The following is a 71702-nucleotide window of genomic DNA, read 5'->3' on the forward strand; positions in this document are numbered from 1 at the left end:
ATTCATCTATGTGCTACTCTAGTGATGTTATTAAAGTACTCTATTCCTCCTCCATGATGTAATGGTGACAGTGTGTGCATCATGTAGTACTTGGCATAGTTTATGATTGTGATCTCTTGTAGATTATGAAGTTAACTATTACTATGATAGTATTGATGTGATCTATTCCCCCTTTCATAGCTGATGTTGACAGTGTGCATGCTATGTTAGTACTCGGTATAATTGCGTTGGTCTATCATGCACTCTAAGGTTATTTAAATATGAATATCGAATGTTGTGGAGCTTGTTAACTCCGGCATTGAGGTGCTCTTGTAGCCCTACACAATTAGTGGTGTTCATCATCCAACAAGAGAGTGTAGAGTGGTTTTATTTTGTGATCAATGTTGAGAGTGTCCACTAGTGAAAGTAGGATCCCTAGGCCTTGTTTCCAAACATCGAATCTCCGTTTGTTTACTGTTCCATTGCATGTTTACTCGCTGCCATATTTTATTCAGATTGCTATTGTCACTCATATACATTCATACCACTTGCATCTCACTATCTCTTCGCCGAACTAGTGCACCTATACATCTGACAAGTGTATTGGGTGTGTTGGGGACACAAGAGACTTCTTGCATTGTGATCGCAGGGTTGCTTGAGAGGGATATCTTTGACCTCTTCCTCCTTGAGTTCGATAAACCTTGGGTGATTCACTTAAGGGAAAACTTGCCGCTGTTCCACAAACCTCTGCTCTTGGAGGCCCAACATTGTCTACAGGAAAAGAAGCGTGAGTAGACATCAAGCTATTTTCTGGTGCCGTTGCCGGGGAACGAAAAGCTACACAACTGAGATTTCCTACCTCGTCAACCACGCGCCGGTCCTGGACAGCAAGCTATTTTCTGGCGCCGTTGCCGGGGAGGAAAGGTAAAAGGTACTCACACTCTGGATCTCGGCTACTAAGCTATTTTCCGGCGCCGTTGTAAGTGCTCGAAGCTATTTCCTTTAGATCCTGCAATTGCATCTTTTTGTTTCTTGTTTTACACTAGTAAGGCATAATGGAAAACAACTGTGAGCTTTTTAATTTATTTCCTAAGTTAAGACATGAATTGTGTGATGCGAAAATTAAAAAACCTATGGAACCTTATTTGCATGCTAGTAGCAATATTATTAGTATGAACGCAATCACTGCTAATGCTATGGAGAAGTCTAAGCTTGGGGAAGCTAGTTTTTATGATCTTTTTAGCTTCCCACCTTTAGGGGAGAAAATTTGCTCTGATAATACTTTATCTCCCATATGCGATAACTCTAATGATGCTTGTGATATTTTAAATCCACCTACTGCAAGTACTGCTTTCGAGATACCCATGAAAATTATTGAACGTGTTATGGATAACCGCTATGAAGGGGATGGAACTGTCCATCCTGGAGATCATTTACTGTTTTTGCATGAATTATGTGGGTTATTCAAGTGTGCAGGTATCTCTATGGATGAAGTGAGGAAGAAACTATTCTCTATTTCGCTGTCTGGTAAAGCGGCGCATTGGTATAAATTGTTGAAGAATAGTCATTCTCTTGGTTGGGAGGAAATTGTATCTCTCTTTTATTCTAAATTTTATCCTCCTCATGAAGTGCATATTGATAGAAATTACATTTATAACTTTTATCCTCGTGATGAAGAGAGTATTTCTCGAGCATGGGGGAGATTGAAGTCACTAATGCTCAAATGCCCCATTCATGAGCTCCCCCGTAATGGTATTATTAATGATTTTTATGCAAGGCTTTCAGGACATCACAAGGACTATCTAGATGCCTGTTTGGAGGGATCTTTCACAAGCAAGGAGGTTGAAGCTAGATGGGACCTTCTTGATCGGATTCAGGAGAACACTGAAGGATGGGAGAACAACAAAGGTAAAGAGTCAGGTATAAATTATGATTATGAATGCATTGAAACTTTTATGGATACTGGTAAATTTCGAAATATGAGTGCTACCTATGGTCTTGACTCTCAAGTTGCTGCAAATCTTTATAAAGTTTTTGCCTCTCATTTTGAATTGCCTAAGAAGAATTTTGATAAGTATCATGAACCTTTTAAAGAGGCTTGCATGAAGGATGAAATTGTTGTTAATGATTGCAATAAACATGCTCAAAATCCTAAGAATGCTATTTCTTATAAGCATGTTAATTTTTGCGGAATGCATAGACCTTGTGGAATTAATCAAATCGAAGATGAATATTGTATCCATCATATTAATGAAAAAACTAGAAAGTGGTCTAGGGCTCTAGATGATCTTGGTAAAAAAGTTTGTGCCCTCTATCCTTTTATTTGTGAACTTTGCCATAGAGTGGGTCATTTTAATTTTCAATGCTCCTCTAATGATAATTTGAACCCCATAAGTGCCGCAAATTTGTATTGTGATGATGAAATTACTCCTAATCAGCATGATGAACTTACTTTATTTTTTTGGTGTGAAGAGTTATCAAGAAAAATCTCTTTGTTACATATGAGTGATCTTGATATTGATGATGTCCTGCATGGGTGTTTTTCTTATTGCATTGATAATTGCCATACAAATACTTACATACAAAATATTTTAGAAGATGACACCTTGCCAAAATATGATAGGACCGCTGTGTGTTTTGAACTTATTAATGAAAAGGAGGAATCCTCCCAAGTTTCTTCTATTGTTTCTAGAAATAAATCAGGTTATGTGGAGAAGCCTCCCTTCAAGCCTCTTCCTCCTAAAGAAGGGAACGAGGAGAAGGAAGAGAAGAATAAAAAGAAGAAGGGAACGAAGAAGAAGGGAACGAAGAAGAAGAAGAAGAAGAAGAAGAAGGGGGATAAAGAGAAAGAGGTAACGGCATATCCCCGTGTGAATGAGATAACGATAGGTAACCGTAAGTATGTTGCTCCTAATGATTATTATGATAATGAATCTGAATACAATGATCTTCCTATGCCCTTTACATACATTAGTGATCATGATTTGAAAGAGCACACTACTTTTGATATTGCAAATCTCTGGGAAACTAATTCTGAAAATGATGATGTTAATAATTGCCATAGTATCAGTACTATCCATGCTTCCTCCCATAATGCTATAGAAAGCTCTAAGCTTGGGGATGAGGTGTTTGAAAATCCTTTTGCTACTGATCATTATATGTTTGATACATCTCCTTCTAGTAACAACGATGGTAAGGTTGCAGATGAACATGCTGTGAAGGATAACTATTCTATTTCTTATGATGACACTATGCCTCCAATTTTTGATAATTATTATAAAGAATGCTATGATATAGGTTATAACTATCCTTATGAAACTTGTCATAGTTATGATTGGATTGCCAAAAACAATTCCCTTAATATGCAACTTGTTTACCATGTTCAAATTCTTGATAATAATCTTGCTCCAATTACTATTAATGAGAAGAACTCTTCTTATGCCAAAATTAATGATACTTCTATGCATATGAACCATGATAAGAATGTTTTAAGTGATGGGTATATTGTGGATTTCATCAATGATGCTACTGAAAGTTATTATGAGAGAGGGAAACATGGTTATATGCATCTTAATAATATTAAGTTTCCCCTCTTTATGTTGAGAATTTTGAAGTTACTCATGTTTTATCTTCCTATGCTTGTCACTTTGTTCTTCATGAATTCATTTGTGTACAATATTCATTTTCATAGGAAGTGGGTTAGACTTAAATGTGTTTTGAATTTGCTTCTTGATGCTCTCTTTTGCTTCAACTCTTATTTCTTGGGAGTGCATCATTAAAATTACTGAGCCCATCTTAATGGCTATAAAGAAAGCACTTCTTGGGAGATAACCCATGTTTTTGTTTTACTACAGTAACTTTGTTTTATATTTGAGTCTTGGAAGTTGATACTACTGTAGCAACCTCTCCTTATCTTTATTTTATTGCATTGTTGTGCCAAGTGAAGTCTTTGATAGAAAGGTTGATACTAGATTTGGATTACTGCACAGAAACAGATTTCTGTCTGTCACAAATTTGGGCAGGGTTCTCTGTTGTTAACTCAGAAAAATCCGCCAATTTACGTGCGTGATTCTCAGATATGTACGCAACTTTCATTCAATTTGAGCATTTTCATCTGAGCAAGTCTGGTGCCTCTAAAAAATTTGTCTTTACGGACTGTTCTGTTTTGACAGATTCTGCCTTTTATTTCACATTGCTTCTTTTGCTATGTTGGATGGATATCTTTGTTCCATTGACTTTTAGTAGCTTTGAGCAATGTCCAGAAGTGTTAAGAATGAGTGTGTCACCTCTGAACATGTGAATTTTTGATTATGCACTAACCCTCTAATGAGTTTGTTTTGGGTTTGGTGTGGAGGAAGTTTTCAAGGGTCAATAGAAGAGGATGATACAATATGATCAAGAAGAGTGAAAGCTCTAAGCTTGGGGATGTCCCGGTGGTTCATCCCTGCATATTTCAAGAAGACTCAAGCATCTAAGCTTGGGGATGCCCAAGGCATCCCCTTCTTCATCGACAACTTATCAGGTCACCTCTAGTGAAACTATATTTTTATTCCATCACATTTTATGTACTTTACTTGGAGCGTCTGTTTGTTTTTATTTTTGTTTTGTTTGAATAAGTTCATCCTTGTGTGGGAGAGAGACACGCTCCGCTGGTTCATATAAACACATGTGTTCTTAGCTTTAATGTTCATGGCGAAGGTTGAAACTGCTTCGTTAATTGTTATATGGTTGGAAACAGAAAATGCTACATGTGGTAATTGGTATGATGTCTTGAATAATTTGATACTTGGCAATTGTTGTGCTCATATAGATCATGATTAAGCTCTTGCATCATATATTTTGCACCTATTAGTGAAGAAATACATAGAGCTTGCTAAAATTTGGTTTGCATGATTGGTCTCTCTAAGGTCTAGATATTTTCTAGTAAGGGTCGAACAACAAGGAAGACGGTGTAGAGTCTTATAATGCTTGCAATATGTCTTTTATGTGAGTTTTGCTGTACCGGTTCATACTTGTGTTTGTTTCAAATAGCCTTGCTAGCCTAAGCCTTGTATTGAGAGGGAATACTTCTCGTGCATCCAAATCCTTGAGCCAAACACTATGCCATTTGTGTCCACCATACCTACCTACTACATGGTATTTCTCCGCCATTCCAAAGTAAATTGCTTTAGTGCTACCTTTAAAACTTCCATTCTTTGTCTTTGCAATATATAGCTCATGGGAAAAATAGCCTAAAAACTATTGTGGTATTGAATATGTACTTATGTATCTTATCTCTTATAAGTTGCTTGTTGAGCGATAACCATGTTCCTGGGGACGCCATCAACACTTTGTTGAATATCATGTGAGTTTCTATGCATGTTCGTCTTGTCTGAAGTAAGGGCGATCTACCATGAGTTGAATGGTTTGAGTATGCATATTGTTAGAGAAGAACATTGGGCCGCTAACTAAAGCCATGATCCATGGTGGAAGTTTCAGTTTTGGACAACTATCCTCAATCTCTTATGAGAATATTATTCGTTGTTGAATGCTTATGCATTAAAGAGAAGTCCATTATCTGTTGTCTATGTTGTCCCGGTATGGATGTCTAAGTTGAGAATAATCAAAAGCGAGAAATCCAATGCGAGCTTTCTCCTTAGACCTTTGTACAGGCGGCATAGAGGTACCCCTTTGTGATACTTGGTTAAAACATATGTATTGCGATGATAATCCAGGTAATCCGAGCTAATTAGGACAAGGTGCGGGCACTATTGGTAATCTATGCATGAGGCTTGCAACTTGTAGGATATAATTTACATAATACATATGCTTTATTACTACCGTTGACAAAATTGTTTCTTGTTTTCAAAACAAAAGCTCTAGCACAAATATAGCAATCAATGCTTCCCTCTGCGAAGGGCCTTTCTTCTACTTTTATGTTGAGTCAGTTTACCCATTTCTCTCTATCTTAGAAGCAAACACTTGTGTTAACTATGCATTGATTCTTACATGCTTGCTTATTGCACTTGTTATATTACTTTATGTTGACAATATCCATGAGATATACATGTTACAAGTTGAAAGCAACCGCTGAAACTTAATCTTCCTTTGTGTTGCTTCAATGCCTTTACTATGAATCTATTGCTTCATAAGTTAACTCTTATGCAAGACTTATTGATGCTTGTCTTGAAAGTACTATTCATGAAAAGTCTTTGCTATATGATTCAGTTGTTTAATCATTGTCTTTATCATTGCTTTGAATCACTTCATTCATCTCATATGCTTTACAATAGTATGATCAAGATTATGTTGGTAGCATGTCACTTCAGAAATTATCTTTTATCGTTTACCTACTCGAGGACGAGTAGGAACTAAGCTTGGGGATGCTGATACGTCTCCAACGTATCTATAATTTCTGATATTCCATGCTTGTTTTATGACAATACCTACATGTTTTGTTCACACTTTATGATGATTTTATGCGTTTTCCGGAACTAACCTATTGACGAGATGCCGAAGTGCCAGTTGATGTTTTCTGCTGTTTTTGGTTTCAGAAATCCTACAAAGGAAATATTCTCGGAATCGGACGAAATCAATGCCCAACATCTTATTTTTCCCGGAACCTTCCAGAAAGTCAAAGGGGGACCAGAGGGGAGCCCTGGGGGCCCCACACATGTGGGCGGTGCGGCCCAGGGGGGCGCCCCCCTAGTGTGAGGAGGCTCTGTGGCCCCTCCGACTCCGCCTCTTCGCCTATAAGAAACGTCCTGACCTAAAACATCGACACCGATTGACGAAACCAGAGAAAACCTTCCAGAGCCGCCGCCATCGCGAAACTTCAATTCGGGGGACAGAAGTCTCTGTTCCGGCACCCTGCCGGGACGGGGAATTGCCCCCGGAAGCCATCTCCACCGCCATCTCCACCGCCATCTTCACCGCCATCGCTGTCTCCATGATGAGGAGGGAGTAGTTCACCCCCGGGGCTAAGGGCTGTACCGGTAGCTATGTGGTTAATCTCTCTCTCCATGTACTTCAATACAATGATCTCATGAGCTGCCTTACATGATTGAGATCCATATGATGAGCTTTGTAATCTAGATGTCGTTATGCTATTCAAGTGGATTTTACTTATGTGATCTCCGGAGACTCCTTGTCCCACGTGTGTAAAGGTGACAGTGTGTGCACCGTGTGGGTCTCTTAGGCTATATTTCACAGAATACTTATTCACTGAGTTATGATTTGAGTTAGATGTTATCTTGCCAGAGAGTAATTCAGAATAGCATAGTGAAGTGCTTATTTATATTCCTTTATGATTGCAATGAGCTTTGTATCACTATTCATTTATGTGCTACTCTAGTGATGTTATTAAAGTACTCTATTCCTCCTCCATGATGTAATGGTGACAGTGTGTGCATCATGTAGTACTTGGCATAGTTTATGATTGTGATCTCTTGTAGATTATGAAGTTAACTATTACTATGATAGTATTGATGTGATCTATTCCCCCTTTCATAGCTGATGTTGACAGTGTGCATGCTATGTTAGTACTCGGTATAATTGCGTTGGTCTATCATGCACTCTAAGGTTATTTAAATATGAATATCGAATGTTGTGGAGCTTGTTAACTCCGGCATTGAGGTGCTCTTGTAGCCCTACACAATTAGTGGTGTTCATCATCCAACAAGAGAGTGTAGAGTGGTTTTATTATGTGATCAATGTTGAGAGTGTCCACTAGTGAAAGTAGGATCCCTAGGCCTTGTTTCCAAACATCGAATCTTCGTTTGTTTACTGTTCCATTGCATGTTTACTCGCTGCCATATTTTATTCAGATTGCTATTGTCACTCATATACATTCATACCACTTGCATCTCACTATCTCTTCGCCGAACTAGTGCACCTATACATCTGACAAGTGTATTGGGTGTGTTGGGGACACAAGAGACTTCTTGCATTGTGATCGCAGGGTTGCTTGAGAGGGATATCTTTGACCTCTTCCTCCCTGAGTTTGATAAACCTTGGGTGATTCACTTAAGGGAAAACTTGCTGCTGTTCTACAAACCTCGGCTCTTGGAGGCCCAACACTGTCTACAGGAAAAGATGCGTGAGTAGACATCAAGCTATTTTCTGGCGCCGTTGCCGGGGAACGAAAAGCTACACAACAGATATTTCCTCCCTCGTCAACCACGCGCCAGTCCTGGACAGCAGCCAGCATGGGGGGCGCGCCGCCCTGTGGTGCGGGCCCCACCTAGCCCCCCACTCACTCATCCACCTACCAGTCCACTCCCTTCCACGGGAAAACACACCACCATTGTTCAAACCCGAGTTTCTTGCTGTTCTTGCTCGAGATTTTCGATCTCCTTGCTCAGCCCATCTTTGCTGCTGAGATTTGGGGCATTTGTTCTACGGTATGTGACTCCTCCGATTATCCAAATAGAATTTTGTTTAGTTGAGTATATCTTGAGTATTTTTCTACTGTAGGTGACTTGTTAAGTGAGTTTGCATGCTTGTTCTAAGTTGTAAAAATTAGTTTTGATGCATGTTTAGTTTGTTGGTATCTTTTTCATGATCTACAAAACTATTAGATGACTTTATTTTCATTTATCTTATTATGAATTTCCTAAGTACTCGTCCATATAATGAGAATATTTACATCATATGAGCAAATGTGTTCGTGAAAGTTCTTTTATCGCACTCAGTTGTTAACTGAATTGCTTGAGGACAAGCAATAAGCTAAGCTTGGGGGAGTTGATACGTCCAAAACGTATCTACTTTCCCGAACACTTTTGCTATTGTTTTGCCTCTAATTTGTGTATTTTGGATACAACTAACACGGACTAACGTTGTTTTCAGCAGAATTGCCCTGGTGTCTTATTTTTGTGCAGAAAATCAACTTTCAGGAAAATCCCCGGAAATAATTGCAATGGGCCTATTTTTACAGAAGACCCACGGAGCCAGAAGACGAGACGGAGGGGGGCCACGAGGCGCGCATACCACGTGGCGGCGCGGTGGACCCATGGCCGCGCCACCACATGGGGACGCCGCCTCGGCCAGCCCCCGGCGCTCCCCTATGGACTACTTAAAGCCCTTGACCTAAAAACGAACGGGGGTTCGACCAATTTTCCAGAAAACATCCAGAACTCCGCCGCCATCGAAAACCTAATTTCGGGATCAGAAACTCCATTCCGGCACCCTACCGGGACGGGGAATTGGAGGAGATCATCGCCATCATCGCCACCGACGCCTCTTCATCGACCATCCATGTTTCCCCCATCCATGTGTGAGTAAATCCCCTCTGTAGGCTGAAGGGGATGGTAGGGATTGGATGAGATTGTTCATGTAATAGCCATAAGATTGTTAGGGCATGGTGCCTAGTATCCGTTGTTGGTACTTTTATGATATTGTTGCAACTTGTTATGCTTAATGCTTGTCACTTAGGGCCCGAGTGCCATGATTTCAGATCTGAACATGTTATTGATCCATGATGATATTCATTGTTTTATGATCTTACCTGCAAGTTGTATACACATATTGTTGTCTGAAACCCGAGACCCCAAAGTGACAGAAATTGGGACAACCGGAGGGGAAGGCTGTGATATGAGGATCACATGTGTTCACGGAGTGTTAATGCTTTGCTCCGGTACTCTATTAAAAGGAGTACCTTAATTACCAGTAGTTTCCCTAGAGGCCCGGCTACCACCGGCTGGTAGGACAAAAGATGTTGTGCAAGTTTCTCATTGCGAGCACGTACGACTATATACGGAACACATGCCTATGGTTATTTAGTATTTGGATACTGTTTTATTATTATCTGCAAATGCCTTGTCTTGATTATTACATGAGTTATCTTATCCATGCAGCATCCATCCCTATGCCTATAGTATTTTAATCCTGCTGTTTACTATAATCACTACTGCTGTCTTTATTAGACTGCTGCTTATATTTCACTACCGCTACTGCTATAAAACTGTTGCTACTGATAAACTATTGCGAGCAAGTCTGTTTCCAGGTGCAGCTGAATTGACAACTCCGCTGTTAAGGCTTACAAATATTCTTTGGCTCCCCTTGTGTCGAATCAATAAATTGGGTTTTACTTCCCTCGAAGACTGTTGCGATCCCCTATACTTGTGGGTCATCACTCACCCCATCAGACCTAGCTCTGTCCGCCCCCCTCTCTCCTCCACAGTGTTGTACCGGCTTGGTGAAGCCCTGCAACTTTTCTCCTCCACCACCACCACCACGCCGTCGTGCTGCTGGGATTCCGAGGGGATCTACCACACCTCCGCTGCCCGCTGGAACGGGGAGAGGACGGGCTTCATCGACACCGTACGCACGACCGAGTACAGAAGTGCTGCCGGATTGCAGCACTGGACGATCGACTACATCAACAACGAGGTCTAATCTCATAGGCCGGCTTTGGAATCTTCGAGGGTTATTCTCACATACATCTCGTTGCTTCGATCTTGGTAGATTAGATCTTGCTTCTTCCTAGATTGGATCTTGGTTTTTGTTCATGTTCACGGTAGAAATTTTTTGTTTTCCATGCAACGAACCCATCAGTGTTGTCAGGTCGGCGGACCCTATGCACCTTGCCTTGACGGTCTCCTGGTGGTGTGCCCGTCGGCGCTTCGTGGTGTGGGTGTTCTTGCCTACTGCATCAACGATCTTGGGCATGGTGAACCCCGCACGAAATAACTGCATCGATCTCGGTCATTGCTGGCGATGTCGACGTCCTCATACTTCCCTTCCCTCGTTGGAGGCACCGTCGAGGAGTTCCTTCAGCTACCTCGTCGCTTCGAGTCTCAGATTCTCTCGCTCAAAACCTAAAATTTGGCTTTTGTTGGAGAGGGCATCGGTGTCGGCATCATCACTTCCCCCTTGGGGGTGTTGTCTTGGCAGCTTCATCGTCGGTCAGGCGTGTGCATGGTCTCGGGATCGGCTTGTACACCAGAGCGGCGGCTCTAGATTTCGGAGATGTATTTCTTGTGTGGCCTTCGTTGTTGAGTTGTTAGGCGTTGGTTTTGGTCGCTTAGGCGTCAGAAGTGTCGGCCTCGCGGGGGCTCGATCTTGGGATAGGTGGGGGTGAGCTCTAGAGGTTCGGATGTTGGAGCATCGACTTATGGAAGTGGTTGTTGAGTTGTAGGGTGTTGCTTTTTGCCGCTAGGGCGGAAGGGTTGTCGGCTCGTGTGGTGCACGATCTTAAGACCGGTGTGTTCTTTCCATTTTGGACCAGTTTTTTTTTGTTTGAAGGGACCCGTTTCTCTCATTAATTGGCCAATTTCCCTTCTGTTGATAAAAAGGTAGAGCCATGCAGAAGCCGTCTCAAGGAACCCGCAGGACTGTGAAGAAGCTATAGCTCGGCCCAGTAAGGGCATCTCCAACCGCGCGACCCAAACCGCGCCCGCGCGTCCGTTTGGGTCGAGCCGGACAAAAACGTGGCCCAGCGCGGGGACGCACCGCAAAAGCGGACGGCCGCGGCGTCCGGAACGACGCAAACCCGGCCCAAATCTGGGCTAGGTTTGCGTGGCCGCGGATGGCACGCGCCGTCCGCTCGCGTCCGCGCGCTGGTCGCCTCGTCTCCCTTGGGCCCACCTGTCGGTGACCAGGGAGACTATTAAATGGGGACTGGAGGATCTCGGCCCTCCACTCCGGTCCCCACTCCACTCCCCGAGCAAAACCGCCGCCATGGCCCCGAAGCGACGGTTCGCTCCCGGAGCGAACGACGACGAGGCGAGCAGCAGCCGCCGTCGTCCGCCGGCGTTGCGACCGTCGGGAGGAAACCAACGTGGCCTCCACATCGGAGAGGCCGCCCGCGGCGGTGCGGCATTGCCGCAACCGCCGCCTCTCCTCATCGAGCCGAAGCCGGAGTCCTCGGAGGAGGACCTGGACCTCCGCGCCACCCAGATCATCTCGGCGGCGGAGGAGGAGGCGAAATGGCCGCACCTCCATGCGGCCATTCGCACCTCCGAAATGGAGGAGGCGGCGCGGCGGGAGGTGGAGGAGGTGGAGGAGGCGGAGGGCTGGGAGCTCTACGCCCAGGCCCTCCAGGCGCGACGGGAGGAGGAGGAGGAGGCGGCGCGGCGGGAGGAGGCCAGGCGCCGCGCCGACGAGCAGCGCCGCCAGGAGGACAGGCGCCGCGCCGACCAGCGGCGGCGCCAGAGGCCGTGCGCCGCGCTCGGGCAGAGAGGAGCGCCGCCTCGTGGGAGGCGCCGCTCCGTGCGCCGCCGCAGCCCGCGGTGGCTCCGACCCCCACTCGCCGTGGGAGGAGGCCCCGTGGTCTCCGTGGCCGGAGTCCCCGGCGCGGTCGAGCCACAACAGCGCCTCGCCGCCCGGGGACGTCGACGACGCCGCCGACGACGCCCACAGGCTAGGCGGCGCACCGCGGCCGCCGCCGACCAAACCCTAATAGAGGGTTTTTTTATTTTAGTTTAAATTTAAAAGCCCATATAGGGGCTTCTTGTGTTAGTTTTATTTGCCCAAAATAGGGCTATGTACAAATTTGCCCAAAATAGGGCATATGTTCAATGAAATTTCGTTTAAATTCGCATTTTTTTGCTTTTTTTCGTGTTTCTACGGTTATGCGATGCGTCCGCGCGTTGGGCGCAGCGCGCGACCCAAACGGACACGCGGACGCGGGCCGCTGTCCGCCTGTCCGCTCGGCCACGCAAACGGTCCAAACCGGACGACCCAGCGCGTCCGTTTGGGTCGGCCGGTTGGAGATGCCCTAACTTCTTTAGGCTGTTGTAACCGTTGCATAAAGATTCCCAGCTCCCATGGCCCTCGTTCTCTACAGGTTCCAAACTCGTGGGCTCGCATTCACCTCTCGTCCCGACCCGAAATCAAATCCTGCCCAGAGCCCGTGGAGCTGCCATGGCGTCACCAAACGGGGGCAGCCGCGCCTCCGAAATCCCGGAGTTGCTGGCCAGTTCGGACGGCCGGCCGTTGCAGGCGGTGGGGGTCGGCACGTCGTCGTTCCCCTTCGTGGCGGAGGACGTCAGGGACGCCGTGCTCGCCGCGCTGGAGCTCGGCTACCGCCACCTCGACACCGCGTCTCTCTACGGCTCCGAGCAGCTCGTCGGTGAGGCCGTGGCCGAGGCGGCGCTGCGCGGGGTCATAGCGTCCCGCGCGGACGTGTTCGTGACGACCAAGGTGTGGTGCACGCAGTGCCACCCGGATCTCGTGCTCCCCTCCCTTAAGGAAAGCTTGCAGTTAAGATGTTTGTGCTCATTCCTTCAGCTTTCCCTTTTCAGCTTAATTTGCTAGTAGTAATTCTTTCCTTCCTGAATTGTTTCTCAATCGAGGAACACATAGCATAAACTTGCAGTACTGACAATGCGCTGTTTTAATAAAACATAACCACATTTGGCAATTGTTGCAAGGTTCTAACAATGTTACGGTTCTGGAAAAAGAAACTTGTTTGCCTTATTACTGAATTCTGTCACTTTTGTTATAAGCAAGACTCTTTCTTCTCATGTCTAGGAAACTTCAAATGGAATACGTCGATCTGTACCTGGTCCACTGGCCGATGAGCGTAAAGCCCAGCAAACCTCACGTCTCAATGAAAAGAGAAGACATTGTCCCAATGGACATGAGAGGCGTATGGGAGGCAATGGAGGAATGCCATCGCCTTGGTCTTGCTAAAATGATTGGTGTTAGCAATTTCACAACAAAGAAATTGATGGAGCTACTTGCACTTGCAAAAATCCCCCCAGCAGTGAATCAGGTTTGCGTTGATCAATCGTACAAGCTATGGCGATAGCAACATTTTTTCTATTCTACGGTTTCATGAAGAATTAAACTAGAAGCTAATTTTGTGGAAAATACTTTTGTAAGAAATTGCTCATAGACTACCCTGAATTGTTCTATATCATCATAGATGTTGTATCATTCTTGTTTGATGCCTGAGAAAACCTTTCAGGTTGAGTTGAATCCGGTTTGGCAGCAGAAAAAACTGATTGAATTCTGCAAAGAGAAAGGAATACACGTGACTGCTTATTCTCCCCTAGGAGGCCAAAGTAGGATATCTAAAATCAATGCAGTCCTACAGTCTGAAGTTCTGAAGGAGATTGCCGAGGCTAGAGGAAAATCAGTAGCTCAGGTATTCAGTGTACTTTCTCAATTCATTTTTGGAACTGTTTGGTTTGTACTCAAATCTACCTCACCATTTGATAAAAGGTCCATGCGATTTGGTAAGAAAATTGAGCAAGTACAGATTGTGAACAAATTTTGTGAACAATTTAATAGCATGCAATATCTTGTCCATTACACCTCGATGTTAGCAGCGCAGTTGACTATCCGTTTTCCTCAGATCTCATTAAGATGGATCTACGAGCAAGGAGCGAGCATGGTGGCCAAGAGTATGAAAAAGGAGAGGCTTAAGGAGAACATCGAAATCTTTGACTGGGAACTGACTGACGAAGACCGATTCAAGATTGCTCAGATACCTCAGCACAAGAAGGTCACAGTGCTGGGGATCCTCTCACCTGAAGGCGTCCCAGGCGTAGATCTTTCAGAGGTTGATGTTGTTGAGGTATAGGTGTCAGTTCCATGGTTTCATCAATTCATTTTTTTTCGATAAAGGGAATATATTAATATCAAGAAGATACCAATTACACCCAGCCTGCAACAACGCACCACCCTAATGGCACTACGGATGCACACAGCCAAAAAAAGGAAAAGAAAACTAAGAAACAAAAGTCCCGCTACAGTATCTCGGGCCTAACAACAGCAATACATCCACCGCCATGACAACACCTGAATTACAGACTCTCAAAAAATGACGCCTCCAAGAAGGGAACAGTGCTCAAACACCGTCGTCGCCCGATCAAAGATCTTAGGTTTTCACCCTGAAGATAGTCCCCGCTCTCGAAACAATGCCTCCACCAAGGTCACTGCCAGGCACAACCAGTTAAGGCCAGACCTTGGGTTTTCACCCTGAAAGGTAGGACTCTGCGCTTCACCTGTGTTGTCGCCCCCACTTTCATACCGCTGCTGTGAAGCCGGGACACCAAGCAAGCCCCTCAACAGCGCGGAGACTTGAACCTCCCTTAGCTAGTCCTCCCCTCCGGCCTTCATGAAATTCTCTTCTTCCGACTTTCATCATGGATCCATAGTCACTTGATGTCAACACAGAAAAAGAGCTTCGCGCCGCTCCCTCCAGAACCAAACGGTCGGAATAAACGCATGGGTGCGCACGACCGAATACCTCCGATCCAAAGAAACTCCAGGCAAAGCACTGTTACATTCGCCGGCGGAGCCTTCCGGAACTCAACCCTCCGGCCAGATCACGAGTCCAGGCCTCCGGTAGGTCCTCCTCTTCACGCAAGAGAGGCCCTAGGACCGCCGCCTTTATTCAGGTCGGACCCCCACGTCGACGACCATCCCGGGCTGGCCAACCCAACCCTCCACCGGCGACACCATCGCCGGCCTCCAAGCTCCTCCATCGCACCGTCGGATGGCGGTGATAGATCAAAGATCCACCACCCCCAACCACAGGCCGACCCTCTCCGGCGAAGAAGAGGCCACCTCCTCCGTCGAACCCAAGACTGCTGCCCCGGGCGCCCTCGTGTCGCGGAAGAAGCCCGAGATCGCCTCCACGCACCGACGAGAGGCGGGGGTGGATGGCATGGCGCAGACCGAGGGCCTGGCCACCGCCCACCACCCGCCCCTGCCAGAGTGCTGCAGGAAGCCGACGGGAGGAGGGAGACCGCAGCGCCGCCCATCCCAACTGCGCCGGCCGGTCCGCCAGGGGACAGCCGACGGGAGGAGGGCCGCCGCCGTCGTCGCCCATCCCACGCGCGCCTGCTCCGCCATGCCTCGAGGAGGTGGGATCCGGCCGCCGTTCTCCATGCAGCGACGAGGAAGGGCCCCCGCCGCCGCCACGCCCCGAGGGACTTTGCCCCGGCGGCGCTGCCGGCGGCGGCGGCGGCGGCGGAGGGTGGGTGCGGGAGGGTTAGGTTAGGGGTGCGGGAGGTTTCATCAATTCATGTCGGGTTCTATATTTGCTTTCGTTGTATAGCATGTTTGACATGATCCGAAAGAAGCTACGTAGTAGGTGAGAACTCTCGCTAGTGTAGGGGGGTCATATACTGCTACTTGTGCTCTAGAAAAGTATGTGTATTAAGGAGGATAGGACTATTTGTATCATGCAAATCGGTTTAGTTGATGCTCTTGCATGATTCTTTCCAAATGCAATGTCATAATTATGTAGATGTGCATGCCGATTCTCCCAGTTAATCCTGTGATTTCTTGTTTACAAAGATTTGGTCAGATGCCTCGAGTGTTACATGGATAATTGGTGATTCCGTCGAGTTCCTTACATTGCTGGCAGCTATGGTGAGTAGTCACTCGTCAGTCGTCACTCACACAAGGACCTGTCCAGCCACTTCGGTTGTCTGATCCTTGTGGCGCATCTAGTCGACGAAAGTTTGTCAAGGCCGTGACGCGTGACGAACGCTCGGATGGATACTAGAAGGCTCTTGTTGTTGGGTAGGCAACAACTTCTGCGGATCGTGGCTAGGAAGTGAGTATACGACGTATGACAAACATTTGGGCCTCAGAGTTGTTAAAAAAGTATGGCCGCGAAGAGAACGTCTCGTAGGCGAACTTGTCTAGTACTTTATTTTTCGAGGGAGCGTATGTCTCAACAAAACGTGCATGTCATGGGTGACGCCATAGGCCTACAGTCTTCTAAAACATATGTCATGAGTGACCTTCGCAGGACTCTGGCGATACAAGGAGTCCATCCCAAGAAAACAAAAGCTATCTCTTTGAATAAGAGGCGATGAGGACGAATTGCTACTCCACTTGGCCAGTATAAAGCCGGCCGTCCGTCGCACGCACCTCCTGGTGTGCGACCACAAGACAATACCGCGTGGACAGGTATTCTGGAGAGCGACGACACATGTCTTCGACAATGGTGCGGGTGCCGGAGGTGGCGCTGAGGCATGGCAGCGGGAGGCCCATGCCGGCGATCGGCATGGGGACGGCCAATTTCCCGGTCGTGCCGGAGACTATCCGAGACGCGGTGCTCGCGGCCGTGGAGCTCGGCTACCGCCACTTCGACACGGCCTCCATGTACGGGACGGAGCCACCGCTAGGCGACGCTGTGGCGGAGGCTCTGCGGCTTGGGCTGGTGGCATCCCGGGAGGAGGTGTTCGTCACCACCAAGCTGTGGTGCACGCAGTGCCAACCGGACCTGGTGCTCCCGTCCCTCCGGCAAAGCCTAGAGTAAGAAAGATCGAGAAAAACAGACGTAGGAGTAGATCATGTTAGAGTAGCCAACGACTACACTAGATCCTATACAGGTAGATGCTATTGCTGATGGGTACACTGCTAGATCTGAGAGTGAGAGAGATGAGTACCTTCTCCCTTCGAGGAGGAGCTCTCGGGTGCCGACATGGTGGCGGCGGCGGAGAGGGTGAGCGTGCGGTGGCGACGGTGGTGGTGCTTCCCGTGAGCACTGCGCTAGCCCTAGATCGGTAGGGGAATATCGGTGGGGTGACTGGCGGCGCGGTGAACCTCGTACCGTGTGCCCCGGCCCCCACCTCTTTATATAGCGCAGGTCACAGGGGCCCACCAACCATATGAGGGTTGGACGCCCCCGATCAGGGCGCGAACGAGGTCAAGGACTTGTTACCGATCCGTTGGAATCGGTGACGTGGAGATCATCCTAACATTCTCCCCCTTGATCTCAACTTTTCTTTTAACTTTATACTTTCACTTTATTCGTTTCATATTGGATTAGTTCATAGGGCATGTTTCATCGTCACAGCTCTATTGCCGATAGAATCAGACAGCCACAATGCACTTCTCTGTTTTGAAACAAATTCTTTTACTTTTGGGCCTCTTATGATCCAGGATAGGTAAGACTTTCCCTTAAACCCATGCCGGCTACGTGCTCCTTGAACACGCTGGGTGGTAAGCCTTTCGTTAGCGGATCCGCAAGCATATCTTTTGTCCTTATATGCTCGAGACTTATTGTTTGATCCTGGACCTTGTGTTTCACAACATAATACTTAACCTCAATCGGTTTCGTAGCATTACTCGACTTGTTGTTGTGAGCATAAAATACTGCAGGCTCATTGTCGCAGTACATCTTTAGTGGTTTGTCAATACAATCTACCACTTTCAAGTCGGGTATGAATTTCTTTAACCATAATGCCTGCCCCGTGGCTTCATAACATGCTATAAATTCTGCATACATCGTGGATGATGCAACTATGGTCTGTTTGGAGCTTCTCCACGAAATAGCTCCCCCTGCGAGGGTGAATACATATCCAGATGTGGATTTTCTATCATCTTTATCCCCCGCAAAATCTGCATCTGAATACCCTCTTATTTCTAGGGAATCAGATATTCTGTATGTTAGCATGTAACTCTTTGTGCCTTTCACATAACGCAATGCCTTCTTTACCATTTTCCAGTGTTCGAAACCTGGATTTTCTTGATATCTACCGAGTACTCCGGTGATAAATGCTAAGTCAGGGCGAGTGCACACTTGTGCATACTGTAGGCTTCCAATAGCCGAAGCATATGGAACCGCTTTTATTTGATCGAGCTCGTATTGATTTTGGGAACTTTGATGGTTCCCAAAACTGTCGCCCTTGACTATAGGGGCAGGTGTGGCACTGCACTTGTGCATATTATACTTACTTAGAATCTTTTCTAAATAAGCCTTTTGCGATAGTCCTAATACTCCATTGTTTCTATCTCGGTGAATTTCTATGCCCAAAACATATGACGCTTCACCAAGATCTTTCATATCAAAATTTGAGGACAAGAACTTCTTTGTCTCTTGCAGTAGACTAACATCACTGCTGGCAAGCAGAATATCATCCACATACAAGATTAGGAAAATATATTTCCCACTTTTAAACTTTGCATAAACGCAATTGTCCTCAATATTTTCTTTAAATCCAAATCTCTTAATTGTTTCATTAAATTTTAGATACCACTGTCTGGAGGCTTGCTTTAATCCATAAATGGATTTATTTAGGCGGCATCCCATTTCTTCCTTGCCTTCCATGATAAAACCCTTGGGTTGTTTCATGTAGACATTTTCTTCTAAATCCCCGTTTAGAAATGCCGTCTTTACATCCATTTGATGCAACTCTAAATCAAAATGTGCAACTAGTGCCATGATGATCCTGAAGGAATCCTTACATGAGACCGGAGAAAATGTCTCATTGTAATCTATCCCTTCTCTTTGTGTAAATCCTTTTGCCACAAGTCGTGCTTTGTACTTTTCGACATTCCCATTGGAGTCATATTTTATTTTGTAGACCCATTTGCAGCCCACTGTTTTGGCTCCTTTAGGAATATTCTCTAAGTCCCAAACATTGTTGGTACTCATCGATCTCATTTCGTCTTCCATGGCCTCCACCCACTTTGATGAATCTGGGCTTCTCATGGCTTCTTCATATGAAGTGGGATCACCTTCCATATGAACTCTTTCTGTGTTGTAAACTTTGTAATCAGTCGAAATGGCTGATTTTCTAGCTCTTGTAGACCTTCTAGGGGCCACATTCTCTTGAGCATTCTGTTCCTCAACTTGTGGCTCAGCTTCTGGAGGTGGCTGTTGTTGCTCCCTTTCATGCTCAACAAATGGTTCATTCGTCTCCTGACGGACAGGTTCCGAATTTTCACTCATCGTTGTCATGGGTGGAGTCACAACAGGCGCTTGCACCACAATCGCAGGGATCGTCGGTACAGTGCACATGGTAGCGCAAAAATGGCTCCCGAGTCATCGGATTGGGTGCATGCACCCTCTTCTCCTCAAGATCAATTTTCCGAGCTACCATGCTCCCCTCATCATTTCGTCCTCTAAGAAGACAAAGCATGTCTCGTTTCCACAAACTTTGTATATTTGTCTGGACGGTAGAAACGATAACCTTTTGACTTTTCAGATAGCAAATAAAATGGCAAATCGACTGTTTTGGTATCTAACTTTGCGATATTTGGATTGAATACTTTGGCCTCAAGCAGGCTCACCCCACACTTTCAGGTGGTTTAGAGAAGGCACTCTCCCTGTCCATAGCTCATACGGCGTTTTGGGCACCGATTTGCTTGGTACTCTGTTTAGAATGTGAATAGCGGTTTTTAACGCCTCAATCCACAATCCCAATGGTAGGGTGGAATAGCTCATCATACTGCGCACCATATCCATAAGGGTACGGTTGCGCCTTTCAGCTACTCCATTCTGCTGAGGTTCGCCCGGCATCGAGTACTGGGCGACTATTCCAGTCTCCTGTAGGAACCTTGCAAAAGGTCCAGGGACTTGGCCATATGGAGTATGTCGACCGTAGTACTCCCTCCACGATCGCACTCGACTATCTTTATTCTTTTATCATGCTGATTTTCAACTTCAGCTTTGAATATTTTGAATTTATCCAACGCTTCTGTTCTTTCTTTTATTGGATAAATATAGCCATATCGGGAGTAATCATCCGTGAATGTTATGAACGAATCATAGCCATCCACACTTTTCACCGGAAATGGTCCACATATATCGGTGTGAATTATTTCTAGTGTTGCTGTGCTTCGATTTGCACCCTTTTTAATTTGCTTTACAAATTTTCCTTTAATGCAATCGATGCACTGTTCTATGTCTGAGAATTCTAATGGAGGAAGAATATCATTTTTAACGAGTCTTTCTATTCTCCCCCTCGAAATATGGCCTAGGCGACAGTGCCATAATTTCGATGATTCATCAGTTCTTTTTCTTTTCTTTCCTTCTGTTTCCGACGAGGATATTTGTTCATTCACTTTACACACAGACATTACTTTTTCACGCAAGGACAATAAATAAAGCTCATTATGGAGTATAGCAACCCCAACATAAGAATTATTACACCATATGGCACATTTGCCATGTCCAAAATAACATTGATAACTGTCTTTATCTAAGCGCGATACACTTATTAAATTTCTATGTATGGAAGGAACAAATAAGACATCTCTAAGCAGAATAGTCAAGCCATCAGCTAGCTCCAAGAGGACGTCGCCAACAGCTTCAACTTCTGCTTGAATTCCATTCGCGACTTCAACGCATCCTTCGCCTCTTTTCGTAGTCCTCGTCGAATGGAATCCCTGTAAAGAATTTGCAACATGAACAGTTGCACCTGAATCAATCCACCAAGTAGATTTCAAAACTGTGTATACAGTGGATTCATTTACAAAGGAAACTAAATTGTTACCTTTCTTTGCCATTAATTCTTTCGGAAAAGCAGTGGCAGTCTTTCTTGTAGTGCCCAGTCTTCGACGGTGAAGACACCGATCTTTGTTCACCGGCAATGGCCTGGTGGAACTTCGCCGATGTCGCATTGGGGCTTTACCATATTGCTTTGAAGGAGAACCATTGTTGCTTGGTGTGAAGGGCCTTTTCTTGTTGTCCTTCACATAATTGATGGTACCTCCATTCTGTGCCTTGAGTCTATCCTCCTCTTGCACACACATGGCAATGGTCTTTTCAATGTCCCATTTCTCAGGACTCATGTTGTAATTGATGACAAAATTTTCAAACTGTTGTGGCAATGAAGCCATCACCAAGTGAACCAGAAGTGCAGGCTTCAGCTCCAGGTCAAGCATCCATGGGCTTCACTTTGCAGCCATGTTGCTCATCCCGAGGATGTGCTCCCGATGCCATGTGCACCTCCAAAGATACTTTTTCATTACCACCGCTTCAACAGCTGGGTTGCATATGTCTTTGAAGAACCAGTGAACTGGCTCTTTATCTTTTCTAGGTACTCCCCAGCGGAAGTACACTCTGTAATTGAGCCCACTATAGCGTTCTCAATTGTATTCTTTATGAAAGCCATGCACTTTTTGTTGGCAGTCTGCCACTTTCTGTTCTCTAGGGTGTAGGACATCTCCACAGGAGCATGGTCCCTTTTCTTTTTAGCCCATGCATCATCAGTATCCCCGTCAGCTCTGACGGGGTCAGCAGGCTTGATGGGCTGCGGTGTGTCAACCACCCAGTCCACCTCAGCACAGACGAAGGCGAAATCCACCTTCTTCCTCCATTCTGTGTAGTTATCCCCTCTAAGGGTGGGAACATCCTTGATGCAGCTCATCAAGTAGAACCCTCCTGAAAACCACAAAGAAGTGAGAACAGTACAATTGCAAATTATAATCCAACGTTGGTCCGAATTAAAACATGCAACTGTTAATGCAAATAAAACTATATCACCGTTGGGCAGAAATAGAGATAAATGCACATATCATTGCTATTTGCAGCGGAAACTGTGAACTTTAAACTTTAAACTTTGAACTTTTCAGAGGCATTTCCTTTACTTTTTAATTTCTGAACAAATATTTCGTTGGTCCTATTTATTCAAAAAAAAAACTAGACAATATTTTGGCAAAAAATGACCCAAAACTGCCTAAAAACGCCTCTGTAATTAATAAAACTGTAAAAAACTGTAATTACTGACTGTTCTGTCGCGGCCCAAGCGGCCCGCACGCGGCGAGCGACGCGCAGCAACGCGCCGCCCACGCGGCTGGCAGACGCGGCGCCCACGCGGCCAGCAAACGCGCCCGCTCGCGGTGTGGCTGCGCCGCGGCCTTCCTCGGCCCGCCCGCGGCCTGGCCAGGGCAGCCCACGCGGCCCGCACGCGGCGCCGACGCGGCCCGCACGCTGTGCCCACGCGGCGTCCACTCCTGGCCGTCGGATTCGATCCGACGGCTGCCCTTTACTTTCGCTCGGTATAAAAACAGCCAAACGGCCGAAAAACCCTAACCCTAAAACACTTCTCCCCGAGCCTGTCTCTCTGTTGGGTCCGGCGGCGTCGGCGGCGGAGAGCCGTTGGCTCGCCCCGCTCGCCGCTCGCCCCGCCCGGCGCTCACTGCCGGCGACGGCAGCACGCAGCAGCGCCCCGCAGCAGCCCCTGCCCGGCCAGCCGCGCGGCCTCTTTGCCCTTTTCTGTACCTGCATCTCCCACCACCCACTAGACCCGATGGCCAGCGGCGGAGAAGAGCATGCGGCGGCGCCCCCCCTGTACCTCTTGGCGGCGGCGCGTGCACCCGAGGGTGGGCGCGTCACCGTCAAGCGGCGCAGAGACGGTGCCCTTTTCCTCTGCCGGCGACCGAGCCGCAGCACGGTAAGCCGGTGAGGTCGACTTTCTTTTCTTTGCCCCCGGCCTGCAGAGCAAGTGGGAGTAGCCCTTCTTCCCGATGCCTCGGCTTGCCGATGCGCATCGGGATCGAGAGGGGCGGCGCGGCCTTGCGGCGGCGCAAACTTTGCCGGCGAGCCCGAGGGCCTCGGCCGGTGAACTTTTCTTTTCTTTTGCATCAGGGAGGATTTAGGGTTTCTGTTCTTACTTCTCTACCTGAACAAAAAGGATCTATACATTCTAACAGTTGCTCTGATACCAATGTTAGAGTAGCCAACGACTACACTAGATCCTATACAGGTAGATGCTATTGCTGATGGGTACACTGCTAGATCTGAGAGTGAGAGAGATGAGTACCTTCTCCCTTCGAGGAGGAGCTCTCGGGTGCCGACATGGTGGCGGCGGCGGAGAGGGTGAGCGTGCGGTGGCGACGGTGGTGGTGCTTCCCGTGAGCACTGCGCTAGCCCTAGATCGGTAGGGGAATATCGGTGGGGTGACTGGCGGCGCGGTGAACCTCGTACCGTGTGCCCCGGCCCCCACCTCTTTATATAGCGCAGGTCACAGGGGCCCACCAACCATATGAGGGTTGGACGCCCCCGATCAGGGCGCGAACGAGGTCAAGGACTTGTTACCGATCCGTTGGAATCGGTGACGTGGAGATCATCCTAACAGATCAGTCTATTTATAACTACTTGGCCCGGCCGGTAATTTGATCTTGATCGTCTCAGGAACCTGCACTTGGAGTACGTGGACCTGTACCTGATCCACTGGCCGGTGAGCCTAAAGCCCGGGCCAGCGGTGTTCCCGGCGAAGCGGGAGGACGCCGTGCCGTTCGACTTCGAGGGCGTGTGGCGGGAGATGGAGGAGTGCCACCGGCTGGGGATCGCCAAGGCCATCGGCGTCAGCAACTTTACCACCGGCCACCTCGAGAAGATCCTGGCGACCGCCACTGTTCCACCTGCAGTCAACCAGGTTGCTGAAATAGTTAGCAGCTCTTGCGATATCACTGAATATTGTAACAAGTCGATTGGATCATCACTGAAACCGTACGTGCGATGTGCAGGTGGAGATGAACCCGGTGTGGCAGCAGAGGAAGCTGAGGGAGTACTGTGCAGAGAAGGGCATCCACGTCACAGCCTACTCGCCCTTGGGCGGGCAGAACTGGTCTGGGGAAGGCAACGCCGTGCTGGATTCCGAGGTGCTCGCGGAGATCGCCAAGGCTAGAGGGAAGAGCTTAGCACAGGTACGCCACCATTACACAACTCAAAACCTGAATTATAGGTTCTGCACACCAAGTTAACCTGTATGACACTAACGGGTTCGCTTTTTCTTCATCTTCTTCAGGTAGCGTTGAGGTGGATTTACGAGCAAGGAGTGACCCCAATCGTCAAGAGCTTCAACAAGGACAGGCTCAAACAAAACCTTGAGATATTCGACTGGGAGCTGACCGACGACGACCTGCTCAAGATCAGCCAAATTCCACAGAAGATGGTCACAGCCGCTGGATTGTTCTCGTGTGAAGGCGAGTTTACGTCGGCTGACCTTGCTGACATGGAAATTGTCGAGGAATAGGCATTATATGTAAGAACGCATGCGTTACAGTAAACTTGTATACAGTAGCTTATAACATAAAATGGAAATAAACAAAACCGTCCAGTCCAGTGTTATGCTGCGGCCAGACACTTTTTAATCATCTCTGGGCACTATTTTGATTCAGGTTACCAATGAAACTCTAATGATCATGGTTGCCAGTATTAAAAAATATACTCCAACAACGGTGCACGGTTTTTCTTCAGATGGTCAGCACGTCAGTTTTTGTTGTTTCACGTATCGTTCAGGTGTATCTTTAGGGACCATCCCAGGTAAAGATTTGACAAGTATGCCTATTCCCCATTCCGACCACAAGCATGGCTCTGAATCGCGTCTAAGCACCAGATCATTAGACACCGAAGTGAGCCATGGCTTGTTTGCAGACTGTCCACATGGAACCAACCTTCTGGCCCAAGAGCATTCCATAGATGGCACAACACGAAGGAGTCCCCGAACAATCAACCTGACGGATGACGTTTGAGGAACGCGACTGAAGGTACTCTTAACGAGTATTTGTACCATGCAAATTGGTTGACATAATGCCCTTGTATGATAATGATATACTTGTTGTATCAAGCTATGAAGATGCACGAACCGCCCTCATTTGTTTTTGAAATAAAGATGTTTTATGTTTTTTTAGATAAAAGGCATTGCATGCCTAGCTTTAAATTAATAAAGCCAAACCATAAGTCAAGTTCTTACAGCCAAACACATCCAAACACAATATTACAACCAAGCCAACCACTAACAACGAGCAAGTCCAATGCCAACTAGAACATAACAGCACAACATAACACCAGGAACATCAGCTACTAGGTGGCTGTGGCGCAGGGGTGTAGACATTCTTGAAGAGTAGCTTCATCATTGAGATCACCTCGTCCATCAGATGCAGGTGCTTACTTCTTGTGAGAGGCCCACTGCTGAAGAAGAATAGCAGTTTTAAATACACAGTCGGCGGGCTGATTAGGAAAGACGCCTTCGATTGAGAACTTGTTGGGGATTTTCCAAAGAGTCCAGCTCTGGGCAGCAAAAATAACCCAAATAAATTTTCTGGCTTTTCCCGAAAAGGAGTTTAAAAGCTCAAAAAACAGGAAAAAGGATGTTGGATTCCACTGAACCGCAAGCATCGGGCGCACACCACTCCAGAGAAACTTAGCAAGATGTAAGGAGAAAAATAGATGGTCAGCATATTCAGCGATTCCACACAACACACATAGGCCATTGAAGGAGCCATGTCTTTTAGCGAGTTGTTTATTTGTTGGGAGTCTATTTCTAGCTAGCTGCCATGTGAAAATCTTGACCTTGCGGGGAATCGCTGTAGTCCAAATGTCCTTGGCAAATCAGCATGTGTCATCTTGACACAACTTCCGATACAACGAGGTAGTCGAGAAAGCCCCGAAGGCTCCACGCCCAGGGTACTCTGTCCATCTCCTTACCAGGAACCGAAACCAGCAGCTCAGCGATAAGCAAACTCCATTGTTCGGTCTCAGCCGGGCCGAAGGTACAGCGGAACGGAATACACAATCTTCCGTCTCTAAACGCCAGGGCCACCGACATGGAAAGATTAGAGCAGATCTGAAATAATCTTGGAAAGCGTTCACTCCAGGGGGAATTACAAGACCACCAGTCAGTCCAAAGGAGGATCTTAGCACCATTACCAAGCAAGTATTTAGCCCCCGGCTTGAAGAAGTTTTTAATCTTCTAGATCTGGTGCCAGAGAGGTGAGCCTCCGGCCGGAGAAGAGCTGAAAATTTGAAAAGCCTCCAAATTCACTTAGTAATCAGAGCAATGTTGAGGAATCTAGTGTTAGTCACGCCGAGGCCACCCTGGTCTTTCGGCCTACACACCTCAGGCCAGTTGAGGAATCTATGTAGTTTGTGCAACGTTTCCTGATTTTCTGTTTGTTTGGCTGAATTTTCCATCTTTCATGCATCCGTGGAAGTCCTAAATATTTCTCCTCAAAGCTCATAGGTTGGATATCAAAATCTCTGCAACTTCCTATCCTTCTTCCTTTGTGAATTTATTTCCCAGTGGAAGCGAACATTTTCCTGTAGCCTTTTCATATTTATTCAGAACCACTTTAACTTTATTTGCTTGACCCACATTTGCTTCAAAGAAAAGGAGACCGTCATCCGCGAAAAGCAAATGTGAGATACCTGGACCGTGTTTACAAACATTTAATTCTCTTGTTTTTTCCTCATCAATTTCTTTATGTAGAAGCTTTGAAAACCCACCAGCGACAAAAATAAAAAATAGGGGGATAGAGGACCCCCCGCCTAAGTCGTCTTGATGGAATAAACTTATCTAGAAATCCTCCATTAAGGCGGACAACATATGCCACAGTTTTAACAAATGTCGTGATAAACATCGAAACCTAGTTTTTCTAGAATACCTTCATGATAATTCCAATCTATCCTGCCATAAGCTTTCACAAGATCCAATTTATGAGGCACAAACTTTATTTTCTTGTGCGTCTTGGCTTTTTTTATCAGGGAGTGCATGAACTCAAAGGCAATCGCTGCATTATCCATAATTCTTGCAGTGAAGGTCTTAATCTATTTACCAAACACTTGGAAACCACATGTAAATAACATTACAGAGACTTGACGGTCTAAAGTCTCTTAAGAAAATAGGACTTTTCTATTTTGGTATTAGAATAATCATTGTGTCATTTATACCATCAGGCATCCTCCCACTCCTAAAATATTCTTCGATGGCTACAAGCATATCCTCTTTAAAAATACCCCCAATGATGTTGATAAAACCTCGATGGAAAACCGTCTTTCCCTGGAGCTTAAAGCGATTTGGAATTAAGAATTGCCGATATCTTCATGTGAGAATTATGTGCATAATAAATCGCCTGCCTTTATTATGCATTTATTTTGTTGTACACGAATATTTGGCAACATGATTCGATTGGTAGTTACTGATATAGAATACTGCTTAGAATCGTCGGTTGTTGATGATTCTGAAGAGTTCCTTGAAAAGTTGGTGGTGTTGTTGTAGTCATCACAAGGGATGGCAAATATTATGGTATGGTACATGTAGATCAATGCCATACCCATGCCTTTATAGATCCTGGGTGCAAAATCTATCCATATCTTTACCATGGAAATAAAACATTACCCGCACCGGTACCCACAGGTACTTAAAGATCAAGAAAGGCTAGGAATTCATCACCTTGAGGTTAAGAATAGAGCTCTTATACGTAAATGGATTTTCAAGCTATTGACCGAAGACGGAGCGTGACAGAAATTCCCCATAAAGAAATATATCAGATCTCGTGCATTGTCTCAACTTTATAGGTAATTTGGCGACTCATACTTCTGGGCTGGCTTTATCACGATGAAGAAATACTTCTTCCCATACAGTTCCTTCAAAATTAAAGATGACTCGAAAAATAGATTTCTTCCCATACAGTTCCTTCAAAAGTAAAGATGACTCGAAAAATAGATTCTATGAGTAGGTAATGCCACACTCTAAGAATAATATCTAGCTCTGTACACCATTTTTTTTCACAAGGGCGATACAATCTTAGAATCTTTCACACCAAATGTGACATTCACAAGAGAACTTATTGATCCCCCACTTGCAACATGGACTTGCTGCAGCATTGGCTTTAATACATTTGATGCATGGAACAGACGAATTTAGATGGAAGCTACATGAGAGCGATAAATTCTTTATGGACACTATGTATAGAACATTAATACAAACAAAAGTACCAAATGATAATAACAAAAATGTAGAAAATGAAGATTTCGTTAGAGGCTAAGGTTTTTGCAAGGTATCTTCGCAAGGGACAAGTAATACTCACCAAAGACAATCTTGTAAAACGCAATTCGCATGGAAGTAAAGTGTATATTCTGTTATCGTGACGAAACAATTAAACACTTATTCTTTCGTTGCAAATTTGCTAGATCTATATGATGAGTCATCCAAGAAGGTTCTACCTTATACCTGCTATGTAGCGTTGCAAATATTTTCGGAAAATGGCTAAATGGTGTGGACCATAGATTTAAAATACTAATTAGAGTGGAGGCGCTTGCCATTATTTGGTAGATTTGGCTATGTAAAGGCGAAAAGGTTTTTAATGATAAAAATTCTTACTCGTGGTGCAGGTTAATTATGGACCGGTGCACAACTTTGTTTTGTTCATAGTCATCTCTATAGCATGTTGAGCACCGCAACCTGTTTACGGAGGTGCCTACATAGTTGGAGGACACAACACACACGATATTTTTATCAACATTGATGACAACATAATCTACGGACTAGACCTCCATCACCATTGGCTCTTATGGTGTTCCCTTGTGGATTACTTGTACTGTAACATTTTTAATATATTTTTCTCTTTTAGACGTGTGGATCGAGCATTTATGTACATCCTAGTTATGCAGATACCGGATATAATGCTTAAACATTGTAATTAATAAGGCGTCCTTTATTTAATAAATATACCTACGAGGTACCCATCAGGTAGTCATTTACACACCACTTCACAATTTCGCATGCACCGATATTACGTTCGAGAAAAATAATTATCTCAACTCACTAAAAGTAGGTCATGAGTACATGACAATTACTATCATTTGGAAAACACATTCTGCTAAAAAATCAATTGTCTCAAACTTAACAAAAGAGGTACACAAATAGTACGCGTTTAATCAAAACGGCTAGGGTTTGGACATATCCGTGGGTGTAGGGCTACATGGTCTACTCTACTCCCTCCTTCATAAAATATATACATATAGGTTTGTGGTTAGAATCAAACATTTTAAAGTTTGATCAATTATATAGAAACTGATGTCAATATTTAGAATCAAAACAATATTGTTAGAACGATCGTGAAATATACTCTCATATTACGTGCATTTGATATTGTTTATATTTTTCAATATATAATTAGTCAAATTTTAAATAATTTCTTTGACCAAAACGATATGACGATTGACGAGGTAGTATCCACAACTTGACGAGTAGGTATAGACACAGTCCATGTTTCAGAAATATTACCAAGCCCTAGCCGTTATAAATAGTGTACCCTTGGGTATCCGTACAAAAAATTGTTTAAAAAGCCCCCTGTAACGTGCCCAATTAATTACAAACTGAAATGAATCTATTCTTCATTTATAAAAGGATGATAAAAGTTTATTTAATTATGGGATGTATTATGGCAGAGGTAGTACTTTTGAGTTGGAAGCGGATGTTCAGACAAGCGAACGAACAACAAAGTGTATGACTGACGTGTGGGTCCCGGAATTGGCGGAGAACCAAAGGTATAGTCCAAGAAATTGTATAGCTTGAGTTTGTAGGCTTGTGAAAACGAATCATCCATGCTATGGGTGGTGATTCGCACACGACTGTGCACACAAGGATCCCATTCCAGAAGCCGGCCACCTCTTTGGAATTGGATCGAAGGAAAAAAGGCAATATAAAGCTGGTCAGTTCGTCCTGAAATCCTGAACTGCAACCGCAAGACAATCTCAATCACCCACCACGCCCTGTTAGTACGGCGCTGGTGGTCCGCAGAGACGACACATGGCATTGACAACGGCGGTGCCGGAGGTGGTGCTCAGGTCCGGAAACGCCAGACCTATGCCGGCAATCGGCATGGGCACGGCCAAGTTCCCGGTCGTGCATGAGACCACCAGGGACGCCGTGCTTGCGGCCGTGGAGGTCGGCTTCCGCCATTTCGACACTGCTTCCCTGTACGGAACGGAGCTGCCGCTAGGCGATGCTATCGCGGAGGCTGTGCGCCGCGGCCTTGTGGCATCCCGGGAAGAGGTGTTCATCACGTCCAAGCTCTGGTGCACGCAGTGCCACCCGCACCTTGTGCTCTCGTCGTTCAGGGAAAGCCTCCGGTAAGCCTCGTGGATCCGGCCAATTTTGACCTACCCTTCTCGTCGATTTACTTGATCTCGATCATGTCGATAATTCAGGAACTTACAAATGGAGTACGTGGACCTGTACCTGATCCACTGGCCGGTGAGCCTGAAACCTGGGCCAGTGGTGTTCCCCCTGAAGCGGGAGGACGCCGTGCCTTTCGACTTCGAGGGCGTGTGGCGGGAGATGGAGGAGTGCCACCGCCTGGGGCTCGCTAAGGCCATCGGAGTCAGCAACTTCACCACCTGGCACCTCGACAAGATCATGGCGGCCGCCACCGTCCCGCCTGCCGTCAACCAGGTTAGTTAATGTGTGACCATATTATCGAATATACTGAGCTGAACATCACAGCCAGTCGGTCGTCGCTGCGACTTTTCCGATCATCTCAGGTGGAACTGAACCCGGTCTGGCAGCAGAGGAAGCTGAGGGCGTACTGCGCAGAGAAGGGCATCCACGTCACGGCCTACTCGCCATTGGGTGGGCAGAATTGGACCGGAGAGGGCAACGCCGTGCTGGAATCACAAGTGCTGGCCGAGATCGCCAAGGCTAGAAGAAAGAGCATCGCACAGGTACAACGTTAGATAGTAGGATATGGTTTTTCTTTTCTTTTTCGAGAACCTCAATAAGATCGTGCACGCCGAGGATGCCTCCTTTCTCCCCACAACACGCATCCAAGAGCACGGTATCCATATGACACTAATGGATCCCTCCTCTCTCGTTCAGGTAGCATTGAGGTGGATTTATGAGCAGGGACTGACCCCAATCGTCAAGAGCTTCAGCAAGGAGAGGCTCATGCAAAACCTCGAGATCTTCGACTGGGATCTCACTGAAGACGACCTGATCAAGATCGGACAGATTTCACAGAAGAAGATTGCCACGGCTACGAGCATTCTTTTCTCGCCAGAGGGGGACTTCACGTCAGTGAATCTTTCAGACATTGACATTGTCGAGGAATAGTGTTAGGCGCTGCGAGTGCCTGCTTTCTGCTTGCTATAATGTAAACTAGCAATGATTGGCGTGGTGGCACGCGGCGCCATATCGTGGCTAAATGATGAAAATGTTTAGCACTTGTAAATGTTTGTGGGTTTTGTTGTGTATTGTACTTATCTTTGGCCATACAAAGTTGTGTGTGCTTCACATTTTTTTTCAAAACTCAGCTGCTGTGTCGTTATGTTTTTATATGATAAATGGATATTATTATTGGATATATCATTCGGCTAGTAGCTTTACTTCTTTCCATGTGAATCTCTATAGATTGTCATTGGGTCGTGGCTGATCATCTAAAAACGAAGGTATGATCGGACCTTATAGATTTTACTCGTGTGTGACAAAGAAGTTTTATATTCTTACATGCAGATCTTTTACATATTGTCATTGGACCATGGATGGATGGAGGTGGTGAGCTGTTTTCAGAGCCGTGGGTGAGTGAGGGCGCATCACATGCCACGTGTGTGATTTTGAATGATGTGTCTGGCAAAGGGCTGCTATTAGTTGCATTCACGTGTTCACCCTCGAGGTAGCCGGGAGTTGAAAAATAAAGGTTAATCCCATATAGATCACGACGATGATGTTGAGGTGTGGCGGAAAACGAAGGATAAGTGACATATAGAAATACATAGAAGTGAATATACTATTGTGTTGCATGGTGTGACAATCAGCTGTAGTGCACCGTGAACCAAACCTTGACACCGCTAAAAAGAAATATGATAAGAAAAAAGTACTACATAGATTGCAACAATAATATATCAGAAGGAGAAGTGGTAGGTGGGGAGAAGAACTCACTACGGCCTTGTTCATTTAATACGCTCATCACCTGTATTCGAGTGTATTGGGAGGTATTGGGGAGATTTTTGACTTAGATGGGATTTAATTCCCCTGAAGCCTCCCCGATACTCTCCGGATTGGCAAAACAGAACAAGGCCTACGGATTTTACAAAATCCGGTGCAACAATGGTTTCCTCGCTCACCTTGAGCTAGTGTGGTTCATGTTCTCGTGGAGAAAGCTCCTGCTTCTCGCAGCCTGTGAAGTTGTCTTCTTCTGGCCAAACACTACGAGAAAAACAGGCGTTACCATGCAACCTATCTTTGTCGTGTGCCACCGCACGACAAAGATTTCTTTGCTGTGTGCATGGAGAAAAACGCTCGGCAAAGATCTTGGCCACGACAAAGACAAACACGAGCGCACGGCAAAGATACGATTCACGACAACGACGGAAGAGGCCGCACGACAAAGAAAGGTGCACGACAATGGACCAACAGAGCGCACGACAAAGATTTGGTGCACAGAAAAGGTGCCCGGAATTGCCATGGATCACCCTTTGTTGTGCGCCCACCTAGGACGCATGGCAACGCCGTCATTGCCGTGCGCCATATGGCATTTTCTTTTGTTTTTTCCTTTCTATTTTTATTTCATCTAGTACTTATATATATATTTTAATTAGTTTTACTTTTTGTTGACTATTTATTAGTGTTACTTAAGACAACGTGTATATACCCATACTATTTTCAAGACAAAAGTACTCTCCATCTTCATCCCCCACATATATTAGGGTTTCGGAGCAATCCGCGCTTCGGAGCATCTGCTAAGTGTTATCACCCAAATATGAGGAAGGTCACACCTGGGAGGTATTTTTACAGCATTACACCTTCCACCACACTTTCACACATATCATAGGTCCACATGCAAGATTTGGTGAGATTCCGATGCTCCGGTGGTCATTATCCCCCTCCTCCCTCCAAAATAGCGGTATGTGTGCCCCGACGGGTCTACCCCTAGATTTCTCTGCGCGAGGTTCCACCAATGTACTTTTTAATTGTTTTAGGTTTTTTTAGGACATATACGCATGGAAAACCAATCTTGGGACCCTTTGGCACATGGTAGCCTCCGGCATACCCGCGACTAGCCATTATCACATGAGCTGCCTTGATCTACTGGTTAGGGTTAGGTTTAGGGTTTAGGGTTAGAGTTAGGGTTAGGATTTAGGGTTAGGTTTTAGGGTAATTTTTAGGATTTAGGGTTAGGGTAAGGTTTAGGGTTTAGGGTTAGGGTTAGGTTTTAGGATTTAGGGTTTTGCAGCTCCCGTGTGAGCAGCTGCAGTTGCATTACTCGAAGCCTCCCCAGTTTAGGGTTTAGGGTTTAGGGGAGCTACTTTTGCACCATTACACCTTCCACCACACTTTCACACATATCATAGGTCCACATGAAAGATTTGGTGGGATTCCGGTGTTCCGGCGGTCACTCTCCCCCTGCTCCCCCCAAAAACAACGGTGTGTATGCCCCGGTGGGTTTACCCCCTATTTCTCCATGTGAGGTTCCACTAATGTATCTTTTCATTGTTTTAGGTTTGTTTAGGACATATACACATGGAAAACCAAGTTTGGGACCCTTTGACACATGGTAGCCTCCAGCATACCCGCAGCTAGCCATTATCACATGAGCCACCCTTTCTCGGTAACTTGTTCTTCAAGACAATCTTCAAAAGTGGGAATATATACCAAGCTTCCCATCCAATTCTAGTAATAAGCAGATATCATCCACCGCGTTGTCTTTAACAAGGTAGTCCACATGCGCTGATGGCACCACTTAGGCACATTATTCCAAGAAGAACTGCCTTGATCTACTCGTTTGGGTTAGGGTTGGGGTTAGGGTTTAGGGTTAGGGTTAAGGTTAGGATTTAGGGTTAGGGTTAAGGTTAGGATTTATGGTTAGGGTTAGGGTTTAGGGTTAGGGTTAGGGTTTACGATTTAGGGTTTTGCTGCTCCTGTGTTAGCAGGTGCAGTTGCATTACTCGAAGCCTCCCCAGTTTAGGGTTTGGGATTTAGGGGAGATATTTTCACACCATTACACTATCCACCACACTTTCACACATATCGTAGGTCCACATGCAAGATTTGGTGGGATTCCGATGCTCCGGCGATAATTCTCCCCCTCCCCCAAACAATGGTATGTGTGCCCCGGCGGGTCTACCCTCCTACATTTCTGCGCGCGAGGTTCCACCAATGTACTTTTTAATTATTTTAGGTTTGTTTAGGACATATACGCATGGAAAACTAAGCTTGGGACTCTTTGGCACATGGTAGCCTCCGGCATACCCGTAGCTAGCCATTATCACATGAGTTGCCTTTATCTACTGGTTAGGGTTAGGTTTAGGGTTAGCATTAGGGTTAGGATTTAGGGTTAGGGTTAGTGTTTAAGGTCAGGGTTAGGATTTAGGGTTAGGGTTAGGGTTTAGGATTTAGGGTTTTGCAGCAATGAAGATGATGCCATGGGAAGCAATGGAGGAGGACAAGGTTGATGGCATATGGATTCTATGAACTTGTCGTTGATGGCGTGTGCTCGTTGTACGCAGACACACTATTGGGGAACCCTAAGAGGAAGGTGTGTGATACGTCTCCAACGTATCTTTAATTTCTCATGTTCCATGCTAGTTTTATGCCAATAGCTACATGTTTTATATGCACTTTATATCATACTAGCAAACGTACCCGTGCGTTGCATCGGGAGTGAAGAAAACCAACTTTTGCTTAAGACATCGGTACCGCCTAAATTTGTCCCAAAGTTGTTCCATTTTAGTTCTGCCACGATAAATTAAGGTTGCAACATATCTTAGTATATGTCAATATTCACGTGTATAAAAAGATAGTAATAACATGTAATAAAAAAGATATGTGTTTGTCAAAACATTTTATTCGGTGGGACCATGCTACCCCAATCAATTATGTCTCCTTTCCCATAATCACGGTTTAGGGACTAAAAGTACAGTGCATGGACATTTACCTACATGTGTAACAGATTTATATAGTATATGTTAAGATGCTTGTTTGCATACAATAAAATAAATAGTAAATTTGCATCTAATATCCACTCTATCAGTTGTCTATTTACGCATTGAAGAGAGAAAACGTAATCAAATCATCTAGGAGTACGTAAATTGTATCAGATGTATATTATCTCCCAAATATCAAGCACCATGATCATCTCGTCGTAGACTCGTACGTAGCCTCATGAAGCAAAACCTGAAGAGCTGTGTCAAAATCCCGAACCATTTCACCTAACTGATAGAAACAATGATGTACAAATGGCGGTAGAAAAATCTATTGGTGTTTTCAACTGAAAGTGGAGGAGCTAAGTAGCAGATATTACCAATGACAGTTTGCACGATGAGGACGTACGGCTGCCATTGTCCAAAAATACAGCAGCCTACTCCAGTCCACCCTCTTCTATATTTCCCCTGCAGTTCTTGCTAGCAGTAGGAACTCTTCTCCTACAGTTTTGGCTATATATTGGCGGAACGTGTTGAACAGACGATGCAGAATCAGGCCCAGCGGTACCCATGCTCAGGTCCAGCTCCGCCGCTGGCTTAAACTCCGCACCACGATTGCACGTCGTTCCTGGCGTCGCTCAAGTTTGCCGAAAAACATGTAGCGCTCCTCCTCCAATCGATCGGCGGAATCACTCCGAGAGGCATCGCCACCGGCGCTCGCCGTGCACTTTGTTCCGATCGAATCCTCACGAAGAAATCTAACGAGTTCGATTGATTCTCGACTCGCTAACGAGGATTGTGCTGATGGATGGAGACCTAGATCTGGCGGTTTATATACAGGAGCGTTTGCGCAAGTCGACCTGGAGAGATTTGACCGATTGGTTCCGTACTGGGCCGTTCGATCGGTTCTCAGAAAAGCCCACATCAAGAGCTAGTGCTAACGCTCAGCCATCGATAGAAATAAACACATCCAACCGTTTTTACTTCCCGGTGGGAAAACTGTGTAAATATTCTGGGTCGAAAGCAAATTCGGAATAAAAAATGTCGGACCAAGGAAACAATCCTCCCTTTATTATTAGGTATAGATTATTACTTATGTGTTACGGCTGCAAATTTTCTCTAGTTCCTCACCAACGAGGTGAGCTGGGTCGTAATCTGCTCCATCGTCCTGACCGGCACTCGCCACGCCACCAAATCCCATGCCGCAGGCCTTCTCCTGAAACCCTCCCTCACCTCCTTTGCTTGGCCACCGTACAGTGATGCTTGAATCCACAATAAATTTCGTCTAGGACACGAGGTCTTGGTAGGTGGCGCTCCATGGGAGAGATAGGGCGGCAGTAGGAAGATGATGATGTTGTAGCCGATCAAATTCGGAGGAAGCGGGGACATAGAATCGGACGCGGGAGCGCACCAGAGACTGGACGGGGGTTCGATGCAACCTCCATTCGATTCCACCGACTGGAGGATGGCGGACCGTAAGGTGTACGAAGATCGAGGAGGGTGGCAGCCACGGTGGCTCTTTTTGGAGGGTTTGTTCGAGGTATGACCAGTGTTTTTTAAACTTGCCAGTGGCGTGGCTGTAATTTCTTCGAGAATCAAGAGCAATAATAGACGGACAAACAAAAATCTTTGTTTTCTTTATTATTATAGTAAAGATGCCCGTTCTTTGTTAAATAAGGCCGAACGAATTTAGACGCATACACGCAAATAACAATTGTTCTGGTAAATTCAAAAAAAAAATCTTAAAGTAAAAAAAAAAAGTCCAGAAGCTCACTAATCCCACTTTAATGGTTTAATCCAATCGACTCACTCTGAAGAATTGTAACCACGTATTTTCCCCTATATGAGGGACTCTTTTAATTCTGCAACATGCATGCAGGCAATCTTTGTTTAAGGCAACCACATGTTTCCCCTCATATGCCACCTTCCTTCAATTCAATTCTGCAACATGCATGCATCAATCTCCTTTAATTACACCTTCCCTCGTTTAATTCCACATAGAGACGTTCGTCTCCTTGAAATCCTGCAGCACCATGCAAGGAAATCTTTGTTTAGACTGCTCATAGTGAGAGTAACTTAGCTAGTAACATCACACAACCCAAGGTATTTTGGTGACATGGCATGACAATAAATGAAGAAAGAGAGTGGGGTGGTAACTAGCTATGTTACCATAACATCACACACCTCAAGACAAGTTGAGTCTACACCATAGTAAATGACATAATGCATGAAACCACATATAAGTTACTACCCACTATGGAGGTAGTAACTTAGACTAGTAACATATGTCATGTTACTAGTATAAGTTACTCCCCACTATGACTAGTCTTAAGCCATCACTTAGTGAGCCAAGGCAGCCAGCAATCAACACGGTGGGATTCCGAGGGTCTCGTTGATTCCAATCAACTTGCTAACGTAATTGTGGAGGTCGTATATAACCTGGTGGGACACGATGCAAGGGAGCGAGGTGGTACAATTCAACGCGAAACAAGGCGGCGTATGCGAACAGGATCGGTACTATTTTGGAGGAGTGGCGTCACTGAACGGCCCAAGGCCCACTTCGTTCGCAGCGGAGGAATCACCTTCGGAGGGATGGGACGACAGACGACGGACCTAATATATCGAACCGGTACGTAACTTAAGGAGGGCAGGAGTGGGTAATTTCTTTCAAGTTTTGGGGTATTTTTAAGTTGGACGAAAATTTTGGCAGAAACCTTAGCTCCTTTATTATTAGTATAGATTATGACATTTATTGGACTAACCTATTAACGAGATGCCACAGTGCCAGTTTCTGTTTATTATGTCTGTTTATTGTAGAAAAGGCCCAAAAACCAAAGTGCTCAGAAAAATCCAGAAAAATCACAGAAATTCTATTTCGCCAGAAGACCCACGGAGCCAGAAGGGCTAGGCCAGAGGAGGCCCAAGGCCTCCTCCCCATCAGCTGGTGCGGCCAGGAGGGCGGCGGCACCGCCCTATGGGGTGGGCCCCTCGGGCACCCCATCGCGTCGCCCTTTCGCCTATATAAAGCTCCTGCTGCGAAAACCCTAGCAAGATCGACGATTTCTCCAGAAGAGTTCCATAGCTCCGCCGCCACCAAAAACCCTAATTCGAGGGACAGAAGTCTCTGTTTCGGCACCCTGCCAAGACGGGGAATTGCCCCCGGAGCCATCTCCATCGACTCCATCGCCATCTTCATCGCCGTTGTTGTCTCCCATGATGAGGAGGGAGTAGTTCTCCCCCGAGGCTGAGGGCTCTACCGGTAGCTATGTGGTTCATCTCTCTCTCCCATGGTGTGATCTTTATGTGATCATGAGCTTAATCTAGTTGAATATGTAGATGTTACTCTTGTCTATTATGCACTCTAGAGGTTACTTTAATATGAATTCCGGAGTCACTCTCCACGGTGTGATGGTGACAGTGTGCGCATCGTGTGTGATTCCTTTATGACGTTGTAGAGCTTGTTTACTCCGGCTTGAGGTGTGCTTTTGCAGCCCTACACAATGCATGGTGTTTGTTATCCAACAAGAGAGTGTTTGAGAGTAGCATTTATTTATTCAAGTATGTGATCATTGTTGAGAGTGTCCACTAGTGAAAGTATGATCCCTAGGCCTTGTTTCTAAGCATTAAAATACCGTTTCCAACAAGTTCTGCTACATGTTCGCTTGCTGCCATTTTTATTTCAGATTGCAATTACTACTTATAATCATCCATATTAATTGTATTTCACTATCTCTTCGCCGAACTAGTGCACCTATACATCTGACAAGTGTATTAGGTGTGTTGGGGACACAATAGACTTCTTGTATCTTAATTGCAGGGTTGCTTGAGAGGGATATCTTTGACCTCTACCTCCCTGAGTTCGATAAACCTTGGGTGATTCACTTAAGGGAAACTTGCTGCTGTTCTACAAACCTCTGCTCTTGGAGGCCCAACATTGTCTACAGGAATAGAAGCGTGCGTAGACATCAAGCTATTTTCTGGCGACGTTGCCGGGGAGGTAAGGTAAAAGGTATTCACATCCTCCGACTACTAAGCTATTTCCTAGCACTGTTGCCGGTGTGTGAGTGCTCGAAGCTATTTCCTTTAGATTCTGCAATTATATCTTTTTGTTTCTTGTTTTTATTTCACTAGTTAGGCTTAATGGAAAACAACAACAAAATTAGAGATCTTTATGAAATTTATATTGAATTAGGACATGATGCGTTTGAAGAGAAAATTAAAAAACCTATGGAAGTTTTTCTGCATAATAGTGGTGGTAATGTTATTAGTATAAATTTTTTGGACACCATTATTTTTAATGCTATGGAAAAACCCAAGCTTGGGGAAGCTAGTTTATATAAAATAATCTTTTTTGCTCCTCAGCTTTGGATGAAGTATTTTGCCTTGATAATGCTTTGTCTCCAATATGTGGTAATTCGAATGATGCTTGTGATATTCCAAATCCACCTGTTGAAAGTATTCCTTTTAAAATACCTATGAAAATTGTTGAAAGAGTTATGAATGATCAGTATGTAGGGGATGGATCAGTCCATCCAAGTGTTCACTTGTCTAAACTTACAGAACTTTGTGAGATATTTGAGATTGCAGGTTTATCAAGAGAAAATGTTATGAGGAAACTATTTCTAATGTCACTTAAGGACAAAGCAAAGGAATGATATAGGCTGCTGGATGAACAACCATCGAATTGGAAACAGCTTGAATCTCTCTTTTACTCTAAATTTTATCCTCTTCATGAAGTGCATCTAGATAGGAATCACATTTATAATTTTTACCCTCATGATGGAGAAAGCATTGCTCATGCTTGGTGAAGACTAAAAACATTAATACTCAAATGTCCTAACCATGAGCTTTCTGAGGAAATAATTGTTACTAATTTTTATGCAAGGCTTTCAAGTCATTATAAGGATTATGTAGATGCATGTTCAAAGGGTTCTTTCACAAGTAAGAAGGTTGAAGCTAGATGGGATCTTCTTGAAAGAATTCAAAGCAATACTGAAGATTGGGAGAACGACAAAGGTAAAGAATCAGGTATAAACTATGAATATGAATGCATTAAGTCTTTCATTGAAACTGCTGGTTTTCAAAAGCTTAGTGATAATTATGGTCTTGATTCTCAAATTATTGTTGATTGTTGTAGAACCTTTGCTTCTCATATTAATGTTCCTAAAGAAAATTGGGACGTGTATCATGAACCTTTCAAAGACACTTGCATGGAAAATGAAATTGTTGTTAATGATTGCAATAAACATGCTCAAACTTCTGAAAATACTATTTCTTATAAGAATGTTAATTTTTGTGGAATGCATAGACCTTGTGGAATTAATCAAATCGAAGATGAATATTGTATCCATCATAGGAATGAAAAAACTAGAATGTGGTACAAGGCTCTAAAAGATCTTGGTGAAAAAGTTTGTGGCATCCATCCTTTTATTTGTGAACTTTGCTACGAAGTGGGTCATTTTAATTTTCAATGTTCTGGTCATGATGATAGTATTTCGAATTTAATGAGTAATTCAAGTCTATATTGTGATAACATGATCACCACTAATCAGCATGATGAACTTACTTTATTTTTGGGGTGTGAAGAGTTATCAAGAAAAATTTCTTTGTTAGATATGAGTGATCTGGATATGAATTGTGTGTTGCATGGATGTTATCTCTATTGTGTTAATAATTGCCATGCCAACACCTACATACCAAATGTTATAAAGGATGGGACTTTACCAAAATATGACAGGACTAATATGTGTTTTGTTCTTATTAATGAAAGAGAGGTATCCTCCCAAGTTTCTTCTATTGTTTCTAATAATAAACCAGGTTATGTGGAGAAGCTTCCTTTCAAGCTCTCCCTCCTAAAGAGGAAAAGAAGAAGAAGAAGAAGGGAACGAAGAAGAAGAAGAGGAGGAGTAAAAGGAGAGAGGAAACAATATCTTCTCCCAAACTTGTTGCTCCTATTACAATTGATACTTATAATTCTGAATTCGATGATTCTGAACTTGATGATGAACCTATGCCTGCTATTTATATTAGTGATCATGATTGGGAAAAGCACACTTCTTTTGATATTGAAGATCTCTGGGACACTAATTCTGAAAATGATGATGTTAATAATTGCCATTATATTAGTACTATCCATGTTTCTTCCCATGATGATATAGAAAGCTCTAAGCTTGGGGATGAGGTGTTTGAAAATCCTTTTGCTACTGATGATTATATGTTTGATACATCTCCTTCTAGTAACAATGATGGTATGTTTACAGATGAGCACACTTTGGAAGATAACTATTCTATTTCTTATGATGACACTATGCCTCCAATCTTTGACAATTATTATAAAGAATACTATGACATAGGTTATAATTACAGTCATCCTCATGAAACTTGTCATAGTTATGGAGGGATTACCCAAAACCATCTCTCTAATATACAACTTGTCTATCATATTCAAGTTCGTTATGGTGATTGTGATATTTTCAGTCCATCTACTATTGAGGATAAAATTCATTATGATTATTCTATGCCTCCAATTTATGATGATTATAATGATGGATGTTGTCGTTGCCTAATCGACGGTACCTCGGAGGTGGGATCCTCACGAGGGGAAGAAGAAGTAGGGGCCATAGGGCGGAGTGCACACGGGACGGTGGTACGCGATTTACCCAGCTTCGGAACACCTGCACGATGACAGGGCCTACTGTTGCTTGTCTGGAATTATCGGTACTTGTCCCTACCAGAGTACATTGCATCCTTTCCCTTTCTTGGATCTGACGGAGGCGTCTTTGATGGTACCGGGATTGGATTTGGGTGTTCTCTGGTTTTCCTTCTGCGTTCCGAGGATCCGGTTCGTGATTCGTCATCTCAATGGCGATTGTCGTAGGCGTCCTTCTGCGCAGTGGAGATGCAATGCTCTGGGTTAGATTCCTATTTGCGCGAAGTGTCTGCCTTGCTCTGCTGCTTCATTGCTGAAGCTACGAGCGTACGGACGTAGTCGATGTCGATCTCCTCGTCCTTTTTCTTCAAGATCTCCGCGGCCTTCTTCATATTGTCCTTCGGAGTGGCGTACGGCTGCTGCTCGGTCGGAGTTGCGAAGGTGATCTTACGGGGAGCTATCAATTCTCGCCGGATTTTTTCGACCTCCTGATGAGCCTCAACGATCTTGTCCTCCCAATGCTTCCGGAGTTCCTTGACCTTCGCCAATCCTTCGTCTACCTCCTGCTCGCGCTGGATGAAGCCTTCGACGAAAACCGCGGCTTCCTTCCTCTCGTCGAGCATTGCGGCTGCTGTTTCGGTGAATTTCTTGGTTGTGGCTAGCATCTCCAGTCTTTTTTGCTTCTAGAGCTTCCGCGTCTTCGGGAGTAATGGGTTTGTTGAGGATATCTGAGCGGTAGATTGCATCCATGCCTGCTTGTTCAACCATCTCCTCAGGGGACAGGAATTCCCTATGCGGCCGTTCCCGCGACATTGGAGATCCTTGACGGGATGGCTGGGGGTCGGATTGGGTGTTTTCATCCCTTGATTCACGTTGATCCAGCGCCGCCACGGTCGCGAGTACCTCTTTTGGCTGGGCGGATTCAACCTCAGGTTGGTCACCGTACCCGTGTTCCCCTAGCTTGCGGTTGAACTCTTCAGTATCCATGGAGGGGGTATCCCCGGAAATTGGGTTTAGGTTACCCAAAATCGACTCTTCAGCCGGATTTTCGCTTTCTCCGACAGCCTCATCCTGATCCGGAGCAGCGTTGTTTTCCGGTACCTCGACCTGCTCGGGACCGGCTCCGGCTTCTTGAGGGGCGGTTCCGGCGGTATGGGCCAAGAAGTGTACGAAGTGACACCTCCGCTTCTCTAATACCGGGGAGACCCAGGCGAATCTGCATTGGTCTTCCACCGTTATTTCCTGCTCAGGGGCGGATTGGGTGGGTTTTGAAATTTCCAGATCCAAGGCGGAATCTTCCTTGGGAAGCTCCTGCATCTCAGATAGGATCTTCGCGACTGCGTCCAGCTCAGCGGCGGTCGCGTCTGCGTTACTTACCAGTGTGTTTCCGTCGGAATCGACGGTTTCCCCGATGAAGATGTGTATGCCGCCAACTGGGACGATGGAGAGCTTGACGGGGTTTGTCTTAGCCGAAATCCAGCACTCATCCGGAGGGACGAACGGTAGATTTCCGGCGTAAAGGACGCGCCCCACGGCGATGGTGTCGTCGTAGCTTCCCATGGCGGAACCCTCCCGGTTCCGGCCTCCAGACGCCGCAGGCCCCACGGTGGGTGCCAACTGTCGTTTCCTAATCGACGGTACCTCGGAGGTGGGATCCTCACGAGGGGAAGAAGAAGTAGGGGCCATAGTGTTGGAGATATGCCCAAGAGGCAATAATAAAATGGTTATTATATTATATCTTTGAGTTTATGATAATGTTTACATACCATGCTATAATTGTATTAACCGAAACATTGATACATGTGTGTTATGTGAACAACAAGGAGTCCCTAGTAAGCCTCTTGTATAACTAGCTTGTTGATTAATAGATGATCATCGTTTCATGATCATGAACATTGGATGTTATTAATAACAAGGTTATGTCATTATGTGAATAATATAATGGACACACCCAATTAAGCATAGCATAAGATCACGTCATTAAGTTATTTGCTATAAGCTTTCGATACATAGTTACCTAGTCCTTATGACCATGAGATCATGTAAATCACTTATACCGGAAAGGTACTTTGATTACATCAAACGCCACTGCGTAAATGGGTGGTTATAAATGTGGGATTAAGTATCCGGAAAGTATGAGTTGAAGCATATGGATCAACAGTGGGATTTGTCCATCCCGATGACGGATAGATATACTCTGGGCCCTCTCGGTGGAATGTCGTCTAAATGTCTTGCAAGCATATGAATAAGTTCATAAGAGACCACATACCACTGTACGAGTAAAGAGTACTTGTCAGGAGACGAGGTTGAACAAGGTATAGAGTGATACCGATGATCAAACCTCGGACAAGTAAAATATCGCGTGACAAAGGGAATTGGTATCCTATGTGAATGGTTCATTCGATCACTAAAGTCATCGTTGAATATGTGAGAGCCATTATGGATCTCCAGATCCCGCTATTGGTTATTGGTCAGAGAGAGTACTCAACCATGTCCACATAGTTCGCGAACCGTAGGGTGACACACTTAAGGTTTGATGTTGAAATGGTAGAACTTGAATATGGAATGGAGTTCGAAGTATTGTTCGAAGTCTCGGATGGGATCCCGGACATCACGAGGAGTTCCGGAATGGTCCGGAGAATAAGATTCATATATAGGAAGTCATTTTTATAAGTTTGAAAATGATCCAGTGATTTTACGGAAGGTTCTAGAAGGTTCTAGAAAAGTCCGGAAGGAATCACTAAGGAAGGAGGAGTCCCGGAGGGACTCCACCTCCCCATGGCCGGCCAACCCTAGAGGGGGGAGTCCAAGGTGGACTCCACCTAAGGGGGCTGGCCACCATCCCACATGGAAGGGGGAATCCCACTTGAGGTGGGAGTCCCACCTTGGGTAGGTTTCCCTACTACATGGAAGGTTCTTGTGTTGGGGTCTTATTCGAAGACTTGTAGTCCAACACTTGGGGATCCACCTATATAATGAGGGGCATAGGGGAGGGGGCCGGCCAACACAAAGCCACAAGTTGGCCGCACCCCTTGAGGCCGGCCACCCCCTCTCCCAAACCCTAGCCGCCCCCTCTCTCCTCCACCTCTCCCGCACGCTTAGCGAAGCTCCACCGGAGTTCTCCACCGCCACCGCCACCACGCCGTCGTGCTGCCGGATTCAAGGAGGAGCTACTACTTCCGCTGCCCGCTGGAACGGGGAGAAGGACGTCGTCATCAACACCGAACGTGTGACCGAGTACGGAGGTGATGCCCGATTGTGGCACCGTCAAGATCTTCTACGCGCTTTTGAAAGCGGCAAGTGATCGTCTACCGCAGCAACGAGAGCCTCCTCTTGTAGGCTTTGGAAATCTTCAAGGGTTAGTCTCGTTCATCCCCTCATTTCTCCCATCTTCTAGATTGCATCTTGGCTTGGATTGCGTTCTCGCGGTAGGAAATTTTTTGTTTTCTATGCTACGAATCCCTACAGTGGTATCAGAGCCGTGTCTATGCATAGATGGTTGCACGAGTAGAACACAATGGTTTTGTGGGCGTTGATGGTCTTGTTGTCTTTAGTTTGAGTACTTTGCATCTTTGTGGCATAGTGGGATGAAGCGGCTCGGACTAACTTTACATGACCGCGTTCATGAGACTTGTTCCTCGTTCGACATGCAACTTGTATTGCATAAGAGGCTTTGCGGGTGTCTGTCTCTCCTACTATAGTGAAGATTCAATTTACTCTTCTATTGACAACACTAGCATCACCGTTGTGGTTCATGTTCGTAGGTAGATTAGATCTCTCTCGAAAACCCTAAACCACGTAAAATATGCAAACCAAATTAGAGACGTCTAACTTGTTTTTGCAGGGTTTGGTGATGTGATATGGCCATAATGTGATGATGAATATGTATGAGATGATCATTATTGTATTGTGGCAACCGGCAGGAGCCTTATGGTTGTCTTTAAATTTCACGTTGAGTAGTATTTCCAAGTAGTTGTAATAGTTCCTACATGAGGTGAACAACCATGAAGACGGCGCCATGGACCTTGACGCTACGCCGACGATGATGGAGATCATGCCCGTTGATGATGGAGATCATGTCCGTGCTTTGGAGATGAAGATCAAAAGGCGCAAAGACAAAAGGGCCATATCATATCACATATGAACTGCATGTGATGTTAATCCTTTTATGCATCTTATTTTGCTTAGATCGCGACGGTAGCATTATAAGATGATCCCTCACTTTAATATCAAGATAATAAAGTGTTCTCCCCTCGTATGCACCGTTGATATAGTTCGTCGTTTCGAAGCATCTCGTGATGATCGGATGTGATAGACTCAACGTTCACATACAACGGGTGTAAGCCATGTTGCACACGCGGAATACTTGGGTTTGCTTGACGAGCCTAGCATGTACAGACATGGCCTCGGGACAACGGAAACCGAAAGGTTGAACACGAGTCATATGGATGATATGATCAACATGTTGATGTTCACCATTGAAGCTACATCATCTCACGTGATGATCGGTTTTGGTGTAGTGGATGTGGATCGTGTACCACTTAACAACTATGAGGGATGTTGTATTAAGTGGGAGTTCATTAGTAATTAGATTAAAAATATGAACTAATTATCATAAACATAGTCTGAGTAGTATTTTGAATTAATTTTGTAGTATTGGCATCCGTTTTTCTACCATGCGCTAGTCTTGTGATTGAGATAGAAATACTGTTAAAATCTGACAAGAAACTTTATGGACTGGTACCGTATTGTTAAAGAATCAAGAAATGATTAAGTCCGATTGCAAACTTTTAGTAAACCTCACCTTGTGGATTCAAAGAGCTATGGTTTCAATTAGTACCTAAAGTTATCTTGTCTCCATGAAACTTGAAGTTCAAATCTGTTTGAAAAGTAAGGAGCTGAAAATTTAGTTTTCAGAAATAATCAAGGTATGAGATATATATGATATCTAAGACCTTATTGCAAGATGATAGAATATAATTTGGTGAGACTACATAAACTCATAAGTTTTATGGGAATGTACGAAGGTTGAAGACGCAAGGCGTCCCAATCCTCCAACTATTGGGGCACTAACGATATTCGCATATCCATGAAGTAATCGTCCTTAGTATGCACCGTTGCTAAGACTCGTCATTTCGAAGCATCACGTGATGATCGGGTGTTATAGATTCTACGTGTGCATACAACGGGTGCAAGCCAGATTTGCACCTGCGAATACTGAGGTTAAAACTTTACGAGCCTAGCATGTACAGACATGGTCTCGGAAAGTCATCATGATACAATATGAGTGAAATTGTTCAATCATATTACAAAGTTACTAATAGTGAAATTCAGAACACTTGTCATATGATGATCAACTTCAAGGTAAAAACCTCAAGGTTATTGGTATTTGACCAACAAACCTAGAAGTTATTGATGTTGAAGTGTCTTTCTGAATAATGAGGAAAGCTAAAAGAGAAACTACAAAAGATTATTGGCAGAAAGAAAGAAAGTCTAGCTCAGGTGTATATAAATGATATACATGTTATGGATATATTCCTCGTTTGGTCACACAATGAAATTCTTGGGTATTCGTACCATATTGGTTGGTATGAAGTGTCGTACAAAACAACGCAATACAAGAATACAATGGCCTAAGTGACTGACAAGGAATATGATAGGAATGCACATCTGGAACAAAAATAAAGTGTTATTATGTTCGTCGTTGGCATTCTATCTAGCCATTAGAATTTATAATAAAGAACTTAATAATTGTTATTTTGCTCTGGTCAAATGAAAATAATGAGTTGTTCAAATTATGACATTACTCCATGTACGATGGATAAGTTATTATAAATCTTAATGGTGAAACATACACACATAATACTGACGCTAAAATGCCATAAGGCAAATGATTTGAATTCCACTTATTTGTGGAACCGCCATTTAGGTCATATTGGAAAGGAATGCATGAAGAAAATCCATGCAAATGGATTATTGGAGTCATTTGATTTTTGAATCATTTGGCGCTTGCAAATCTTTTCTAAAAAGAGAATGACTAAAATACCGTTCATAGGCCAAGAGTTGAACGGGCAACTAACTTAGTGAAAACATACATGATGATGTATGTGGTTCACTGGACATAGTTGTGTGCGGGAGATTCTTCTACTTCATGAAAACTTCAAACAATGAATTGAGTATATATATGTGGATATATTCGATAAGGAAGAAGTTTGAAACATTTGAATAGATTCAAATAAATTTCAGCATAAAGTGGAAATCATCGTAATAGAAAAGTCAAATATCTATGATTGGATCATAGTGGAAATATTTGAATTACTAGTTTTAGCGAACATCTAAGAGAGTCATGAAATTGTTCTACAACTCGCATTTCTTGGAGTATCATAATGATGATATAGTATCCGAGAGATGTATCCAAACCTTGTTGGATTAATGATGAGCTAAAATATTATGACGCCATTATATTTTTGTGGATTATGCTTTAGAGACTACCACTTTTACACTAAATAGAGCATCATCATGATCCGTTGAAATGACACCATACAAGTTATGGCATGGGTATAAACCCTAATAGTCCTTTCTTTAAATTTTGGTCTAAGAGTTTACAACCAAAATCGGATGAGTGTCTTTGATGGTTATCCCAAAGAATTGATTGGGAATTCTTTCCACTATGAAGTAAAAGACAAAAGTGTTTGTTAATGTTACTTTCTTATTTCCAATAAATTGTTTTCTAGCGAAATATTTCAGTGGGAGGACAATAGAACTTGATAAAGGTTTATGAACCTGAGCATAATGATCAGAGTAGCGCAACATCGGAAATTGGTTCCGGAAGCAGCCACGACGATCATGGCTCCCATGACTACAAAGTATTTTAGCCATGGAGATCGAAGTACATATTGAACCTTGTAGGTATGGTTTACTTTGTGATCAAATAAATGATTTATGGACAAAGGATTGATTTTGAACAATGATAAACCAACTACAAACAAAGAAGTTATGATGGGCCCTGACTCCGTTAAAATGGCTATACGCCATGAAATCCAAGATAGATGAATACTTTTTGAAAGTAAATGGATCTATAAAATTGATGGACTTGGACGAAATATCCTTGAAGAAACTTGACTTGTCGAAAAGTTGTTTACGACAAAGTTCAAAGAGTTGACTACGACAAGATTAGATCTTCCGTAGCAATGCTTATAGTCTATATGGATTATTCTAGTAATCACTACATATTTCTTTTATGAGATATGTTAGTAGGATGGAAAAATACATTACTTATCAGAAGTGTGTATTAAAGGTGTATACAAGATACAAACAAGAGTTTTGCTGATCCGTGGAATACTAGATAGATATACAAACTTCAATTTGATGAAGTGAGTATCGCGGAGTTGGAATCTTCACCGGATGAAATAGTCAAAGAGTTTTGATTTCATCAGAGACGATGAAGAGGCTTGCATTTGCGAGAAATTAAGTGGGAGCGCTGAGACATATTTATAATACTTATGTAGATGACATATAGTTGGTTATAAATGATGTAATTATATACTTGATTAAAAGGTTTCATTGAGAAATTAACTTCAATGAAAGGATATGGACTGAAACAAATTTTGTGTCAAGATCTATGAAGATAGATTGAAACACATAATATGTTTAAGTCAAAGTACATAGAATGGATATTGAAATAGTTCAATATAGAAATATTAAGAAAATGTTCTTGTCATGTGAAGTTTTAACAAGACTTAAGTGTATCTGACACTCGATGAGTAAAAACACATGAGTGATTTTAGATCATGAAGAATATGTACAAAATCAGATGTCATGTTCTCTAAAGAGTTAGGAGCATATACCAGAATGATTCATGTGATGATCATTGAAAAAAAGTAAAGAATATTCTTGAGTACTTAAGAAGAACCAAGGATATATATATATATAGTTTTGTATGGAGAAATGACAAACAAATCACTGTAAGGTGTTGCACCGATATTTGTTTTGTCACATATGAAAATAAAATTTCAATCTCAAATTAGACTAAGTGTTGTTTAAAAGGTAGCACAATGAGATAGAAGTTGTCTATGTTATATTTAGATGAATTCTAAATGTTGTGACGGTTTCTACAAACGAAGGCAGATTATGTCATTGTTTTGACAATGACTGAGGATGTTAAAGTCAAGAAGTTCTTTGAGAACTTGGTGTAGTTCCGATAGTATCAGAACTTTGAAGCCATATTGTGTGTGACAATATTAGTGACTTATTTCAGACCAAGGAATTAAGGTTCCACCAGAAGACCAAACATATTTAAATGCCGACTCATTTGGAAAATGAGTGATGCGTGAAGACGCAAATGAATTGCAAAATACATACGGTTCTGAGCATGTCAGGTCCGTTGACTAAAACCTCTCTCGTGAGCAAAACATGATAAAGCACCGGAAGGCCAAGGTGTTATATCTTTACAAATGTAAACTAGATTATTGACTCTAGTGCAAGTGGGAGACTGTTGGAGATATGCCCAAGAGGCAATAATAAAATGGTTATTATATTATATCTTTGAGTTTATGATAATGTTTACATACCATGCTATAATTGTATTAACCGAAACATTGATACATGTGTGTTATGTGAACAACAAGGAGTCCCTAGTAAGCCTCTTGTATAACTAGCTTGTTGATTAATAGATGATCATCGTTTCATGATCATGAACATTGGATGTTATTAATAACAAGGTTATGTCATTATGTGAATAATATAATGGACACACCCAATTAAGCATAGCATATGATCACGTCATTAAGTTATTTGCTATAAGCTTTCGATACATAGTTACCTAGTCCTTATGACCATGAGATCATGTAAATCACTTATACCGGAAAGGTAGTTTGATTACATCAAACGCCACTGCGTAAATGGGTGGTTATAAAGGTGGGATTAAGTATCCGGAAAGTATGAGTTGAGGCATATGGATCAACAGTGGGATTTGTCCATCCCGATGACGGATAGATATACTCTGGGCCCTCTCGGTGGAATGTCGTCTAAATGTCTTGCAAGCATATGAATAAGTTCATAAGAGACCACATACCACGGTACGAGTAAAGAGTACTTGTCAGGAGACGAGGTTGAACAAGGTATAGAGTGATACCGATGATCAAACCTCGGACAAGTAAAATATCGCGTGACAAAGGGAATTGGTATCCTATGTGAATGGTTCATTCGATCACTAAAGTCATCGTTGAATATGTGGGAGCCATTATGGATCTCCAGATCCCGCTATTGGTTATTGGTCGGAGAGAGTACTCAACCATGTCCACATAGTTCGCGAACCGTAGGGTGACACACTTAAGGTTTGATGTTGAAATGGTAGAACTTGAATATGGAATGGAGTTTGAAGTATTGTTCGAAGTCTCGGATGGGATCCCGGACATCACGAGGAGTTCCGGAATGGTCCGGAGAATAAGATTCATATATAGGAAGTCATTTTTATAAGTTTGAAAATGATCCGGTGATTTTACGGAAGGTTCTAGAAGGTTCTAGAAAAGTCCGGAAGGATTCACTAAGGAAGGAGGAGTCCCGGAGGGACTCCACCTCCCCATGGCCGGCCAACCCTAGAGGGGGGAGTCCAAGGTGGACTCCACCTAAGGGGGCCGGCCACCCTCCCACATGGAAGAGGGAATCCCACTTGAGGTGGGAGTCCCACCTTGGGTAGGTTTCCCTACTACATGGAAGGTTCTTGTGTTGGGGTCTTATTCGAAGACTTGTAGTCCAACACTTGGGGATCCACCTATATAATGAGGGGCATAGGGGAGGGGGCTGGCCAACACAAAGCCACAAGTTGGCCGCACCCCTTGAGGCCAGCCACCCCCTCTCCCAAACCCTAGCCGCCCCCTCCCTCCTCCACCTCTCCCGCACGCTTAGCGAAGCTCCGCCGGAGTTCTCCACCGCCATCACCACCACACCGTCATGCTGCCGGATTCAAGGAGGAGCTACTACTTCCGCTGCCCGCTGGAAGGGGGAGAAGGGCGTCGTCATCAACACCGAACGTGTGACTGAGTACGGAGGTGCTGCCGGATTGTGGCACCGTCAAGATCTTCTATGCACTTTTGAAAGCGGCAAGTGATCGTCTACCGCAGCAACGAGAGCCTCCTCTTGTAGGGTTTGGAAATCTTCAAGGGTTAGTCTCGTTCATCCCCTCATTGCTCCCATCTTCTAGATTGCATATTGGCTTGGATTGCGTTCTCGCGGTAGGAATTTTTTTGTTTTCTATGCTACGAATCCCTACACATAGGGCGGAGTGCACACGGGACGGTGGTACGCGATTTACCCAGCTTCGGAACACCTGCAGGATGATAGGGCCTACTGCTGCTTGTCTGGAATTATCTGGGCGCTTTTGCGATGTTACAATGAGTTGTGGTTGTGCCTCTAGGGATCCCAGGATCCGGCTTATAAAGGCACACAGATCTAGGGTTTACATGGAGAGTCCTAGCCGGATACAAGTTGCCTAACTACGGTACAATGTCTTGCCGTGCACGTCAAAGATCCGCCTTCCCATCTACGTCGTACCAGATCCGGGTTCCTTAATGGGCCTTCATGGATCCGGGTTCCTCCTTAAGGTCGGTCGGATCCGGCTCCCTTCTCCTGGGACGGACTTCATCCGTCAGGATCAGCAGCAACTGGGCCGCCCGATGGGCCACATGCCACATCACCATCTGTGGGCCACCCGGGCTTGCCGGATCTAGGCACTGTCGATGGTACACCCATGAAGTATACCCACAACAGATGTGATAGCTTTACTCCCACTATTACTAATAAAATTGATTATGCTTGTGTGGAGAGTAATGATACTTTTATGCATGTGGATCATGATAAGAATGCTTTATGTGATAGCTATATTGTTGAGTTTATCAATGATACCACTGAAAATTATTATGAGAGAGGGAGACATGGTTTTATATATCTCAATAATATTAAGTCACCTCTCTTTTTGTTGAAATTTTTGAAGTTGCACTTGCTTTGTCTTTCTATGATAGTAGCTTCATGCTTCAATAATTTGTTTTCTTACAAGATTCGTTTGCATAGAAAGTGGGTTAGACTTAAATGTGTTTGGTATTTTCTTTTTGATGCTCTCTTATATTCAACTCTCATCTTTATAAGAGCATCATGAAAATTATCATGCCTAGCTAAAAGGCTTTAAAGAAAAGCGCTCTTGGCAGACAACCCATTGTTTTATTTCTGCAATTTTTGTTTTATTTTTGAGTCAAGGTACTGCCTACTACTGTAGCAATATCTTTGTATCTTTATTTTCTTGCATTGTTGTGCCATGTAAAGTCTTTGATAGAAAGTTGATACTAGATTTGGATTTCTGCGCAGAAACAGATTTTTAGCTGTCACGAATTTGAGCTTTTCTCTCTGTAGAAAAATTTAAAATTTTGAAAAAATTCATGAGTAATTCTCAGATATGTAGGCAACTTTCATTAAACTGGAGCTTTTCCATCTGAGCATGTTAAGTGCCTCGAAAAAATTCGTCTTTATGGACTGTTCTGTTTTTGACAGATTCTGCCTTTTATTTCGCATTGCATCTTTTACTGTGTTTGAGTGGATTTCTTTGCTCCATTAAATTTCAGTAGCCTTGGGTAATGTCCAGAAGTGTTGGGAATGATTGTGTCCTTGCCGAACATGTGAATTTTTGATTATGCACTAACCCTCTAATGAGATTGCTTTGAGTTTGGTGTGAAGGAAGTTTTCAAGGATCAAGAGAGGAGGATGATATAATATGATCAAGAAGAGTGAAAAGTCTAAGCTTGGGATGCCCCCGTGGGTCATCCCCATATATTCCAAGAAGACTCAAGTGTCTAAGCTTGGGGATGCCTTGGGCATCCCCTTCTTCATCGATAATTTATCAGGTCACCTCTAGTGAAACTATATTTTAATTCCGTCACATCTTATGCATTTTACTTGGAGCGTCTGTGTGCTTTTATTTTCATTTTGTTATTTTCATTCTCTGAATAAATCGGATCCTAGCATGCTTGTGTGGGAGAGAGACACGCTCCGCTTTTTCATTTGAACACTTGTGTTCTTTGTTTTACTTTAATGTTCATGGCAAAAGCTGAAAGCCGCATCACTTATTACTATTTGGTTGGAAACAGAAAATGCTGCATGTGGTAGTTGGTATATTGTCTTGAATAATTTGATACTTGGCAATTGTTTTGAGCTCTCAGGTAGATCATGTTTAAGCTCTTGCATCATGTAGCTTAAACCTATCTGTGGAGAACTACCGTAGAGCTTGTTGAAATTTGTTTTGCATGATTGGTCTCTCTAAGGTCTAGATATTTTCTGGTAAAAGTGTTTGAGCAACAAGGAAGACAGTGTAGAGTCTTATAATGCTTGCAATATGTTCTTATGTAAGTTTTGCTATACCGGTTTATACTTGTGTTTGCTTCAAACAACCTTGCTAGCCAAAGCCTTGTACTGAGAGGGAATGCTTCTCGTGCATCCAAAACCTTGAGCCAAAACCTATGCCATTTGTGTCCACCATAACTACCTACTATGTGGTATTTTTCTGCCATTCCAAGTAAATACTTCTTGTGCTACCTTTAAACAATTCAAAACTTTATTACTCCTTATTTGTGTCAATGTTTCATAGCTCATGAGGAAGTATGTGGCGTTTTATATTTCAATCTTGTTGGGCAGACTTTCACCAATGGACTAGTGGCATATACATCCGCTTATCCAATAATTTTGCAAAAAGAGCTAGCAACGGGGTGACCAGCCCCAATTAATTAACTTTCATTAATAATTCTCTTCACATGTTTTGCCCTGATTTATCAGTAAGCAACTTAATTTTGCAATAGACACTCCTCCATGGTATGAGAAATGTTGGAAGGTACCCGAGGATTCGGTTAGCCATGGCTTGTGAAAGCAAAAGGTTGGGAGGAGTGTCATCTATAAATAAAACTAAAAATACATGTGTAAACAAAAGAGAAGAGGGATGATCTAGCTTGCTGGTAGAGATAACGTCCTTCATGGGAGCCTCTCTTTGAAAGTCTGTTTGACAAGGGGGTTAGAGTGCACACTACCTCTAAAAAATTTATTTTTATGCTCTCTTTATGATTTCAAAACTTGAAAAGCTCTAGCCCATGATTTAATCCCTGCTTCCCTCTATGAAGGGCCTTTCTTTTACTTTATGTTGAGTCAGTTTACCTACTTCTTTCTATCTTAGAAGCAAACACTTGTGTCAACTGTGTGCATTGATTCTTACATGCTTACTTATTGCACTCATCATATTACTTTGTGTTGACAATTATCCGTGAGATATACATGTTGAAAGTTGAAAGCAATTACTGAAACTTAAATCTTCCTTTGTGTTGCTCCAAGACCTTTTATTAAGAATCTATTGCTTTATGAGTTAACTCTTATGTAAGACTTTTTGATGCTTGTCTTGAAAGTAATATTCATGAAAAGTTTTTGCTATATGATTCAGTTGTTTAGTCATTATCTTTTTGTTAGCGAACTATAGACCATTGCTTTGAGTCACTTCATTCATCTCATATGCTTTATAATAGTATTGATCAAGATTATGTTGGTAGCATGTCACTTCAGAAATTATTCTTTTTATCGTTTACCTACTCGAGGGCAAGTAGGACCTAAGCTTGGGGATGCTTGATACGTCTCCAACGTATCTATAATTTCTTATGTTCCATGCTAGTTTCATGCCAATAGCTACATGTTTTATATGTACTTTATATCATATTATGGTATTTATTGGACTAACCTATTAACGAGATGCCACAGTGCCAGTTTCTGTTTATTATGTCTGTTTATTACAGAAAAGGCCCAAAAACCAAAGTGCTCGGAAAAATCCAGAAAAATCACAGAAATTCTATTTCGCCAGAAGACCCACGGAGCCAGAAGGGCTAGGCCAGAGGAGGCCCAAGGCCTCCTCCCCATCAGCTGGCGCGGCTAGGAGGGGGGCGCCGCCCTATGGGGTGGGCCCCTCGGGCACCCCCTCGCGTCGCCCTTTCGCCTATACAAAGCTCCTGCTGCGAAAACCCTAGCAAGATCGACGATTTCTCCAGAAGAGTTCCGTAGCTCCGTGATACGTCTCCAACGTATCTATAATTTCTGATGTTCCATGCTAGTTTTATGACAATACCTACATGTTTTGCTCACACTTATAATGATTTTATGCATTTTCCGGAACTAACCTATTAACAAGATGCCACAGTGCCAGTTCCTTTTTTTCTGTTGTTTTTGGTTCCAGAAAGGCTGTTCGGGCAATATTCTCGGAATTCGACGAAACGAAAGCCCAAGGCCTTATTTCCCCCGGAAAGTTCCAGAACACCGAAGGAGAGCCGGAGGGGGGCCAAGGGGGACCCGCACCATAGGGGGCGCGGGTCCCACCCTGGCCGCGCTGCCATGTGGTGAGGGAGCCCTGGCGCCCTTCCGACTCCGCCTCTTCGCCTAAAAAGTCCCTCATGACCTAAAAACCCGACACCAATTGACGAAACTCCAGAAAGACTCTAGGGACGCTGCCGCCATCGCGAAACTCCATTTCGGGGGACAGAAGTCTCTGTTCCGGCACGCCACCGGGACGGGGAATTGCCCCCGGAGTCATCTCCATCGACACCACCGCCATCTACATCGCCATTGCTGACTCCCATGATGAGGAGGGAGTAGTTCTCCCCCGAGGCTGAGGGCTCTACCGGTAGCTATGTGGTTCATCTCTCTCTCTCCCATGTGATCTTTATGTGATCATGAGCTTTGTATCACTATTAATCTATGTGCTACTCTAGTGATGTAACTAAAGTAGTCTATTCCTCCTCCATGATGTAATGTTGGCAGTGTGTGCATCATGTAGTACTTGGCGTAGGTTATGATTGTAATCTCTTGTAGATTATGAAGTTAACTATTACTATGATAGTATTGATGCGATCTATTCCCCCTTTCATAGCTATTGTTGACAGTGTGTATGCTACGTTAGTACTCGGTCTAAATTGCAATGGTCTATTATGCACTCTAGAGGTTACTTTAATATGAACTCCGGATGTTGTGGAGCTTGTTTACTCCGGCTTGAGGTGTGCTTTTGTAGCCCTACACAATGAATGGTGTTTGTTATCCAACAAGAGAGTGTGAGAAAGTAGCACAAGTGAAGAGAAGTTGTTTATTTAGGTGATCATTGTTGAGAGTGTCCACTAGTGAAAGTATGATCCCTAGGCCTTGTTTCTAAGCATTGAAACACCGTTTCCAACAACTTCTGTTACATGTTCGCTTGCTGCCATCTTTATTTCAGATTGCAATTATTACTTACAATCATCCATATTACTTGTATTTCACTATCTCTTCGCCGAACTAGTGCACCTATACATCTGACAAGTGTATTAGGTGTGTTGGGGACACAAGAGACTTCTTGTATCGTAATTGCAGGGTTGCTTGAGAGGGATATCTTTGACCTCTACCTCCCTGAGTTCGATAAACCTTGGGTGATTCACTTAAGGGAAACTTGCTGATGTTCTACAAACCTCTGCTCTTGGAGGCCCAACACTGTCTACAGGAATAGAAGCGTGTGTAGACATCAAGCTATTTTCTGGCGCCGTTGCCGGGGAGGTAAGGTAAAAGGTATTCACATCCTCCGACTACTAAGCTATTTCCTAGCACTGTTGACGGTGTGTGAGTGCTCAAAGCTATTTCCTTTAGATCCTGCAATAGCATCTTTTAGTTTCTTGTTTTTATTTTTCACTAGTTAGGCATGATGGAAAATAGCAATGAGCTTTTTAATCTATTTCCTGAGTTAAGACATGAATTGTGTGATGCGAAAATTAAAAAACCTATGGAACCTTATTTGCATGCTAGTAGCAAATGTTATGGAAAAGTCTAAGCTTGGGGAAGCTAGTTTTTATGATCTTTTTAGCTTCCCATCTTTAGGGGAGAAAATTTGCTCTGATAATACTTCATCTCCCATATGCGATAACTCTAATGATGCTTGTGATATTTTAAATCCACCTACTGAAAGTATTCCTTTCAAGATACCCATGAAAATTATTGAACGTGTTATGGATAACCGCTATGAAGGGGATGGAACTGTCCATCCTGGAGATCATTTACTGTTTTTGCATGAATTATGCGGGTTATTCAAGTGTGCAGGTATTTCTATGGATGAAGTTAGGAAGAAACTATTCTCTATATCGCTGTCTGGTAAAGCGGCGCATTGGTACAAATTGCTGAAGAATGGGGATTCTCTTGATTGGAAGGATATTGTGCCTCTATTTTATTCTAAATTCTATCCTCCAAGTGAAATTCACAAAGACCGAAACTGCATATATAATTTCTGGCCTCATGATGGAGAGAGTATTGCCCAAGCATGGGGGAGATTGAAGTCTTTAATGCTCAAATGCCCCATTCATGAGCTTCCTGGTAATATCATCATTGATAATTTCTATGCAAGACTTTCTTTTCAAGACAAAACCTCGCTGGATACTACTTGTTCTGGATCATTCACACGCAACAAAGAAGAGTTTAAAAGGGACCTTCTTGATCGTATTCAGGAGAACGCTGAAGATTGGGAGAATGACAAAGGTAAAGAATCAGGTATAAACTATGAATATGAATGCATTAAGTCTTTCATTGAAACTGTTGATTTTCAAGAGCTTAGTGCTAAATATGGTCTTGATCCTCAAATTATGGTCGATTGCTATAGAACATTTGCTTCTAATATTAATTTTCCTAAAGAAAATTGGTACATGTATCATGAACCTTTTAAAGACACTTGCATGGAAAATGAAATTGTTGTTAATGATTGCAATAAACATGCCAAAACTTCTGAAAATACTATTTCTTATATGCATGTTAATTTTTGTGGAATGCATAGACCTTGTGGAATTAATCAAATCGAAGATGAATATTGTATCCATCATAGGAATGAAAAAACTAGAAGGTGGTCTAGGGCTCTAGATGATCTTGGTGAAAAAGTTTGTGCCCTCTATCCTTTTATTTGTGAACTTTGCCATAGAATGGGTCATTTTAATTTTCAATGCTCCTCCAATGATAATTCGAACCCCATGAGTGCTGCAAATTTGTATTATGATGATGAAATTACTCCTAATCAGCATGATGAACTTACTTTATTTTTGTGGTGTGAAGAGTTATCAAGAAAAATTTCTTTTTTAGATATGAGTGATCTTGATATTAATAGTGTCCTGCATGGGTGTCTTTCTTATTGCATTAATAATTGCCATACAAATACGTACATACAAAATATTTTAGAAGATGTCACTTTGCCAAAATATGATAGGACCGCTGTGTGTTTTGAACTTATTAATGAAAAGGAAGAACCCTCCCAAGTTTCTTCTATTGTTTATGGAAATAAATCAGGTTATGTGGAGAAGCCTCCCTTCAAGCCTCTTCCTCCTAAAGAAGGGAACGAGGAGAAGGAAAATAAGAAGAAGAAGGGAACGAAGAAGAAGAAGAAGAGGGGAAATAAAAAGAAAGAGGTAACGGCATATCCCCGCGTGTATGAGATAACGATAGGTAACCGTAAGTATGTTGCTCCTAATGATTATTATGATAATGAATCTGAGTACAATGATCTTCCTATGCCCTTTACCTACATTAGTGATCATGATTTGAAAGAACACACTACTTTTGATATTGAAAATCTCTAGGAAACTAATTCTGAAAATGATGATGTTAATAATTGCCATAGTATTAGTACTATCCATGCTTCTTCCCATAATGATATAGAAAGCTCTAAGCTTGGGGATGAGGTGTTTGAAAATCCTTTTACTAGTGATGATTATATGTTTGATACATCTCCTTCTAGTAACAATGATGGTAAGGCTACAGATGAACACACTGTGGAAGATAACTATTCTATTTCTTATGATGACTCTATGCCTCCAATCTTTGACAATTATTATAAAGAATGCTATGACATAGGTTATAATTATCCTTATGAAACTTGCCATAGTTATGATGGGATTGCCAAAAACAATTCCCTTAGTATGCAACTTGTTTACCATGTTCAAATTCTTGATAATGATCCTGCTCCAATTACTATTAATGAGAAGAGTTCTTATGCCAAAATTAATGATAATTTTAAGCATATGAACCATGATAAGAATGTTTTAAGTGATGGTTATATTGTTGAGTTTGTTCATGATGCTACTGAAAGTTATTATGAGACAGGGAAACATGGTTATATGCATCTTAATAATATTAAGTTTCCGCTCTTTATGTTGAGAATCTTGAAGTTACTCGTGTTTTATCTTCCTATGCTTGCCACTTTGTTCTTCATGAATTTATTTGTGTACAAGATTCCTATGCATAGGAAGCAGGCTAGACTTAAATGCGTTTCGAATTTGCTTCTTGATGCTCTCTTTGCTTCAACTCTCATCCTTATGAGAGCATCATTAAAATTGCTGAGCCCATCTTAATGGCTATAAAGAAAGCACTTCTTGGGAGATAACCCATGTTTTTATTTTGCTACTGTTTTATTATGTCTTGGAAGTTGTTACTACTGTAGCAACCTCTCCTTATCTTTATTTTATTGCATTGTTGTGCCAAGTAAAGTCTTTGATAGTAAGGTTGATACTAGATTTGGATTACTGCGCAGAAACAGATTTCTTGCTGTCACGAATTTGAGTAGGCCTCTCTGTAGGTAACTCAGAAAAATCTTCCAATTTACGTGAGTGATCCTCAGATATGTACGCAACTTTCATTCAATTTGAGCATTTTCATCTCAGCAAGTTAATTGCCTCTAAAAAATTCGTCTTTACGGACTGTTCTGTTTTGACAGATTCTGCCTTTTATTTCGCATTGCCTCTTTTGCTATGTTGAATGGATTTCTTTGTTCCATTAACTTTCAGTAGCTTTGTGCAATGTCCATAGGTGTTAAGAATGATTATGTCACCTCTGAATATGTGAATTTTTGATTATGCACTAACCCTCTAATGAGTTTGTTTTGATTTTGGTGTGGAGGAAGTTTTCAAGGATCAAGAGACGAGGATGATACAATATGATCAAGAAGAGTGAAAAGTCTAAGCTTGGGGATGCCCCCGTGGTTCATCCCTGCATATTTCAAGAATACTCAAGCATCTAAGCTTGGGGATGCCCAAGGCATCCCTTTCTTCATCGACAACTTATCAGGTCACCTCTAGTGAAACTATATTTTTATTCTGTCACATCTTATGTGCTTTACTTGGAGCGTCTGTGTGCTTTTATTTTCGTTTTGTTATCTTAGTTCTCTGAATAAATCTGATCCTATCATGCTTGTGTGGGAGAGAGACACGCTCCGCTTTTTCATTTGAACACTTGTGTTCTTCGTTTTACTTTTAATGTTCACGGCGAAAGATAAAAGCTACTGCATTTATTGCTATTTGGTTGGAAACAGAAAATGATTCATGTGGTAATTGGTATATGGTCTTGAATAATTTGATACTTGGCAATTGTTTTGAGCTCTCAAATAGATCATGTTTAAGCTCTTGCATCATGTAGTTTGCACCTATTAGTGGAGAACTACTGTAGAGCTTGTTGAAATTTGGTTTGCATGATTGGTCTCTCTAAAGTCTAGATATTTTCTGGTGAAGTGTTTGAACAACAAGGAAGATAGTGTAGAGTCTTATAATGCTTGCAATATGTTCTTATGTAAGTTTTGTTGTACCGGTTCATACTTGTGTTTGCTTCAAACAACCTTGCTAGCCAAAGCCTTCTACTAAGAGGGAATTCTTCTCGTGCATCCAAAACCTTGAGCCAAAACCTATGCCATTTGTGTCCACCATACCTACCTACTATGTGGTATTTCTCTGCCATTCCAAAGTAAATTGCTTGAGTGCTGCCTTTAAAATTTCATTCATTGTCTTTGCAATATATAGCTCATGGGAAAATAGCCTTAAAAACTATTGTGGTAAAGAATATGTAGCTTATGTATCTTATTTCTTATAAGTTGCTTGTTGAGCGGTAACCATGTTTCTGGGGACGCCATCAACTGTTACACATTTTTTGAATATCATGTGAGTTGCTATGCATGTTCGTCTTGTCTAAAGTAAGGGTGATTTATCAAGATTAAATGGTTTGAGTATGCATATTGTTAGAGAAGAACATTGGGCTGCCAACTAAAGCCATGTATCATGGTGGAAGTTTCAGTTTGGACATTAATCCTCAATCTCTTATGAGAATATTATCTGTTGTTGAATTCTTATGCATTAAAGAGGAGTCCATTATCAGTTTTCTATGTTGTCCCGGTATGGATGTCCTAAGTTGAGATGTATCAAAAACGAGAAATCAAATGCGATTTATCTCCTTGGACCTTTGTACAGGCGGCATAGAGGTACCCCTTTGTGACACTTGGTTGAAACATATGTAATGCAATGATAATCTGTCAACACCCGGATTTTTAAGTCCGGATGCCTATTATGTCATACATCGCAATCCCAGGAATATTGTTGTTGCGAGGCATAATAGTTAAGTATCACAGTCATCATTCATTACAAACCATAATGTCTTACAATTGGAATCACATCATCCATATTACACGAATAGTTGATCTATTGATCAACGAACAAACACAAGTTCATAGCGGAAGCGTAAGATACAAGGACTCTCGAGTCCACAGGCCAATGCTTGACGTCGGAAGACTCCTAGTTGTCGTAGGCGTCCTGCTGGTCATCTCCTTGTTCATCTTCATACTATGGCCATTTGAATAGCCAGGGACAAAGCCGTGAGTACTTCAAGTACTCGCAAACTAATACTAGTGTAAGTGCTAGACATTTCTAGTAAGGTTTACTAAGTTCTAGTCAATTTGCATAAAGCCAATTTTAGTTCGCAAGTATTTGAGAAAAAGCTTATTCAAGTGCTAACTAACTCAAGTGGGAACATTAGTGTCATTCCCACCATTCAAGTGGTGATTTCAATTCAATTCACCACAAGTCATTTCGTTTCACCCATTTCACTTCAGCATCATTTTCAAGAATTTGACATCGGAAACTGTATGGCCTTTCCAACCGTCCGTAACCGTGGACGCGGCTATTCGAATAGATTGACACTCTGCAGAGGTTGCACACTTGTGCCACAACATTTGATTTCATCCGTCGGGATTACCCCGAATCATCGTAACACAGTACGTGGATCATCAACCATAACCTTTCACTTACAAATCCTAGTATGAGCACCTCTCCCCATAAGCTTGGCCTCCCAGTGAAGACCAACTGTCAACCTGGGAACTGCACAGGGCTTGGCCGTACAATTCACCTTAATTCACATCATTTCTCAACAACGGAGGCAGCCTCAAGCATAACCCCTATGATGTGTGTTTAGAGGGAACCCATACTAAGATGCATAAACTTCCAGTTAAGCCCTACCCATAATCAGGTATTGTGGGGGTACTCAATATTGGAAAGGTATCGCATTCAAACCAATATCAGTTTTATCAAAAATCACCATCTTCTCTTTGTCATATTCACCTTCAAAAAATCATTCAATGGAATGCTTCATCATTCCAAGGTTTCAAATTCAGTTCAAGTCACATTGTTCCCATCTAGAGTAGTCAAGTTTTATTTCATTAGCACTAGCTCTAAATCATGAGGGGTGCTACCTTGCTTTGCTAGATGGAGACCAACTTTACTACTCTAGTAACTTCTTTCACTTTGACCAAAGTTAACTATAAAAGTAACTCTTGGAAAACAACAAGTAAAACTTGTAATGTAGAAACTTGGGATAGGCTTATGGTAAGAAAAGGTAAGACTATGGTGCCTTGCCCCAAAGGGCTTTGCACTTTGCAAGAATATTTGCTTGCCTTGGTAGTTCTCAAAGTTCTCCTCCTCCTCCTCCTCTTGGTAGCAACCTTCTTCCTCCAGGTATTCTCCGGTGCTAGCGTCTAAATTTAAATACGAGTATAATCACTCAACTAATTCAATGGCTATTCCATACATCACATATATTCACACAAGTTATTCTAAGCACACATTTAATCTACTTATGGTGCATTGGTTGTGTTGCTTGAGGAGAAATAATTTCCTTTTATTTAATATGTAAATGATAGTTTCCATAGGGTTCTTGAGAAATAATTTCCTCTCATTGAAATCTTCTTAAGATTTAATTTCTCAAACAATCATACATGAACTTATATTGACCCAAGTCAAACATTCATTATCATCATTTGAGAAAATGATTTAAATGAGGTAGACCACCTCATACCATTTAATAATGCTATATATGATTTAAATCTCCAAGTAATTCATATAAGAGAGTTTGGCCAGGGGTCCAAACATCACATGAATTCATTTGAGACAAGATTTAAATGAAGTATAATACTTCATATGATTTGCATAATAGTTTTGGACAATATCACTTAGATAAACTAGCCATATTGTCCATTAATTAAACTAGGGCATGATCATGCAAAGTGACCACACCATTTTCTTGCATAAACAATTAGTGTAAGTCAAATGTGAGCTATTTGAGTTGGAATTAACTTAATATCTATTTTGGTTGATTTTTAATAATTATTTGAATAGGGAAAAGTCCCTGCCTTCATCTTTTTATCAGTTTAATTCTACAACAAATTTTGAGATGAGACCAGTGGCATATTGTAGATCATTTTACTAGCTTTCCAACGGTATAAAATTCACCAAATTTGGTTAAGCCAATTTGAATCCATTCAGTTTTGAACACAGGGCCAGTATTGAATTTGATTTAAACAATTTTCACATTTGAATTTGGAAACGGGCCGGCGGGAAACTAAACGGGCCCAAATCAATTAAACGGACAGAGTCCAGCCCACCACGCGTGGGCCGTCTGACGGTGGGCTCCACCCGTCAGTGGGTGTTAAACACCGAATCGGTACGGGGAGTGTGGAGCGTTGGATTAGATGGCGATCTAACGGCTCTGGGTCGTCGTCGTCGCCGGTGAGAGAAGCTCACTGGCGCGGCAGCACTAGGGGGTCGGAGCACTCACCGAGGCTCCAGCAAGGGTGGGCAGTATGCTCGATGACGATGTCGACGACGGCGAAGCTCCTGGTACAAGCGGCGCGTCCTGGGGCGGCTCCAATCGACGACGGCGACCTCCGGGTACTGGCGGCTCCGATCTTCAAATTGGGGCAGCTCCGGTGACGATTGGGTGTGTGGTTTGGTCGTGGAGAAGCAGGGATGGGAGGAGAAGAGGTTGGTGTGCTCAGCTTCGTCCAGGGAGTCCTCTATTTATAGAATCGCGAGAGGGTGGCGGGGCAGTGGTGAGGTCGACAATGGCGCGGCTCCTCCGGCAAGCTATCGAGCTAGGCGAGGGCGCAGGGGTGTTCACGACGTCACGTCGGTCCTCTGGGTGGCGACAGGTAGGGTAGGCGATGCCTAACGCGGTCGCATTGTTTCCTTGTCTGGCGGTGTCCGCGGCGGGGTTTCGTCTTCGTCTCCGGCGGCGGCGATCACGGGTCGCGGTCGAAAGCGTGTCTGGCGGCTTCGTGCGTGTGCGGTGATGCTCAACTCGTGGCGAGGTGGTCCAGGGCGTGCTCGAGGCGACGGCGCGGCACGCGTCCAGTGGTGCCCGCGGCGTGCGCACGTGCGACGCCAACGGCATCCTGGGCCGATCTGGGCGCGCGATTTCCGGCGATGGTCGGCGTTGTCCGTGGCAATGGCGATGCTAGGCGGTGCTAGGGAGGTGAGGTGGTGCGTTTGGGCATGGTGGCCGTGGTTGGGGAAGGAGAAGGAGAGGGGTGGCTCGACATGTGTCAAATGGCCGGCATGGCCATGCCCATGGCTTGCTAGCTCCTCTCCTAGGGTTCTATGCTGGTTAAGAGAGAGAGAGGGAACCAGGGAACATGTAGGATAGGTTTGGGGTAGATTAGGGTAGTGTAGATCACTATTTGACATAGTGTCAAATAGTTCCATAATTGAAAAATGCAAACTTTGCCAAATTTTGAGTGAATTCAAATGGTGGCAAGATTTGAATTGTGTGTGTTTAGGTAAGTTGTATTTGACCAGAGATGATGAGAGGTGGTGGTGGAATTGTTTAATTCAAAGATTTGCAAAATTTGATAAGTGGGAGATTGTTCCACTTAATAAAATGTTGCAACTTTGGATGAGCATAGGATTTGATCTAAAAGGAATTTGGCATGGTGATCTTTACAAAAAGTGTTCATCTTGATGTTGTCTTGGATGAGGTGCAAAGAGTTAGCAAGGTTTAGTTTGAAAATTTTGAATTGCAGGGGCTCAAAGTAGTGATCAGACTATAATTGGCAGATTTTACCATTATCATATGTGAGCCAAAAATGAATTTGAAATCCATTTGATTTGTGTTCCTTTGATTCCAAAAGTTGTAATAAGTGTTTAGTAAAATTATTCAACTAATGGTGGAAACCAAAATGGTCTAGGGTCAAAATTTATAAAAATGGCATAAGCCATATGGGAGGGTTTTAGGGTTTTTCTTTTATTTGATTTCTTTCTCTTTTTGATTTATTTGGTTGGTGATCTTCTCATGATCACATTAGGGTTTTAGTGTATAGCATATACACATAATAACAATCATCATGGCATATCAATCAAATGCACAAGTCCTATGCAGGGCACTATATGCACTTTAAAAAGTTTTTGTTGGTTTGAAATTTTGCTCTCTGGAATTCTTCTAACTTTCTTTTTATTGAAATTTGGGATGTTACAAACCCTTCCCCCTTACAAAAGATCTCGTCCCGAGATCGAAAAGAAAGTTAGGTACTAAAGAGATCTGGGTACTCCTTCTTCATGAAGTCTTCGCGTTCCCAGGTGGCTTCATCCTCAGTGTGATTGCTCCATTGTATCTTCAGAAACTTGATGCTTCGGGTGTGGGTGGTTCGGTAAGCTTCCTCCAGGATGCGAATCGGCACTTCGCGGTAGGTCAGGTCCTTGTTGATGTCCACCGATCGGTGATCGATGTTCTTGAACACTTCGGTCTTCTCAGGGACTTCAAGGCACTTCCGGAGGAGTGAGACATGAAACACGTCGTGCACAGCCGACATCTCTTCGGGTAACTCCAGTTGATAAGATACTTCGCCTCAGCGACTCAGAACTTTGAAGGGTCCGACATATCGGGGTGCGAACTTTCCTTTCAGCTGAAATCTCTGCATTCCTTTCAAGGGGGATACCTTGAGATAGACGAAGTCTCCGATCTCGAAGGTCATCTCCCGATGTCTCTTGTCGGCGTAGCTCTTCTGTCTTGATTGTGCCGTCTTGAGGTACTCTCGGATCTTGTGCACTTTCTCTTCGGCTTCACGAAGAACATCTGGGCTAAAGACTTGGCTTTCTCTGACTTCTGACCAGTTCAGGGGGGTACGACATTTCCTTCCGTACAAGGCTTCAAAGGGGGCCATCTGCAGGCTGGCTTGATAGCTGTTGTTGTAAGAGAATTCTGCGTAAGGTAGGCAGTCTTCCCACTTGGATCCATATTCCAGTACACATGCTCTCAGCATGTCCTCCAATATCTGGTTGACTCTCTCAGTTTGTCCGTCGGTCTGAGGGTGATAGGCGGTGCTGAAATTCAGACGGGTTCCTAGTCCTTCGTGCACTTTCTGCCAGAACCTTGAGGTGAACTGTGATCCTCTATCTGACACTATCGACTTCGGGGTTCCATGCAGGGTGACTATTCTGGATATGTATAGTTCAGCTAACTTCGGGCCTTGATATGTGGTCTTGACGGCGATGAAATGGGCTACCTTGGTCAGTCTATCGACCACTACCCATATGGAATCATTGGCTTTGCTGGATTTGGGCAGTCCGGTGATAATGTCCATTCCTACGGAGTCCCACTTCCATTCTGGAATCTGCAGTGGTTGTAGCAGTCCTGCAGGTCGTTGATGTTCTGCCTTGACTCTCTGACAGATGTCACACTTGGCGATGTAGCTGCCGATTTCTCTCTTCATTCCATGCCACCAGAATTGCTCCTTCAGGTCTTGATACATCTTGGTGCCTCCGGGGTGGATTGAGTAAAGGGTGTCATGGGCTTCTTGCAGGATGACTTGTTTCAAGTCTGAGTCCGATGGTACGCAGAGACGTTCTTTGTACCAAAGAACTCCGGCTTCATCTACGGTGAATCCAGGGGCTTTTCCTGCGGCTATCTGTTTCTTGATTCCGTCAATGCTAGCGTTGTCCTTCTGGGCTTCCTTGATCTGGCTAACCAAGGTGGGTTGCAGTTCTATGCTGGCTAGGAATCCTTCACTAACAAGTTCTAGGCGAAACTGTTCAAACTCTTGGTACAGGCTGGGCTGCTCGGTTGCGATCATGGAGTTCAACTGATACGGCAGTCGACTCAAAGCATCCGCTACCACATTGGCCTTGCCGCGGTGGTAGTGAATCTCCATGTCGTAATCCTTGATCAATTCTATCCATCGGCGTTGTCTCATATTCAGCTCCTTCTGGGTGAAGATATATTTCAGGCTCTTGTGGTCGGAGTAGATCTCGCATCAATTACCCATGAGGTAATGACGCCAAACTTTCAAGGCTAGGACCACGGCTGCAAGCTCGAGGTCATGGGTTGGGTAGTTCTGTTCATGTTGTTTCAGTTGTCTTGAAAGGTAGGATACAACTTTGCCTTCTTGCATAAGCACACATCCAAGACCAACCTTGGAGGCGTCGCAATATACGTCAAAGGGCTTGGTGATGTCTGGCATGATCAGGATTGGGGCTGTTGTCAGTCTACTCTTGAGCTGTTGAAAGCTCTCTTCACATTTGTCAGTCCACTCAAACTTCTTGTCCTTCTTCAACAGTTGGGTCATTGGTCGAGCGATGCTCGAAAAGCCTTCTACAAATCTGCGGTAATATCCGACTAATCCAAGAAAAGCGCGGACCTCGGTTTGGGTGGTTGGGGCTTGCCATTCCATAACAGTTTTGATCTTGGCGGGATCTATGGCAATTCCTCCTGCAGACAAGATGTGTCCCAGGAATCCAACTTCCTCCAACCAAAACTCACACTTGCTGAACTTGGCATACAACTGGTGGTGCCTAAGGGTTTCTAGGACAGTCTCCAAATGTTGTTCATGTTCCTCTTCGGACTTGGAGTATACCAGAATGTCATCAATGAAGACAACGACAAACTTGTCCAAAAAGTTCATGAAGATCTTATTCATGAGATTCATGAAATAAGCAGGGGCATTGGTTAGTCCAAACGACATGACGTTGTACTCATACAACCCATATCTGGTGGTGAAGGCAGTTTTTGGAATGTCAGTGGCTCGGATCTTCAGCTGATGATATCCAGTTCTAAGGTCTATCTTGGAGAAAACTTTGGCTCCGGTTAGCTGATCAAACAAGTCTTCTATCTTGGGTAGGGGGTATTTGTTTTTGATGGTGACATCGTTAAGCTTACGATAGTCCGTACATAAACGATTTGCACCATCCTTCTTGTCCACAAACAAAACTGGGGATCTCCAGGGGGATGCACTAGGTCTAATCAGACCTTTGGCTAACATATCATCTATCTGTTTCTTTAGCTCCACAAGCTCTGTTGCGTTCATGCTGTAGGCTCTCTGGGCTATAGGTCCAGTTCCGGGGATTAACTCGATGATGAACTCGATATGCCGGTCCGGGGGCATACCGGGTAGATCATCCGGAAACACATCAGGGTAGCGACAAACGACCCTGATTTGATACAGAGTTGGCTTGGATACACTTTGGTTGCAGGTGAATTTTCTGGGTAGTCTTTCAGAGACATGTTCTACTATGATACCGGTGCTGCTAGTCATGGTGATGGCTTTCTTTGCACAGTCTATCAATCCATTGTGTTTTGACATCCAGTCCATTCCTAGTACGACTTCCAAACCTTTTGTTCCCAGAATGATTAGATTGGCATAGAAATCTACATCATGGATTTTGATGGGTACATTTTTGCAAAATTTTCTGGCTTTGGTGGTTGATCCGGGGATTTGAACTATCATAACATGCTTCAAGCTGATAGGTTGAATTTTACTTGTTGATGCAAAGTCTTCAGTGACAAAAGAATGAGATGCTCCGGAATCAAACAACACTCTGGCAGGGATGTGGTTGACAGAAAACATACCCAGTACAACATCTGGTGCTTCCTGGGCTTCTTCGGCGTTCATGTGGTAGAGACGGCCGTTGCGGTTATTGGGGTTGTTGGGGGCGAACTTCTTGCCGGTGGAGACACGGCGTTGCTGCTGAGCAGGTGCAGCGGTGTTGCCTGCGAGCTTGGCGAGCCTCTTGGGACACTCATTGGAGTAGTGCCCCACTACACCACACTCATAACAAGTGATGGTGGCCTTGTCCTTGGTCGCAACGGGGATGGCGTTGCTTCCGGTTATGGGAGCGGTGTTGTTGTTGTTGTTGTTGGGGGCTCTGGGCGGAGCGTGGTTGTAGTAGTAGTTGTTGTTGTAGTTGTTGTTGTTGTAGCCTCCTGGCTTGGAGTTTCCTCCACTCCGGTTCTGATAACCGGGGCGCGAGTTCTGCATCGGGGGCTTGTTGTTGTTTCTCGGAGTGAAACCTCCGCTTGAGCTGGGGCGATACTTCTGGGCATTGCTAGACCCACTCTGGTGCATCATACGACGCTTGCGGTTCTCATTGGCTTGGTTCAGCTTGCCCTCCATCTGGATGGCGGAGTCAACAAGGGCTTCAAGGTCGGCGAAGGGGATGTTGACGAGGACAGTCTGCATCTCATCATGCAGTCCGTTCAGGAATCTCTCCTTCCTCTTCTCGACGGTGTGGGTCTCGTCGGGGGCGTACCTTGACAGTGTAAGGAACTTGTCGCGGTATTCTACCACCGTCATGCGACCTTGCTTCAGTTCACAGAACTCATCCCTCATCTTTTTGATAAGACCCGGGGGTACATGGTACTTGCTGAATTTGAGCTTGAACTCCTCCCAAGTCATGAACTGACCTCCGTTCATGGCACGGGTGCTTGTCCACCAAGCGCGGGCTGGTCCGGCGAGATAGTGGGTTGCAAATAGCACCTTCTCATTTGCTTCCACTCCGGCTACTTCCAAGTTGTTCTCCATAGTCTGGAGCTAGTCGTCGGCATCGAGTGGTTCTTCAGTCTTGCTAAACACCGGAGGATTGGTGTTCTGAAAGTTCTTGAGCTTGGATCCGGGGTGGTCATGATTTCCAGGGCCTTGATTGGCAATGTTCTGCAAGGCTGCGATGTTGGCTTGGCGTTCAGCTCTTTCTGTCTCCCTGTCGGCAAGCAGGGTTTGCAGCAGTTGCATCATCGCATCGTTGGTGCGATTGGGAGGGGCCATCTGAAGATAGAGAAGATCATAAGATAAGAGGGAAATTTCTATGGTTTATTTTGGGTAAGTTTGAAAACATTTGAAACTTGTAATTTTTTTTCATGACAAACATAACATTCATTCATTCATTCATCACATAGTACAAACTAACACACTCATACTACCATGGTTTTAAGAACCATTCTCATGCTACGATACAAAGGACGGGATACAACTCACACCTACATAAGTGAAACTAGTGCAACTACTCCTCATCCTCGACGTCGATCGGGATGTAGTCGTCAGGTCCTGCCTCCAGGAACTCATAGTCCTCCTCCTCGGTGAAGTCGTCCTCCTCAAAGTCGTCGTCGTCGCTCAGGAAGGCTCCTACTCCCTGAAGGTCGATACCTCCGTCGTCGTCCTCCATCTCTCTAAGCTGGTCCTCCTGGGCCTTGACAGTGGCCTCAAGTGCTACGATCTTGGCGCGAAGGCGCACAATCGTAGCGTCCTTCTTGGCACGCTGCTAGCGAAGGGCCTTGCAGTCGTTGTTGAGTAGCTTGATCGCCTCACCCTGCTCGATGATGTGAGCATGGGTC

The 71702-nt window shown here is 43.9% G+C and overlaps 4 protein-coding genes across 4 annotated transcripts; 3 read left to right on the forward strand and 1 right to left on the reverse strand.

Annotated features, from left to right (window-relative positions):
• Window positions 1-12740: 12740 nt before the first annotated feature.
• Window positions 12741-16001, forward strand: LOC127335025 (deoxymugineic acid synthase 1-D). The gene is made up of 5 exons (XM_051361616.1): window positions 12741-13160; window positions 13432-13675; window positions 13871-14050; window positions 14261-14502; window positions 15925-16001. The coding sequence occupies exons 1-4, from the start codon at window positions 12823-12825 to the stop codon at window positions 14486-14488; spliced, it is 990 nt and encodes a 329-aa protein (XP_051217576.1). The 5' UTR covers window positions 12741-12822; the 3' UTR covers window positions 14489-14502; window positions 15925-16001.
• A 7-nt stretch (window positions 16002-16008) lies between these two features.
• On the forward strand, window positions 16009-24756 carry LOC127335027 (deoxymugineic acid synthase 1-D-like). Its single transcript, XM_051361618.2, has 4 exons — window positions 16009-17181; window positions 23792-24035; window positions 24127-24306; window positions 24408-24756. Exons 1-4 carry the CDS (start codon window positions 16856-16858, stop codon window positions 24633-24635), a joined length of 978 nt encoding a protein of 325 aa, XP_051217578.1. The 5' UTR covers window positions 16009-16855; the 3' UTR covers window positions 24636-24756.
• On the reverse strand, window positions 21624-23729 carry LOC139835085 (uncharacterized). Its single transcript, XM_071825067.1, has 2 exons — window positions 23421-23729; window positions 21624-22039 (listed from the first exon to the last, which is right to left on the reverse strand). The coding sequence occupies exons 1-2, from the start codon at window positions 23455-23457 to the stop codon at window positions 21624-21626; spliced, it is 453 nt and encodes a 150-aa protein (XP_071681168.1). The 5' UTR covers window positions 23458-23729.
• Window positions 24757-30124: 5368 nt separating the features above from the next.
• On the forward strand, window positions 30125-31778 carry LOC127335026 (deoxymugineic acid synthase 1-D). The gene is made up of 4 exons (XM_051361617.2): window positions 30125-30517; window positions 30596-30839; window positions 30929-31108; window positions 31263-31778. Exons 1-4 carry the CDS (start codon window positions 30195-30197, stop codon window positions 31494-31496), a joined length of 981 nt encoding a protein of 326 aa, XP_051217577.1. The 5' UTR covers window positions 30125-30194; the 3' UTR covers window positions 31497-31778.
• The last annotated feature ends 39924 nt before the right edge of the window (window positions 31779-71702 follow it).

The sequence above is a fragment of the Lolium perenne genome, chromosome 2 (assembly GCF_019359855.2).
Source record: "Lolium perenne isolate Kyuss_39 chromosome 2, Kyuss_2.0, whole genome shotgun sequence".
NCBI lineage: Eukaryota > Viridiplantae > Streptophyta > Magnoliopsida > Poales > Poaceae > Lolium > Lolium perenne.

Excerpts from the sequence above, each read along its gene's own strand:
- LOC127335025 (XM_051361616.1), top strand. The coding sequence starts at position 12,823 with ATGGCGTCACCAAACGGGGGCAGCCGCGCCTCCGAAATCCCGGAGTTG. Across the intron at positions 13,161-13,431 it reads TCCCTTAAGGAAAGCTTGCA|GAAACTTCAAATGGAATACG; the intron begins GTTAAGATGTTT and ends TCTCATGTCTAG. Across the intron at positions 14,051-14,260 it reads GAGGAAAATCAGTAGCTCAG|ATCTCATTAAGATGGATCTA; the intron begins GTATTCAGTGTA and ends CGTTTTCCTCAG.
- LOC127335027 (XM_051361618.2), top strand. The coding sequence starts at position 16,856 with ATGTCTTCGACAATGGTGCGGGTGCCGGAGGTGGCGCTGAGGCATGGC. Across the intron at positions 17,182-23,791 it reads TCCCTCCGGCAAAGCCTAGA|GAACCTGCACTTGGAGTACG; the intron begins GTAAGAAAGATC and ends TGATCGTCTCAG. Across the intron at positions 24,307-24,407 it reads GAGGGAAGAGCTTAGCACAG|GTAGCGTTGAGGTGGATTTA; the intron begins GTACGCCACCAT and ends CATCTTCTTCAG.
- LOC139835085 (XM_071825067.1), bottom strand. The coding sequence starts at position 23,457 with ATGTCGGCACCCGAGAGCTCCTCCTCGAAGGGAGAAG. Across the intron at positions 22,040-23,420 it reads CTCCTCCTCGAAGGGAGAAG|GAGGGTTCTACTTGATGAGC; the intron begins GTACTCATCTCT and ends TGTGGTTTTCAG.
- LOC127335026 (XM_051361617.2), top strand. The coding sequence starts at position 30,195 with ATGGCATTGACAACGGCGGTGCCGGAGGTGGTGCTCAGGTCCGGAAAC. Across the intron at positions 30,518-30,595 it reads TCGTTCAGGGAAAGCCTCCG|GAACTTACAAATGGAGTACG; the intron begins GTAAGCCTCGTG and ends TCGATAATTCAG. Across the intron at positions 31,109-31,262 it reads GAAGAAAGAGCATCGCACAG|GTAGCATTGAGGTGGATTTA; the intron begins GTACAACGTTAG and ends TCTCTCGTTCAG.